The following is a 72,089-nucleotide window of genomic DNA, read 5'->3' on the forward strand; positions in this document are numbered from 1 at the left end:
AATTTTGGTGTATTGTGATGGACTTCATTTATATGCCTTTCTGTTAAGTGTTTGTAGATAATTTCTGTTGATCTTGTGGTTAAATAATGTTTTGTCGTTTTAACGTGTTGTAAAGTGTGTTAATAATTATATTAGTTATTGAAGTTATAATATACTTAGTAACGAGTTTCTGCTAATGCAGTAATTTTAAAGCTAAGGAAAGAAACTATAGAAATAGTATTATTATTGGTTGTTCCTTATAATTTATAAAATTCAATTCTTATTATTAATAGTTATTTTTTATACAAGACGATAAAATGGTATTTTATCGTCGACCGAAAAGATTAATTTACGAGCGATGAAATCGCGAGTGAATTAATTTCGGGAAACGATAATGCAGTTTTATCGTCGTGTATAAAACAATATTTTTTTCCATAGCGAGTTACGTTTTAAAAAAAATTTGACAAATAAATAAAGCTGTCTCTTTAGTTGTGAGCAGGGGCGGGAAAGAGAAATAGCAAAAGCGGTTCCACCGTTTCCATGAAAGTTTCAAATAAAATTGTTCCAGCCTCAGGCGCTAGGTGGTAGTGCAATTAATTTTAGGTTAAGAAGTTGCTCCTCGTTATTGCCAGATAGCGCTAAATCAGAATTTTTTTGTAGTTTCCATAGTTTCCAACGGCCATTTTGTCATACTATTGTCAAATTCTCAAAAAATATTATCATTGTCATAGCGCCAATCATACTATTATCAAATAATTATCAAAACGTTTTTCAAACTATAATTTGTTATATGTGTTTTAATTAGACAATTCCTTTTGTTTGCGGCCCTAAATATAATGTAAGTCTTTTATTTTTGCTATCATTTAAGTACCTATTTATATTTACTCCATTTACAAAACTTTAGGCGTATTACGTTGGTCTTGTTTTATTATAATAAACAATGTTTAAATATTTGACTTATAAATAAAAACTTTAAATAATAAATAATATCTCACATGTTTGGCTTTAATTTTATTTAATAATTGTATAAATTATACTGTTAAATCTTATTTTTTACACATCACAACGATACTTGTTATTAGTATTGTTGAATTTGTGTAAAAAATAAGATTTAATAATGAAATTTAATTATTTTAGTGTAAAATTCAATAAATACGCTCATTTAAAAAGCCCGCGCTTCGATCCATTTAAAACAAGCCCTACTCTATAGATGGCGCCACTTCTGTAGGACCATTTTTCATTATGGCAGAGTCTATTCTTTTTCAAGCTAGGTATATTTTTTGGTTGTGAGTTTTGAGTCAATATTTTTTACATTCGCATTCGAAATCGGCGACGCCATCTATGCAGGTGCCGTTGTTACGACATGGACTTGGCGTACAGTCATCAGTATCTGTAATAAATTAATTGTGTGCTATTACCTCAAAACGACATAAATCATTAAAACAAAAAGAAAATAATTGAACTTTAGTTACATTTGTCTTTAACCTGAATTTTATTTAGCTTATAAAAATATTTGGACTATACGCAATTCAAAAAAGTCATTGAATTGTCCTTATATTATATGTAAATTGACTTAAAATGAAAATTCTAGGTCCTCAGTATCAACACCATATTCTCTTTATTACAAAATTGTGAAATTGTATTTTTTCATAATCTTGTTGGATATGATTATCAAGTTTTAATTGAAATATAAATATTAAATAATTTTCAAGTTTGGTCCTATACACCACTTTTTTGAAATCATGTATAGTCTTTATTCTATTGCCTCCTGATTCGACATACTAAAAATCTATATCTGAATTTAATGGTACTACTTACTTATACTACATAAAGCACCCTCCCAACCTTCATTGCATATACACTGAAAAGCATTCACTTTATCCACGCATGTACCACCATTTTCACAAGGGTTTACTTTGCAATCGTTGATATCTATAAAAAAAATGTCTTTTAATAAATATAATTTTACTAATAAGTTATTTTACTAAAACTTTGAGGCACAAAATCTGTACATACTTTCATGACAGTATTTTCCAGTGTAGCCTGGCTGACATTGGCATTTGTATCCTATTCCTGGTTGGTTGATGCAGTGACCGTGTTCACCACATAGGCTTGGAGCTGAACTTCTGCTTCCACCGACAGATACCACTACACAACTATCTATTCCTGAAACAAAAACGTATATAATTATTTTTTTTAATTCTTTTTCGTGTCGATTCTGTCGAATTTTTCTTTCGTGTCGATTGCTGATTGAATTGGAGCCAGAAATGGCTCAAAACGAAATAAGTAAATTACCAACAGATATTCAGGCTGAGGCGACAAACGCCATATTCAAACTACTTCCATTTAAATCCCGAATAACTTATGAAAAGGAATACAAAAATTTTCAAAAATGGAAGCAATTAAAAAACGTGCGAGAAGAAATAAAGTTTTTAACCTATTTAACCTGTTAAAGTATCATTTAATCTACCCTTGCGGTTAAAGTACTATTTTATCTACTATTTTTGATAGATATAAGGCAATTTTAACAGTTGCTATGGAAAAAAAAATATAAAATAACTATATTTAATTATCAGGAAATGTAATTTGAGCATTGCGTTGTGGTGAAACTTACATAAAAATGAAATAGTATATTTTATCATTGCCTAAAAAGGGTCCCAGTTTTATTTTTAAATAAACAATACTAATCAACTTTCAGTTTATGAGATATTGAAGGGAAAAAATAAGATATAATAAATAAAATTAAATAGAATTCAAAATCTTACTATTCCTGTCTGTTCAGAGATATAAACTTGATTTATTTTGCCTAATATGAAATACTGCAAATTTACAGTTTGTTTAAAAATGTACAAATTCTGTGTCTTGGAAACGAATACATTTCAGTGTTTCTTCGATTTTTCATCGCAGAGTATAATCTGAAAACGGTGGAAAATTTAAATTCACAACACGAAAAGGCCTGTGAAAAGAGGACTGGAAAATTACGTTTTTGTACTTTTGAAGATGCGTCCATGCGATTGTAAACGGTCTATTAGGAAATGAAAGATGAAGGAATGGTATGAATGAATTTCTGCTTTCTTGTACATTAACATGAAAGGAAATACTTTAATGTTTGCAGTTTTCTCTGCTATATTTAAGAAATTATTAAATTATTTTGATACTTTTTGGATATAATATACCGTAACATTTTATACATTATATTTTTATCTAATTTTGTTACGCACTTATTATTAGTATTTTCCTCTATCTTAGAGTTTGAGAAAATTGATGTTTTAAACTTTAATTATTATTTAGAGTAGTACTTTTTTTGGCGTTTAATATACACTAGAAGTTAGAATTTCAAGTTTAGAATTTTACTATTGGCTATCGGAGGAGCTCTACAATCATGACTTGAGTACAAAAAAGAAACTTGCAGTGTACCGAGCAATTATAATCCCCACCATGTTATATGGGAGCGAAACCTGGGTGCCGTACCGCCGACACATGAACGCATTTAACAAGTCGCAACTAAACCTACTAACCTTAGACAACTCTTAAGAATCCGGTGGTTCCATCATGTCTCAAACGCATCGGTCCTTGAAAAAGTTAACTGCGAGAGTATTGAAGTCATGGTTACAAAATCCCGCTTAAGATGGCCTGGTCACGTATGCAGAATACAAGAAAACCGCATACCAAAATCTCTGCTTTACGGTGAGCCTGTAGACGGTAAGAGGAGGCCGGGTGGACAACTGAAAAGGTACAAGGACATTTTCCACGAAAACTTAAAGGGGATTAACATGCAGAATGAGTGGGAAGAAGCAGTTCACAATAGAACTCAATGGAGAAGAATTGTAAACCAAAAGTTAACAGCGACAACCAAAAAGTAAAGAGGCAACAAAGCAAGTCACAGAAAAGCTCATGAAAGAAAACGCCTTGCATGACCATCTTCTGATGCGTGTCGTATACTCGTTAGCGAGTAATGGCAGTATGTATGTATGTTTAGTATACAAAGTTAGCTAAAGAGGATAGTGTGTGTTTACTGTTATGTTTATAATATCTTTTGTAAATATACTTATTAAGTTTGTTGTATTAGTAATGATTAAAATAAAAATGGGTAGAATTTATTTTTAAAATAAATTCAATTTTTTCAAAATTAATTAAAAGCAAAATATGTTTTAGCTAAATATTATTTCGCTTATTTCAATAGAATTTTTAGTTGAAATAAAAATATACAGGATGTTTCAAAAAACATGTGCTATCTCTCGTGGGGAGATTCTTCAGTTCCAAAAAAAAAGATTTATTTTTCATATCACCATAGATCCGATTCCGCTTTATTTCGTAGCTACAGGGTGTCAAAATCTTAATAATCTTCTTCGATTTGTCATAATCTTCTTCCAAGTATCTACTTTTAGTGTTTGGAATGAAATTTTTAAGACATATTTAAAGCTAAAAATGTGTCGACATATTCATTAGGGACGTGCATATGAGTTATCACTGGAATATGTTTCTAAAAAAAGCATGTACGCCACTGACTTTTTTTTCTCTTGTTAGCGAAATAGTGTAAGCAGTTTAATGCCGATTAAAAGTTGTCTCTTGATATTTTGACGATTTCGGCCTCCTTGGTGAGATAAACACAATATTATTAGGTTGCCTTGATCGAAGTCTAATGCAACCGTTAAAAAAATGTAATATCATTAACTTGCGAAAGTTTTAAATAAGTACTCATTGATTCCTCGTCAAAAAATATGAAAAAAAGTTTATATAAACATGGGTATGGAAATGCATAGTTTTAGAGTTGTTAGAGTTACAAGATGGTAAAATTTTATAAAATTTGTTTTTTTGTAATTATTTTAAATTCCATAATTTTTTATTTGAAATTGCTGTATGTTGGACATGGGGGATTGGTTCATCAGGTTCGTGCATATGGGTGATAACCCATGTACGTCCCTGATGATTTTATGGACACTTTTGACTGCGCTCTAGTTGCAAATACGTTACAACACACATACCTGGGCATACGAGACTTTGGGCCTTAAACAAACAAAAATCATGTGCACTCCCCCGGAAAATCATAACAGCGTTATAAAAATCGGAGAAGAACTATTGGAATATGTATCGGAATTTAATTACCTCGGCAGTTTGATTTCGGAAAAGGCAAATATCGACTCTGAAATTCAGCACAGAATCAGCAGCGCCTCAAGAGCATTCTGGAAATTAAAAGACAGGGTTTTCTACAATCATGACTTGAGCACAAAAACGAAACTTGCAGTGTATCGAGCAGTAATAATCCCCACCATGTTATATGGAAGCGAACCCTGGGTGCCGTACCGCCGGCACACGAGTGCATTAAACAAGTTGCAACAGAGACACCTTAGAAAACTTTTAAGAATCAAATGGTACCACCATGTCTCAAACGTATCAGTCCTTAAAAAAGCAAGCTGCGAGAGCGCTGAAGTCATGATTACTAAATCTCGCTTAAGATGGGCTGGCCACGTATGCAGGATGCAAGAAAGCCGCCTACCGAAATCTCTTCTTTACGGTGAACTTGTAGAAGGTAAGAGGAAATAGGGTGGACAACTCAAAAGATACAAGGATGTTGTTCATGAAAACTTAAGGGGGATAAGTATATGCAGCATCAGTGGGAGGAAGCAGCGCACAATAGAACGCAATGGAGGAGAATTGTAAATTCAGTTAATAGCGACAACCAAAAAGTAAAGAGGCAACAAAGTAATGAGATTTTTAAATGTCCGGAGTGCGGAAGAGAGATAACATCACGTATCGGGCTTTCCAGTCACAGAAAAGCTCATGACAGGAAACGCCTTGCGTAACCATCTTTTGATGCTTGTCAAATACTCGTCAGCGAGTAATGGCAGTAGAAGTAGAAGTAGTAGTAGTATGGACACTTTTTTACCAATAAAATATGTAGCACTTATAGTAACTTTTACCCTCAAAATTTCATTCAAATGACTAAAAGTATTTGGAAGGAAATTATAACAAATCGAAAGATTATTAAGATTTTGACACCCTGTAGCTAGGAAACAGAGCGAAATCGGATCTATGTTGATATGAAAAATAAATCTTATTTTTATCTGAGGAATCTCCCCACGAGAGATGCCACATGTTTTTTGAAACACCCTGTATATTTTGTTATTAGGTATGTTAAATTGATGCCATATCATTTTTAATGAATGACAATAATAGTAAAGCATTCTTCCTTGTGACATTTTGTCGGTTACTGCGAATACATTTGAAAAAAGTTTTAATACTGAACTGTTATCGATACATTTTATTTTTAAATAGATTACACCACCCTCGCTTCTTTTCAATCGAAATCAATTAGAAGTGATAGTTTCTTTACAAAATACCTGTTTTAGTCTTTGGGTTTACAAAATAAATAAGCTAATTTTTGCTTATTAGACAAATTTTCATAATTTTGTTGTATATGATTTACAAAATTTAATCTTTTAGTTACTAAATGTTTTGCTTATTTTAAAATTATAGTTTTGTATTTTACGGTATCACAAAAATTTAAAAATAAATATAAACTAATAGATTAGAAAATATATTCTTTTAAAAAATCCTTTAAATAAACATATCATTTTTTTCATGTAATAATATTTTGGCTCATTATTTGGAATATGCTCCATAAGACGTAAAAATAAAATAAATATGTGCAAATCTTTTTATATATTATAATATATCTTAATCCCAGAAACAAGTCTATGATTTTTTTTCGAAAAAAAAAATTAGATAAAAAATATAATTTATTCTATCTTTCCCTTTTTTGTCAAAAGCATTGTGTACCAAAAAATAATATTAGAAAAAAATGAACAAAATATATAGAGAAAGACAAACAAAAGAAATATGTAAAGATAAAATTCAAGACAGTCACAAACATAAAATTGTAAAAAAAGTAAAAAGATATAAACATAGTACAAAAATTAAATAATATCTCACCAAAAATTATTAGTCCGGAGTCCGGAAGAGAGATAACATCACGTATCGGGCTTTCCAGTCACAGAAAAGCTCATGACAGGAAACGCCTTGCGTAACCATCTTTTGATGCTTGTCAAATACTCGTCAGCGAGTAATGGCAGTAGAAGTAGAAGTAGTAGTAGTATGGACACTTTTTTACCAATAAAATATGTAGCACTTATAGTAATTTTTACCCTCAAAATTTCATTCAAATGACTAAAAGTATTTGGAAGGAAATTATAACAAATCGAAAGATTATTAAGATTTTGACACCCTGTAGCTAGGAAACAGAGCGAAATCGGATCTATGTTGATATGAAAAATAAATCTTATTTTTATCTGAGGAATCTCCCACGAGAGATGCCACATGTTTTTTGAAACACCCTGTATATTTTGTTATTAGGTATGTTAAATTGATGCCATATCATTTTTAATGAATGACAATAATAGTAAAGCATTCTTCCTTGTGACATTTTGTCGGTTACTGCGAATACATTTGAAAAAAGTTTTAATACTGAACTGTTATCGATACATTTTATTTTTAAATAGATTACACCACCCTCGCTCCTTTTCAATCGAAATCAATTAGAAGTGATAGTTTCTTTACAAAATACCTGTTTTAGTCTTTGGGTTTACAAAATAAATAAGCTAATTTTTGCTTATTAGACAAATTTTCATAATTTTGTTGTATATGATTTACAAAATTTAATCTTTTAGTTACTAAATGTTTTGCTTATTTTAAAATTATAGTTTTGTATTTTACGGTATCACAAAAATTTAAAAAATAAATATAAACTAATAGATTAGAAAATATATTCTTTTAAAAATCCTTTAAATAAACATATCATTTTTTCATGTAATAATATTTTGGCTCATTATTTGGAATATGCTCCATAAGACGTAAAAATAAAATAAATATGTGCAAATCTTTTTATATATTATAATATATCTTAATCCCAGAAACAAGTCTATGATTTTTTTCGAAAAAAAATTAGATAAAAATATAATTTATTCTATCTTTCCCTTTTTGTCAAAAGCATTGTGTACCAAAAAATAATATTAGAAAAAAATGAACAAAATATATAGAGAAAGACAAACAAAAGAAATATGTAAAGATAAAATTCAAGACAGTCACAAACATAAAATTGTAAAAAAAGTAAAAAGATATAAACATAGTACAAAAATTAAATAATATCTCACCAAAAATTATTAGTCCGGAGTCCGGAAGAGAGATAACATCACGTATCGGGCTTTCCAGTCACAGAAAAGCTCATGACAGGAAACGCCTTGCGTAACCATCTTTTGATGCTTGTCAAATACTCGTCAGCGAGTAATGGCAGTAGAAGTAGAAGTAGTAGTAGTATGGACACTTTTTTACCAATAAAATATGTAGCACTTATAGTAATTTTTACCCTCAAAATTTCATTCAAATGACTAAAAGTATTTGGAAGGAAATTATAACAAATCGAAAGATTATTAAGATTTTGACACCCTGTAGCTAGGAAACAAAGCGGAATCGGATCTATGTTGATATGAAAAATAAATCTTATTTTTACCTGAGGAATCCCCCCTCGAGAGATGCCACATGTTTTTTGAAACACCCTGTATATTTTGTTATTAGGTATGTTAAATTGATGCCATATCATTTTTAATGAATGACAATAATAGTAAAGCATTCTTTCTTGTGACATTTTGTCGGTTACTGCGAATAAATTTGAAAAAAGTTTTAATACTGAACTGTTATCGATACATTTTATTTTTAAATAGATTACACCACCCTCGCTTCTTTTCAATCGAAATCAATTATTCCATATAATTAAATCGATTTATTTTTACAGTTACTCACCTTTTTCACCGATTCATCACTCCAATCGACAAACACTGTTTGTACAAATCGGATTCGATTTTTAAGCGCACAGTTCTCGATGTGACAACGCGCAAAAAGTAATTTTAAAGTTTTAATTTGGATCGGTATTTTGGCGGCAAATTGGGTTTTTAATTTGTTTGTTTATTGCGGCGGATCTGTTTGTTCTGTTCTTGTGCTGTTGGTAGGATACGAAGAGCTGTTTTATCTATGATTTTATTACAACGCAGTTGCTTCTGAATGATGTCGATCTTGATACTTGATTTCGGTATTATCAAGCTTTTAAAGACTGTTAAATTATGTGTTTTCTTTTTGGTATAAGGATTTTAACAAAGCTTTAATTTATTCTGAATTTTGAAATTTTAATTTGGAGATACTAGATATTGGGATTAAATAAATTATTTTTAAATGATGATGATGTATTAATTAAATACTTTTCTCTAGATGAACGAGGCGATAGTGCGTAGTAGTATGTGGACTAACTTATGACATATTTATTGGTCAACTATCGAATAAAAGTAGATTCAAAGATTTATTTACTAGTTTTGCTTTAGTAAAAAATTACATTTATACAAAGTATGACTGTAGATGGCCATATTTCTAGTGGATATCTCCAATGTAGGTCAATCAAAGTAATGCCATCAAGTCATATTCTCTGTTACTTTATGTGAGTGATTTTACTGGTCTAGAAAAGAGAATATGCGGGCTGTTGTTCAAAAATTGGCGCCGGGAGGCACGTATACCCGCCCATACTAAAATATGTTAATAAAAAGTTGGTAGGCAGTTCTTTTAGTTTTAAAGTAAAGGAATTTTTCCAATTTTGGTCCGCGGTTATTTCCCCTATCCGCCACCTGGGGTCGCGTCCGATGGGAGTTTGGAGTTCTCCATACGGATTTTCTCAAAAACGGACTACGGAAACACGGAATATCTCAAAAACTGCGACTTTGACTGATTTTGATGTTATTACAAATTTTGTTGCAAATATTAATCCTAATCTTAAATTGAAAACCGCGTTTCGCTAGCTACTGTAATTTTGGAGTTACGATTTTTTAAAATGTTTAACCCCCTTCCATACCCCCTTCCATACCCCCTTCCATACCCCCTTACCAACCCCCCACCCCCAACAAAAACTAATGGCCAGATTCTCGGGTGCCACAGTATTTTTGTGCCAAATTTGTTTAAAATCGGTTTAGCGGTTTTTGAGTTATCGTGTTAGAGACGGACAGACAGACAGACAGACACCATGAAAATATTTTGTATTTAAGTCACTTATGACCCAAATAACTCATTTTGAGTGCAATTAAAAAGACTTTTCTTTCGCCGATCTTAATAGCTTACCATACCTGTTGTATGGTCGGCTAAAAATGGCTCACCCCTAGAACTTTTTTATTTTTTCAGAGAAAAAACGAGATAGGATATCTTAGTATATGACATAAATCAGGATTGTTTAACGTATTCAATTATTAGTTTCGGTCAGTTCCTGTTTTATTTATATAGTACTATATATAATACAAAGTTTGTAACTTGGAATGAATATGAAAATAATTTAAAAATTAAACTTATAATTCTTAGAAGATATGGTAGAATCCCTCCATGCTTCTCCTAATTTTTATACAACGGTAGTAGACCGAGCTTGGCAAACAGTGCGTGATTTTATTAAATTTTTATTAATTTTCTCATAATTTTTTTAATTTTTATAAAAATTATGTATAATTTACGTGGAAAAACTTTGAAAAAAATAAAACTGATTAGGTATTATGGAAATTCTTGTACAACTAAGTAATGGGGGTATTTAATCTATCATATAACTATCAGGGGGGCCCCAGCCTTCGCGGGCCCCCTTTATAGTTCATTATTTATTCTTAACAATATTTGCTTTTGCATTGCATTGGTTTACCTTGCATTAGGGTAGTTCCCTGATTTCTATACAGGGTAAGTCTTAAATAAGTGCAAATATTTTCAGAGCTGGTAAATCTCGATAAAAAAACACATAATATTTTCTCTTTACCGTTTTTTCAAATAATTCCAAAACAACCGAGTTATTTCACTTTTAAAATTTCCTTTTTTTTGCTATAATTTTGAGAATCATTGGATTGCCTATGTTGCCATATTACAAACAAAGCATTTTTAAAAACTAAAAATTAAAAAAAATTCAAAATTTTTTTTTTAAAATTCCAAACTTTCAAAAAAGAAAAATTCGCGCAAAAAACTCATAATCGTGTTTCTTGGTTTGAAATATACTACCCCTAAAAATATTTACACTTATTTAAGACTTACCCTGTATATACTAGGAAAAAATTGACCAAAACGTAAGGCGAAAAAATACGCAAACAAATCCACACGGGTCCCTCCTTACATTGCCACCCGGGCCCCTTTGGCCTAGTGCGACCCTGGATCGATGTACTGTACTAAAAAAACATACCAATAAGAATCAGTGTGTTTGCTTTAGCGTGATCGTAACCGAAATTACGGAGATAGCAGCATTTCGGTGGCTATTTCAGATCACTGGGAGTTAGCAGATATTATTTAGTAAATATAACAATTTTTCTTTAATGGGAAAAATGTATTTGCTTTCCCTACTTATGGAGTATTTTTTTCTCTTTTTAATGGTATAAAAAAACTTATTAACGTAAAAAATGGAGTTAGCAGGTTATCACGTTTCACTGACGACTTGACGTAGGATCAAAAAATCAAAAATAAATGTGATGTATTATAAAGAATCTTATATGCCTTACTACTATTTCAGACAAGAACTGATCATGATTATAAAGGAAATTCCGCTTACCGATAAACCAAAACGGAGAATAACGGTCTCCTAACAACATTCCGATAAATCCGCTAAGAAAACCGAACGACAGACACCGAAGGAAGAAAACACCATAAATACAGCTCGTCTTCGTTTATCTCGCGAGGAAATTGCGCCGAAAGTTAGTCTCTCCTCTTAATTACCTCGCACTGTAACTTCGGCAATTTGTAACAATTAAAAACTTTGCGCAGACAAAGTTTACACATGTTAATCACGAGTCGCGTTGTGCCGCGCCATCTCTTAATTACGATTTAAACATCGTTTAAATCAAGATACTTCCAGGGTTTAAGTGACTGAATATTCCCGCGGGAGTAGCTCATTATAATCTGATAGAAACGCCAGTGATTATGAGGAAAATAACGCTAGTCGAGTGGTGTTTATTAGAAAACTTGCCTTTTCCTGAAAGGGAGGTTTAGTTCGTTAAAGTTCTTGGGGCCGGTTTAAGATAATCTTAGCCGAAATAAGTAATATTTACCTTTTTATATTTTGCTCTATTATTAATCATATGAGATGTACAGGGTGTCCCACTAAGAATAGCTCTCGGCTGTATCTCGGAAAGTATTAGCCGTAGGGGCTGCGGAAAAAAATATTTATAAAAAAAAGGGGCCATGGAAAATTGCTGGAAATTATTTTCAAGTTTGTAGAACGACCGCTAGGGGGCGCAACTGCAACAAAAAAAAAGGAAAATGGAGTTTTTACACAAATTTGCCTAGATAAGGTGTACTATAAGTAATAGCCTCATAATCTTCAGTAAATTTTGAATATTTTTTGTTAAAGCCATTTTCCCCTATCTACCAAAATAAAGTGGTGGGGAAGGTTAGATCTGTTTTTATTTAAATATTAATAACTCTGGACTGGATAATCGAAATCCAACAAGCTAGAGTTTGTTTAAAAGAGCGTTTCTTACTCTATATTGTACCATATAAACAATAATAATAAGGTTTTGAACGTAGACGCTAGGGGGCGTTGTCTTACAATTTAACAAATATTGCGCGTTTTTTCAAAAAAATTAGATGCAATAGTATATGTAATTTTAGCTGATAGTAAGGAGCAGCAAAAGCTTAAAAAGTCAGCGAAAACCGCATTTTCATATCTTCTTTCAAACCGAAGATATTAGCAAATTTATAATAAATACCAAAAAATAAGCCCTTAATTACCTTATTTTTACATCACGGTATCAGTAGCCCTCTTAATTATGCCCATTCTAACAAATAAGATAGAAACAGTTAGTTTATTTTAAAATCGACGAAATACCAGAATACCATAATACCAGCGGTATTAATATCTAATAATTAAGATATTAATAAAAGTGAACAAGAAACGATGATTCAGTGAAGTTATGGTAGGCTTTGGAAAAAAGTTGCTTTTGACGTAATAGTATAAACGTCAAATTATTATTAGATCAACATTTTGATAGTCTTATCAGCGTTTTTTATCTTGAGATTGCTTTTTCAAAATGCCAACAACTTCAACTATTTCAAATAATAAAGGCATTTTATTAATGCGTCATACGTATCTTTTTGAAACACTATCGTGTGTACAAGTGAGTTTAGGTTAATTTTTTGGATAGCTTTTAAGTTAGTCGTTTAGGTTATAGTTTTTTAGTTGCTTAGAAGTGATAGTTTCTTTACATAATCCTGTTTTAGTATTTGGGTTTACGAAATAAATAAGCTAATTTTTGCTGATTAGATAAATTTATCATAATTTTGTTGTATATGAGTTACAAAATTTAATCTTTTAGTTACTAAATGTTTTGCTTATTTTTAAATTATAGATTTGTATTTTACGGTATCACAAAAATTTAAAAATAAATATAAACTAATAGATTAGAAAAAATATTCTTTTAAAAAATCCTTTAAATAAACATATCATTTTTTTCATGTAATAATATTTTTGCTCATTATTTGGAATATGCTCCATAAGACGTAAAAATAAAATGAATATGTGCAAATCTTTTTATATATTATAATATATCTTAATCCCAGAAACAAGTCTATGATTTTTTTTCGAAAAAAAAAATTAGTTAAAAAATAAAAATTTTTCTATCTTTCCCTTTCTTGTCAAAAGCATTGTAGACCAAAAAATAATATTAGAAAAAAATGAACAAAATATATAGAGAAAGACAAACAAAAGAAATATGTAAAGATAAAATTCCAGACAGTAAGTAAAGTCAAGTAAATGACTAAAGTAAGAGAAGTAAGTAGATATGTAAAAAGATATGTTTACTTGATAATACTCTGTAATTATTGAAAAATTAACTAAAACATTAAAAGTACAATAAAGATATTAATACCCAAGATATAATTAGTAACGTCTCGAGGCATTTTGGCAAGTGAACGCGACCAAGCGCTAAATCAAAATTTCAATTAGCGACTAACGGCAGCGGGAAATAAACGGAACACCAAGAAGCGATAAACTTACAATATTAAATCCCGCGTCTCAATTATTTTACAAGATAATTAAAGCGCCCCCAACCATAACGTCACAACGTCGTAAAGTTCACTACTTGTAAGAAATTTAATAATTTGTTAATTGAAATACCTAGAGAAAGTAGTAATGGGTTTTTCCATAATCCTGTTTCACCCATCGGGCTTGAAAATAAATTTAATTTTTTTGTCGAATCAATAACAAAAAATTGTTTGTGCTCTATACCGGGTGCGTCTCAAAAGTGACTCACCCCCTATAACTTTTTTATTTTTTCAGATAAAAAAACGAGATTTGGTATGTTTATATGACGTAAATTGGGATTGCTTGACGTATTCAATTGTTTTTAGTCACTTCCTGTTTCACCGGAAATGATTACAACTTTTAATTTTTAAATAGCACCCTCGGTATTTTTTTACTTTATTTGATAGAAAATGACACTTTGAATAGAATGACATATCATATGTCAAGTTTTGACATTTTTCCCTTAAAAAAATCGTATTTTAAATTTCAATCTAGAGTGCCATGGTTGTGTTAAAAACACTAATTTTTATTCAAGGAGCCTCGGAAAAATAGATCTGATCGTCTAATGTTTTTCGTGTCTTGTCCTGCCCGGTTAAAAGATGCACAAATCGTATTTTTAATCATATCCCAATTTTTTCAAATGGAACGAGGGTGGCTCATTAGCATATTTGGGAAAAGCCTTATTTTACGAATAATTTGGTACCACACACTTGGTATTTCGAGTCAAATTATCGTTATGAACCGCATGTTGCAATTTCAAATAAACCATATGAGAAAATGTCAAAAATTGACATATGATATGCCATTCTATTCAGAGTGCCATTTTCTATCGAATAAATTAAAATAATACCGAGTTTATTAATATTTGTTAAAGCGTTATGTTTTCAACGATCCACGATTAGTAACGATGGTATAGATTAGATTATGTGAATCATATACACCGAAATTATGAAAAAGTTTTGAATAATGTTCTTTTGATATCTACCGGCTGCGTCTCAAAAGTGGCTCACCCCTATAACTTCTTTATTTCTTCAGATAAAAAAAAACGAGATTTGGTATGTTAGTATATGACATAAATTAGGATTGATTAACGAATTCAATTATTTTTAGCCACTTCCTGTTTCACCGGAAATCACTACAACTTTTGATTTTTAAATGGCACCCTCGGTATTTTTTACTTTATTCGATAGTAAATGACATTCTGAATAGAATGACATATTGTATGTCAACTTTTCGCATTCTCGCTTAATAAAAAATCGTATTTTAAAATTCAATCTAGAGTGCCATGCCTATGTTAAAAACACTAATTCTTAATCAAGGAGCCTTGAAAAAAATTTTTTTTTCATTTGATTGACTAATGTTTTTAGTGTCTTGTCCTGGCTAGTTAGAGAATGCCCAAATCGTATTTTTAATCATATCTCAATTTTTTCAAATGGAACGAGGGTGGCTCATTAGCATATTTGGAAAAAAATAAATGCGGCAACTTGACATTTTTTACAGCAGAGCTAACACGTGAATTCGCATCGCGAAATTCAAATTCCAGTTAGTCAGCACAGCGCCGGATATAACCATGGTTGGCAATAATGAATTTAAAAATCACGCCCTCTATTACGTAACTAAAAGTTTAATTGCTATGAAATATAGATGTGTTTTTTTTAAATCCACGAATTTATTTACTTAAGTCTATAAGATTTTAAAATAATTTAGATCATTTTAATATTAAAATGAATTAACAAAATCGACAGGTCAGCACCTCTCCCAGTACAAGTGTCCACGCTCCGACTCTGGATATACTGCGTATTTATGGCCTACCAAAAATATTTACGAAAAATCCTTTCTAAAAATACAAAATGTAAGCCCTTCTTACGACCGATTCCATTCCGGAACTATACCGCCTCTACCGCCAAATTGAAAAACTATCGCATCTCAAAGGGCATTTATTCCGGTCAATATGATGACCGTTCCCATAAAGCATTTTTGCGGGAGCGCCTTGTTATTTAGATAAACGTTCTGGCTGCTGAGGGTACTGGATCGCTGTCCTTTGGTCAGCCACAGGAAATACGAGATTTGTATCGATAGTCGCGCGACGACCATTCAAGGCGCTCCCGCTTATTTATATCCAGCGGGAATAAGTGTAAGCGTTCTCTTTTATCTGACACAAAAGGAAATTCGCTGCGGAGGGTTGCCGATTGGAATTGGAGAAATAGGAGGAGGGGTTACGTGTAACAAATAGAAAAAGGTTTTGTGCTTTTTTGTGTCATCACAAAAAAAAAACGTGACATAGGGTATATGAAATACAAGAGACTCTCGAACTTATGTCAGATTAAACTACTAGTAGCTTATTTTTTTTATTATGCCAAGAAATACACAAGCCAATTTCATGTGGTATTATTATTGAAAAATAAAACACTAATTCACCACAGTACACCGAAACATTTACTTTTGCACTGGACGCGCGTTTTGCTAACTATGTTAGCATCATCAGTTGATGACTAAAACTGACAGTTTTGAATCCCAAAAATTGACAGTGGCGAATTAGTGTTTTATTTTGCTGTTTAACACCAAAAGTTCCAACTTTCAATAGTAAGTATGTTAGTATTATTAATAATTATAAGTATGTTAGTTGTAGTATTATTATTTCCAAATACAATATTGTGAAGGTTTAATAAAATCTTTGTATTTACTATTGAATGTTGTAACCAATATGTCTTTTAATTTATTGTCTCTATTTTTCTATGATAACCAGTAGAACTATTTTAAGTAAAATCTCTAAAATATAGAAAAGTTCAAAACATTCAATTGTGCGAATTTCTGCTTAAAGTTCATCAGATCGTATCATTTGGCGACCGGTTTCGGAAACTCTATCTCCATACTTTTGTTGGATAATATACCGGGTTGTCCAGAAAAAAAGTAGAAAGGTTCACATTTTCATACATTTATGTTCTAAAATGCTTTGTTTCGGAGATAAAGGATGTAGAAGTTTCATTTTTATTTCGGTTTTTTCCAAATAATTTTTGAACTATAGTCGATATTTGGATGAAAATTGGTGTTTGGGTGTTTTTTGACATGAACAGTTAGGGATTTCAATATTAGCATGACATACTTATAGGTGGCGCCACCTACATCTTTTTTTAACTGTTTTGAGGAGTAATACGTTTTCGTCCGTACCTGTATAAATATACTGAGCGAAAAAATATACATTTTTGTCATTTTCTACCGTCTCTTGGAGAAAATCGCTACGAGCAAACTTTGAAATAGCTCCTACAATGAAATAGTCAAAACATGTCAGTATTGAAAAAAAAAACATTTTGACTATATACACCGGGTGCGTTTCAAAAGTGGCTTACCCCTATAACTTTTTTATTTTGCTTTTGATTTTTAAATGGCACACTCAGTATATTTTTACTTTATTTGATAGAAAATGACACTGAATAGAAAAACATATCAAATGTCAACTTTTGTCATTTTTGCTGAAAAAATCGTTTATAAATTTCAATCTAGGGTGCAAGGGCTGTGTTAAAAACACTAATTTTTACACAAGCAGCATTGGAAAATAGATTTGATCGTCTAATGTTTTTCGTGTCTTGTCCTGGTCGGTAAAAAGATGCCCAAATAGTATTTTTAATCATATCTCAATTTCTTCAAATGGAACAAGGGTGGCTCATCAGAAAATTTGAAAAAAAAACATTTTTTTACGAATAATTTGTTATCACAAACTTGGTATTTCGAGTAAAATTCTCGTTATGAACCATTACATGTTACAATTTCAAATAAATCATATTTGAAATTGTCAAAAGTTGACATAATATGATATGTCATTCTACTCAGAGTATCATTTTCTATCAAATAAATTGTGGAGGGTGTCATTTAAAAATCAAAAGTTGTAGTCATTTTTTTTTTCAATGGGGTTCTTTGTGGACCACCTGGGCTTCCGATCATTTTATGTTGTGGTGTTTGGACCACACATGATCTCCATTGTTCGACTTCATTGTTTCGTCTCTTTGCGTATATGTTTTTTCCGTTCGCCAAGGAACCTGTTAGATTGTTAGGACACTTCTCAGAGTAATCCCAGACTTAAACACAGTTTTAATTTTATACTCCTTACTTGTTCGCCTGATCTTCTCCGATGTTCCTTCCTAAGGCTGCCGCACCAATGAGTCAGATTTGCAATTGATTATAATATTAACTAAACGTTCTCCAACCCAGTGTGAGTACATATCAATGTAAAACCTCTGATGAGGGGTAGGGAACTCGAAAATCTTTTTGAAATTTCAAAAAATTTTGAAATAAACATCTTAAAGGATTGTGAGTACCCCTCGTCAGAGGTTTTACATTGAATATAATATTGTTTAGTGATTTTGCAGAGTAACCCAATTCAACGTTCTTAAGTATATCTACAAAATGTTTAGAGTTCTTAATACATGAATATATTTTTCCTACCAATGGTTGGACAATTTTAATCTGACTTTCATTGTCTTATTTTACTTACATATTGTGTTTAATTTGTTTAATATCCTTCTAATATGCATTGATAAATATTAAATGTATATATATAGCTTCTCGAATAATACCATAAGATAAAAAAAAAACGGCGTTAAAGATGGCTGGGAAATGACAATCGATGATAATTTTGGCGAGGTCAAGCCTTAGACGTCATTTACTTACCCAGTACCCTTTTTCATTTTTTAATGTCTTTTTTAATGTTTGTCCTTACTGCTAGTTGGTCTTAAGAAGATTGTAATTTATTTTAATATTGAGTAAAAATGATTTTTAAATGATAAGTAGTTTAAAGTTCGAGAAAAAATATATTTTTAGAAATAGATTTGTGTGTCTGGAAACGGGGGGGGACTATTCTTTTTTAATCTTTCTATAACTAATATTAATTTTTGTCAAATTTTATATCAATTTTTAGTAAATAACGTATAGAGATTGACCTCGTCAAAATTAACATCGATTTTCATTCCCCAGCCGTCTTTGACGCCGTTTTTTTTTTCGATCATACGGTATTTCAATACAAAAAAGTATCGTAAAAGTTTACAAAAACTATTTCAAATTGCGATAAATCATTCAAGCTGTCCACACTGAATGTACAAATATACACATTGTTGTCCCAATAACGGTATGTTTTTCTTATTTGTACGAATAAAAAAGATTCGCTTTGTCCTATGGTATCAAGAGACGTGATGGTAAAAGTAACAAGAAATGAAAATATTGACAGCTGTGTTGGCGGTGGTTTTATTGGAGACAATGCTGATATTATTGGAATATTAGGGGACCGGATAAAAAATAGCAAATATCATTTCTTATTTAAATGTTGTATAAATATCCTTATTTGTTAAGATTTGTTATGATATTGAATGCAACTGAAATACCAACTTTTAATATTTTTTGTGTAAGAAGAATTAAAAAAAAAGTTTTATAGTTTCTAGTAATAAAAAATGTGAATTTATTCAATCAAAATATTTTATTTGCACAATGGATAGTTCTAGATACTTTGAAAAAGCTTTATTATACTAAATATAATAAAACTTTACATTCCTTATTGCTTTTCATATTTATAATTACACTGGTTTGCAAGATGTCTATAATCTGATGTTTCTCTTATTCAATATCTTGAATATGTAATCATATTTCTCCGTCAAAAATATTTTAGGACATTTATACCGATTAATAAATGTCAATTAAAAAATAATATTAGTAGATTCATAAACTCAGGTTTTATGGCAATCAATTAGATCGAAATATAATAATTATGCTTACTATTTTTTAGTTTATCTTAATTTTTCTGGTTTCTTTAAGTTTACAGTATCTAGAATTAGAACAGTATTACACAGTTGCTATATAAAGGGTGAGTCTGCAGGAGAAATGTTGAACCAGTACAAACAACTATTAAACAACTAACTTCTCGACTTACAAAGTCAGGGAAAGTATTGACAAGATAACGAAGACTGGAAATGATATAAACCGAAAATCTTATATTATAATTAAAGTAGTATAAAGTATAGAATATGTCAGGAAATTAAAAATAGAACACGTCATATGTGTACCTGCGCAGCTGATAACTGAATCAGAATTGTTCAGCAAAACTATGCTGAACTTATCAGAATTTCATGACATGCATCAGACTGCAAACTATGCTGACTTATCGGACCACAACGACCTAAATCAAAATATATGAATGAAACTAAAATAAATTCGGACGTACATTGTCTTTATTTTGATTGACACAACGTTTCGACCAGAAGGATCACTGACCGTTATCAAGTGTAAAACATAGTTTAAGAATTATTTCCTGCAATTCAGTAGAATTGGTGTTTCATTATAGTTCATTACCTTGCTAGACAGGAAGCCGTTTAATAATCCTAAGTATTTTAGTAAGACTGTCACCTATTCAAAATGTTATGAAAAATTAAGAATATTTTGTATTTTAAACAAAAACAGATATGTAGTTATATTCATTTAGAGAAGTGAAAGAGACGGGTTTTAATCAGTAAAAATTATTGAATAACGGGACTATCAGGATCATATTTTTTTGTTTTGTTTTGTTTTCCGTGTAGGTACTTGTTACTATACCACTTAGCTTGCTTAATGACCAAACCAAAAAAACTAGGGAGACTGTATTTTCTTATTTTAAATAATATAAGAAATAAAATGATTTAGATTTGCGACATAAATTCTGGCAACACTGCATGTTTGCATCTCTCATCTCTCCTGTTGAGATAGAGAGGAAACATCTCCCCGAAATCGACATGTGTAAAAATAATCCCATTTCGGTTTTTGAAGGGAACCACTGAATAGATATAAAAGACAGTATTCATAGCGGAATTTGCGTCGCAATGAATCGAATACTTCAGTGAAAAAATAAAAGGGGGAAAAGTTATGTTTCGTGTATGAGAAAACGCCAATATTAGCAAATGGTATTTGGGAACAGATACGTTCTCCATTCAATAGATTGACAGTTTATATTTTTAAAGGAATTAATTGCATGCAATTTGTCGTATGATACATAAAATATGTATATTGATAAAGCGGAAATCAATTCAATAAATAGGATTTTATAGTCATTTAAAAAGTAATTTTCATAAATTAGTCAAGCTAATCCAAAATTTAAAATTACACAAATCAAGCACAACTTGCTAACACATGCACAAAAATATCATCGGCAGATTATTATACTTAAATCTTTACTTGAATAAACTCAAACGTCAAGATACGTCGTCGGAAATATACCAATGACAGTTTCACAAAACACTAGACCAGTACAACGAAAAAATTGCCATTTATACTGATGGCTCCAAAACAAAAACTGATGCTGGATGTGCAATTATTATTAATAGGTCAGCTTTCCAATGGACTTTTGGGACATGAAACATCAGCTTCCTTTAAAGAACATTTTGCTATCTGGAAAACCTTATCCTATGTTATCGATCTTTTGAGGGGGATCCCCTGTAATTACATTAATAACAAGTTGTACATGGCTAATGATCCTGGTGATCGATGCCTAGGAAAAAAAAATAATCGGCAAAATGATCAATTCCATTTTAATTTACTTAAATTAAAAATCAGTTGCTTATTATAATAATTGATGTACCTATTTAAATTATTTAAAAAAGTATTTTGATGTTTTAGGAGTTTAAAAAACAGCTCAAATATTATTAAATATATAACAGAAAGTAGTCTCGACTGACTAGTGAGAAAGAAAATCTAGGAACTAGTGGGGTTGCAGTCGGAAGGATTTGACAAAGAATTAATACACTTTGCTAATTGTCAAGCTTTCGGAATTTATTCATTCCTTCCTCAGGACACTAAAATGGAAATACATGTTAGACAATTATTGCTCTAAAAGTTAAGAAGAAAAAACTTAACTTAACGTGGTACAGAAAAGACCTTCGTAAAAAACTACATTAAAAAACTTGGCTTGTGTTGAAAACTCCACCGTGAAGCATCGCTGACCAGCCAACCACAAAAAAGGAGAGGGCTGTTATGGGGCGGTTAAGCCGCCTGATATTTATTTAAAACATTGGAATAATTAAGAGATGTTCGATTAAAAGATTCAATTGCGTCTCAATCTAAGGCGTGAAAGCGCAAAGCAACAGACAGGCGACAACTGTGACATCCATCTTTCATCAGTCAATTGTCGAAAGTCTTATATATAAAATTAATCTATGGATGTCGAACAGGGCTGCCGCATGTCAATTATTATATTCCTGTAATAATTGTGTGAGTGGTAATGTAGAAAAGTGGAGTGATCAAGGCACGCACACTTATAAAAAACATTTAAGAAATACCCTTACTCGTGCAACGAGAAAAAATAGGTGGTCGTATACATTTACATATACAGTCTAATAGATGTCACTAAATGTCTGCAACCAGAAAAACATTGAGCACAATTTAAAAATACACTATGCAATTATATAAACATTAAGATGTACTAAAATTTAAATAAGAGAAAGAGGTACATTGCAATTGGTTAAAAAAGGGGGTTACATGTAAAAAAGTTAATGACAACAACAAATCTGTCCAAAATGATTACAGTGAAGCAAAAGTTCGAAAAGTCGATTTATAAAAATCTCAAAAATCTTTTACGTAAAAATTAGTAAAATTTATAAATTAAATGGGGTATAAAAACTTACAATATCACTCCGTAGAGGGGAGAACAAACAACACTAATAATTGAGACTCAATTGAAAAACCAAAGTAAAAACAATATGCGGCTTGGATAATCCAAGAAAAGGCAATGCACCAAACTAGCAGTGCAATCCACGCAAATTATTTATTATTAAATTGAAACATTTTATCAAAGGTAAAACCACTACCTTCTGTACCACGTTAAGTAAGTTTTTTCTTGTTAACGTTTAGAGCAATAATTGTCTAACATGTATTTCCATTTTAGTGTCCTGAGGAAGGAATGAATAAATTCCGAAAGCTTGACAATTAACAAAGTGTATTAATTCTTTGTCAAACCCTTCCGACTGTAACCCCACTATTTCCTAGATATTCTTAATAAATATAGGTATGTTTTTATTTTATTTCCAAATACCTCATTATTATTAAAATAATGTCTAGAGAAGCTCAACAAATTAAGCAAAGAAAATAAAGTCTTCCTACTGTGGGTCCCTGCTCGCCAAGGGATAGAAGGTAATCAAAAAGCAAATGATCTAGCTAGAAAAGCAGCGAACACTCCACTCACTGGACCAGAACCGTTCTGTTTTACAAGCGGGAACCAACTGAAAGCGGAACTGAAGAACGTGGAATACTCCATCCGTAACTTCGAATGAACCAACGGTCTCCAACGGTATAAAACACTCGAACTAACGGCTGAGAAAAAAAAATCCTTGATTAAAGTAAAAATAATCTGTGGATTGCAACGGGGTTTCTAACAGTCTGTTAGACACTGTATCCTCAATGAACACCTCAGTAGGCTGAAGTTGAGAAACAACGGCGAATGCAGATTCTGTGGCGAAAGTGGGGAAACACCAGAACACCTTACAACACTGAGTGCGCCGAGACGACGACCGTTCGTGCTTAAAAACTTTGGTAACTTTGGTACGGCTGATGTCGAGGATGGAGAGCTGGCCTCTGTAGAGACGTCTCAGATACTGGCTTTTGTTAAAGCCCTGACACTGTATGATGAGTTATAACTCGTTATAGCTTAAGAAAGGGGAACACAATAGATCTGTCAGGTTGTGGTTTATAACTCTCCTAAACGTTCTACATTCTATCTCATTATTAACAAATGAAGTGGAAACAAACTTAAAGCAAGAATTTGGAAGACTCCATGCGTAACCTGGAATGGGAATTCTTCAACAGTCCAAGACGCTCGAAGAAACTTCTGAGGATTTATGACTGATAAAAATCGAAAATTTTCCTTGATTTAAGTAAGAACAATCTTCTCACGGGGATTTTTAATAGAGCATGAACACCTCAGTAGATTGAAGTTAAGAAACAACGTCGAATGCAGATTCTGTGAGGAAAGTGGGTAAACACCAGAACACCGCATGACTCAGTGCGCCGAGACGACAACCATTCGTGCCATAAACTGTTGTGCGAATGATATCAGAGGTGGAGAAAAAATGGTGGTGTGATGGATGTAAAACAGTCACATATATTAGTTTTTCTCAAAGCTCTCAGAGTGTATGATGAATTGTAACGCAAGAAAGGGAAACACAATAGATCTATAAGGTCGCGGTGGTTGACTTTTCCCTTTCATACAATCTACAGTAAATAAAACCGCTCGCATGGAATTTTAATTAAACTCCTGACAGACGTTGGTAGACGAATCAAAAGCAAGTCGAAATAAGAAAAAAAAAAATAAAATAAAATGACAGATACATTAAAAAGGCGAAGTGGCAGCGAACCAGCCATTAGGAAATTATCGCTAGACGTCAATTTGGGGAAGAAAAGCCGAAATCGCCCCGTCATTGTGCCCGACTTTATCGGCGACACAAAAGCGAAAAGGGTTGAGAGAGCGAGGACCGGAGATCGGTAAAAAAGAGGCGACAAAAGAGTTACTGCTGCCGCTACTACTGTTATTGCCGTCTCGGAGTGGCCGGCTATTCAGGACGACTGCGAAATCTGGCCGACGACGTCGTTCGATATCCATAGAATTCGTACAATCGCTTTTATTATTTTCGAATTTGGACGGTTTCAAAGATAATGGCGAACATTTGTGACAGTATCGAGAAATTATCTCAAAAAATACTATGTATTTTTATCTTAACAGCAAATATTTTAATGTTTAAAATAACTTTACAAAAAAATACAATATTTAATATATTTTTATTGTTATACAATATGCTTCCAACCCAGCAAACTATGACAAGAAGTCAAATATCTGAGTATGACTCTGGACAGAACACTTATATGGAATAGGCAAATTAAGAACATTACCAGCAAACAATTAATTACCAGCCACAAAGGCTTTCATGATATGAAGAAGATTAGCGGGAAATAAATTGGGCTGCGCCTCTGATATTTTGAGCTGAATGTATACCATGATAGTAAGACCCATGATTGCCAATGGAGCAGTTGCTTGGTTCACTTGTCAGCTCGAACACCAGGTTTGGAGCATCCTCAAAAAGGAAATACCACACCTCCAACTCCTAGTGGATGACATACCCAACAACAAGCTCAATTTACAACATTGAGAAATATCCCAATGTAGTAATGAGCAATAAAAAGAATTGGAAGAGAGAAACATCTGCTTAGCACTTAAAAGACCATACCATAACTTAATACTGTGCTTCTAAAACTTGGTATACTGGTGGTTCCAAAAACAATCCAGGAACAGGGATCGGAGTGTTAAGGTCGAGAACAAAATACTCCGAACCAATGGGCACCTACCCTACAGGAAGAAATCTACGCTATCAAAGGAAGCGTATATACATAGATAGGAACTATTGGAAGTATACAGAAATAGCTATCTTATTTGATTGTCAATTAGTGTTAAAAGCGATCAACAGTATCAATCAATTCAAAGTTGGTCAAAGAATGCCTAGAGAAGCTGAACAAATTAGGTAAAGAAAACAGTCCTCCTAATCTGGGTGCCAGCTCTCCAAGGGATAGAAGGTAATGAGAAAGCAAATGATCTAGCTAGAAAAGGAGCGAACACTGCACTAACTGGACCAGAACCGGTCTGCTTTTCATGTAAAAACCAACTAAAAGCAGAACTGAAGAACTTGGAAGACTCCATCCGTTACGTGGGAATGGGAATCCTGCAACCGATCTAAGACACTCGAAAAAGTTCCTCAGGACTTACGACCCAGAAAAATCAAGGATTTTTCTTGATTTAAGTAAGAACAATCCTTGGATTATCACGGGGAGTTTAACAGGACACAGTTTCCTCAGTGGAACACCTGATTAGATTAAAGCTAAGAAAAACCGGCGAATGCAGATTCTGTGGGGAGATTGGGGAAACACCAGAACATATGATCGCTGATTGCGCCAAGACGACAACTGCCCGTGCCATAAACTTTGGTACGACTGATATCGGAGATGGGGAACTAACCTCTGTATAACCGTCTTAAGGCGCACTCTCACGACACTTGGCAAGTACGCCAATATTTGCGTAGTTGGCAATTATCCCCACCAGTCCCCACTTTGTAAACAAGTGTGGCGCTCACACGACGTGTCCATTTCAACAAGTACGCCAGCACAAACATTGTTTAAATCCTTGGCAAGTAAACAGTGTAGTCGCATCGATGGATACCGGTCGTCCCGAAGTTGTCGTTGCTGGTGATTCTTTTTTCTTTTTAAGTTCTTTTACTGTACACTGCAAACGATTTCTATGTTCTTTATGTTTGGCCATCCATATGAAGGGCTCATTTTCGTATAAATCCATAAATTCCAAAGCAACATCATTTGAAGACTACAGAGGAAAATCCAGTTTTATCCATTTTAATTGGAGCCGAGAAAAATGCAATTTAGTGTTTTTAAAGAAATATGCTATTTTCGGTTGAATGATTAGAAAAAATATATATTACTACCATTTCTGAATTATTCATATTGTGAGTTATCGTTATATTCTGGAATACCGAAATAAAAATTGCAAAATGCAAAACAAAACAGGGGAAAACCAGGGATGTCCAATTAAAAGTTGTATAAAACCTAAATCTAAACTAGTATTTTTTTGTTGTAGGATGTAAATTAATATTTAAGTAGGTTTTTATTACAATACATAAATTTATAACATATAATACGAATTGCAAAATGCATGCTGGTCGCTCATGCGTAAGTACATCTCTGGTTTTTGCCATTTACGCGTGGACTACTCTGGTTTTTCCTTTGTACGGCAAAATAACCAAGCTGTAATATCTCTGGGACTAAGCGTATTATTGCTTTCTTTTTTCTCGAATGACGTTAACATTTGTCTATAAAGTTGTATCGCTATCTTTATTTCGATGAAAATGTGACATATCTGGTTTTGCCCGTGTAGTCTTCATTTGTCCACTCCATTTATTGCTGTGAGAACCATTTAGGTATGTCGCCAATATTGAAGTTATTAATGTAAATTTGATATTATATAATATACTATTGTTTTGACGTTTTAAATTATCCGCAATTAATTCGAAAAACACTACGATTCGGAAATAAACTGGAAATACTCTATAACAGCACAATTATTTGCGCAGTCGTTTTTTTGCGCTTCGTCAAGTATAGACAAGGTTGGCCAAGTACACTTGGCAAATGTACGAATAATTATTGTTATCCCTTTAGCTTACTTCGGGTTTTTTTATTACCGATTCTGAACCGTCCTAGAACTGTGTGTGACTCATGCGCAGATGGGCAGATGGACATATAAAGAAATTATTAAATTTGTTCATGCGCTGCCTAGTTCTAGGACGGTTCAGAATCGGTAATAATAAGAACCCGAACAAAGCTTTTGACTCGAGCAATATTTACGGACAGAAAGTGGGGACGCGACGAGTGACCAAGGAAACCGTTCTCACGACATGGCGAGTATATTTCAATAACAAATGTTTGTCAAGTACACGACTCGTGAGAATGCGCCTTTAGATATTGGCTTATGTCAAAGCCATGTAAGACGAGTTATAATTCAAGAAAGGGGGACACAGTAGATCTATAAAGTCGCGGTTATTAACATCCCCCACTCCCATGCATCTACGATCTACAATGTCCCAGGATCATCTTTACAAGAGGAAATTCTTTTTTAATATTACCATTTAAAGAAAAATTCTTTATAAAAAAATCTTGTTTGGTTAATTTCGTTTATAATAATAATAATGCTCCCGTATATGGCGTTTAACGCCTTGGGAGTAGCAAGGTACATCTTGCCATACTAGAGCCGTTCGATATACAAGGAAGGTAATGTGGCTAGTACTACGCTTCAACCGCCTAATATTACATCAGGATTGTGAATCCCAAGTACTCATTAAGGGCTGAGTCGACCTAGGCACCCAAACTATGTTTATTTTAATAAAAATAGTCGGCTGATGCAATGTCGGGTGTGGGATTCGAACCCATTACCTTGAGATTCGTATTTGAGAGCCTGTACCTCTACGCCACCGCGGGCACCTTAATAATTTAATTTCGTTTATATAATAATAATAGCTCCCGTATATAGCGTTTAACGCCTTGGGAGTAGCAAGGTACAGCTTGCCATACTAGAGCCGTTCGGTATACAAGGAAGGTAATGTGGCTAGCACTACGCTTCAACCGCCTATTATTACCTCAGGATTGTGAATCCCAAGTACTCATTTAAGGCTGAGTCGGCCTAGGTACCCAAACTATTTTTATTTTAATAAAAATAGTCGGCTGATGAAATGCCGGGTGTGGGAATCGAACCCACTACCTTACCTCTACGCCACCGGGCACCTTAATAATTTAATTTCGTTTATACTTTTCCAAATTTCCATTCCGTTTTAGAAAAAATTAAAAAATTAGATTATCGATTAATAGATTACATCCAAAAAAATGTTGATCAATGCAATGTGTGAAAATTCTGTAAAATGTAAATTATTAAAATTAAAATTTTTAAAGTATTTTAAATATCTTTTTGTTCTTTACCGAAATCAATTCCACAAATTATGGTAATACTATTCTAGTGCATGGAACAAAGCCCAATCCTATATCTCAAATAATATTAGTAATGTGCATTGTAGTTAGTTGAATGAGCATCTGTAGCCGTTCACTGGGAAAATTACGTCCTAATAGCGAACTAACAATATCCAATTCCAATCAGTGACGGAGAGTGTTGTCCGTGATTATAAGGGCCGTATTTGATAGTGTTGGCTAGAATGAGTGGTTTTTAATTACTTCGTAATAAGATAATAGGGCGTATCCAATTTTCAGACTAATTTTTGGGTTGATGTAAAATGTTTTGCGATAATATTTTACCTCAAAATCTGCATATATTAACTGAAATAACGAGAATTAGAACTAGTAATCTATCTGTAACGAGAACAGTACGTTATAGCTGGATTTAAATATTTTAAATAGATTTGTTTAGACGAAAAAAAAATGATTTGTTTAGAAACAAAAAAGTATGTGTGAATGAATAACTGTTCATTATACAAAGAAATTATTTTATTCGGTTTTTTTGGTTTTGGAAGTGACGACTCTAAGAATCCGAATTATCTGAGTTACATTTACGGGTTGGAACCTTTGGTGTTACACAGCAAAATAAAACACTAAATCACCACAATACACCAAAACATTTTTTCGCAGATGATCAAGACTGATCATCTGCTAATGATGCTAACATTGTTAGCGAAACGCGCATCCAGTGTAAAAGTAAAAGTGTTTCGGTGTATTGTGGTGATTTAGTGTTTTATTTTGATCTGAGTTACCAATGGTAAACGGTGAGAAATTAGTTAGATATTTCGGATTTGTCTAGTCTAGTATCGAAGTTTCGAAACTCAAGAACAAAAGATTGGAAAAGCTCATGAAGAAGTAATGGGTTTCATCAGTAACAATTACTTGGTGATATCTCGATTTCTCGGTGGTACATTTTCAGGCAGCATATAGAAAATGTGTGGTGTAATAAGTACTTGCAAAGATGTAACATCCTCAAAGAATCCTTTATAACCTATAGATAGTCAAAGATAAGGAGATCTCGATTAAATTTGCAATCAAGGGTAAACTCGACAGTTTGTTGGGCCACTACTAGCAGTATCCAAATGCAACCACAAGGATATTATTTGTAGATATAATCCTTGGATACGAGGGTTTTCTTTTGCATATAAAAACATAGAAGGCGCCTGTCAGCATATATCAAAAGTCACAATTAACTTGTCAATTGTCATCTTTATTTAACTTAATGTCAAAGTTTTAGACCCCTTCATTGAAAACCTAAACTGAATTTTTTAATTTGAAGAGTCACTCGAAAAATGGAATTAAGCCGAGCATTTTCGCGCACTAATTTTTGACAATTTTCTAAGTCAGTTGTCTCAACAAGAATACCTTACCAACTTGGTTTCTGTTTTCGGCAATGAAGCACCACATTAGTCGATAATTTTTCATCGGTATGGAGAATATAAACGTGGACGGATTGGTTTGAACAGGTGCGCCAACGGCAGTCACTCAGGAAAACGCCGATGCTGTTCCAAGATGTCGCATCTGTTGATGGAAGAACAGAAAGCAATTAGAATGAATTGGTGTTAAGAGTCTCTACACCGGTTTAACGCAGGAAACTCAAAAAATATATGAGAAGCAGACTTACTAAATGTATTTTGTCCATTTTTAAAGATTTAATCCAGTTTTTTGCTTAAGTAATAATATGTACCAATAACTAACACCATGTGCTTTTGGGTGTATCCTGCCTAAGTGGCTCTTTAACCCTAGTTTTAATTTAGGGTTGAAGCCGCATCAGCATCAATGACTATTTAGCAGCGTATTTCGTATGTTAGTTAGTTTTTAGTTCTTCTTTATGACCTTTAAATCTTGGGAAAATATCCAGTTTCGAGTATTTTAGAGTCTTCCTTATAGACAGAATTCGAGTATTTTAGAGTCTTCCTACATGAAGAATGTTATTGAGATGATGAAGTTTAAATCTTCTTTTATAGTTACCATGAACAAGAGCACAACTTGAGCTATTATCTGTGAATAAAAAATCTGTATAGATTATTTCGTTTTTAGAATATTCCGAGGTCAGCCTGTTCAACTCACGTATGATAAAGTCCTGAGCAACCTGATGACAAAAAGATCATTGTTTTGCAAATAGACGGAGAAGAAGAAATCCATGGGGTTTAACCGTAGGACCTGAGTCACATTGTCACCAACTTTTCTAATTATGCTGACTGCTAGCTTTGACGATATGCGTCTTCTGGAGAAGGATGTTAGATTATAGAGGATAGAGGATGTTAAGTGACTATAGTTAAAATATATACTTTTTCAGATTTAATCTGTACACAAAGCTATCCCTCTCACCGAAAACAAACAAAAACTCGACGATCTATCACAACATTATTATTCACAAACATTCGGCTATCAAATTAGATGCGCCTATTGACACGCTACACCCCTACTGCGTGCGCCCTTCTTCGTTTTCTTTTTCCATTGACTACTGCCACCCCTTCGCGGTAATCGCCGTCCTTTTTATCGTCCCTCGCGCCCTTATCGCGTAGGGCTGCATATTGTCGCCCCACCCCAATAATCAATCGTTTATACAAATGCATATAAGTAGAGGAGAAGCCCCTCTTTAATGTATTCATTTCGTGCGCTCGGTCGACCACTTGACAGAATTGATTTTCGCGTATGGGCACTTTCAATTAGTGCGCCAATAAGATGGAAAATCGGGGCTTCTTTTTGGAAGAATGATTAATATGGGTGCTTTTTGTAGAGTTTAAATTTACTATTACACCTTTTGTAACGTATAATATTAATAGTCTCACTATACATATGGTGAATTTTTTCTTTGTGAACTGATTTTGATTTTTTTTTATGAAATGTTACTTTTTTGGTGTATTTTTTTAATTGATATAATTTTGGATTTTGCTGTAATGGATTTTTCTATATTTAGGTATAATTATAAAATTAATCTGTAATATATTACCTACCTAAATAGTACAAGAATATAATATTTGGGACAACATATACATAGTTCGGGAACTCTACTACCAGAAATCAGCAGAAAAATTAATTTAGCATGGAGTATTTATGGAAAAAACTCAATCATATTCAAATCTAAAATGCCACTCTATCTAAAGAAGAAAACATTCGACAATATGTACTACCAGTCATGACCTATGTATGCAAAACTTGGACACTTAAAACGGACATCATAAGGGAACTGCAGATCGCACAACGCTCAATGGAACGAAATATGCTGAGAATAACCAAGAGAGACCGTAAAAGAATAGATTGGACACGACAAAGGACCCAGGTAATACATGTCATCCGCAGAGTCAAATGGTAATCAATGAGCAGAACATCTGACAAGAACTGACGGACAACAGATGGACCACAAAAATTACAGCATGGTACTCACGAGGAATTAAGAGACCTAAAAGAAGACCGAACCTGAGATGGGACACACTAACATGGTTCTGAAACTCTAACCTAAACAAAAAATAGAATGTTGAGGAGTTGAATGTTTAGGAGGGGGATTAATAACTGCTATCTTACAGATCTATTGTGACCCCCTTTCATGAGTTATAACGAGTTATCTCATCATACAGTCTGGAAGCTTTGGCAAAAGCCACTATCTGAGACGGTTTTACAGATCCATCTGTCCATTTTTGATGTCAGTCACACCAAGCTACGTGGTACGAATGGTTGTCTTCTCGGAGCGCTCAGTGATGAGGTGTTCTGGTGTTTCCCCATTTTCCCAATAGCATCTACATTTTCCGTTGTTTCTTAACTCCAATCTACTGAGTTGTCTACCTACTGTTTACCTACTACCAATCTACTGTTTCCCTATTTTCCCCATAGAAGTAAGTTATGTCAGTAAAACTTATGTTTTACCTCTAATTATATACTCTTTTTCTTAATTTGAACCTTCAAGATCTGTGTCCTCTTTATGTCCATCATTCCATTGCTTCTTCGTCTTCAATTTCCAAGTTCTTCCTTCTAAATTTGCCTAATATATTTCGCGAGAGAAATGCTTTTTTATATACATTTTATAAATCAGTAATTATTCTAAAATAATTCTAAATTTTTCGATTCCCTTTTGCATATACGATGATTGGAAATTTGTTGAAAAATTGCCAATAAATTGATATTTTTTGAAAATAACTGTTTATTTCTGAAAATTGGCTCACATATGTAAAATAATGTTGCGAATACCTTTTATCTTTAACCTAACCCTTATTATTGCTAAATATTTTTTCCTGTCATTTTTTTTTCGGTACTCTGAATTGACGAATATATTCTACATAATAGTTTTTGGATAACACTTGCATAATAGTTTTTTTATTACTTTATGTTGCGAACATTTTTCCATCCAGTATAACATCCTTTTTTTAATGAACTTATAATGAATTATTCCACTAGAAAAACAATTTTGTTTATCTCTAGTGTTAATTATTTAGTGAAGTATATAATTCTAAAAATATATCCCTTTCTGTATTTATCATTTTATTACAATTTTATTATTCTACTTTTTTCTTTCCGCTGTACAACTCTCCCTAATTGAATTTTAATGAAAAATCTGAAAACAATTATGAAAAACAACTATCTCGACTTTATTAAAAATGAACCGATTCAGCGAATAACTTACAGGGTGATGCAAACCTGGCGCATCGGAATATGATAATGCAATATTGGCCAATGGGATCCACAAGAGACGACTAATTTTTGTGGTATATAGTCACCAGAGTACTCCATGTTGTGATGTTGGACCCCACACTACAATACCTGACTTCATTCTTTTACCTCTTTGTGAATGTTTTTTTGTGCTCGCTAAGTCGTATATTTGAAGTTTAGTCTCCTCAATATGCAACTCACCGCATTCACAAGGTATTTGGTAGATGCACCTTCTCTTGTTTCCATGTTTCCGGCCTTGTTGTTGTTAGGACACTTCTTAGAGTCGTTCCAGATTTGAAGACGGTTTTAATACTTTTGGCTATTCAAGAGAGAGACAGAGAGAGCATTTTCCTCATGCCAGTGCACCAATGAGTCAATTTCACAATTCAAAATAATTTTGTATAGGAACTTCTCAGAGTAACCATTTGGAAGCAAATCTGTTTTAATCTTATTTAATTCAGCATTAAGTGATGTAGGTCGAAATAAATGGAAATCCGAAATTTTTACAGTTTCATTTCTGAATCATTGCTTCCACATTCCAGTCCACATTCAAAGAAATCATCAAACTGTTTTTTCGGCACCCATTCTTTGCCATAATCGAAAAGGACATATTTTTTCTAAACAAACTTTATATAAAACGTTGTCTTCACATCTGTGTTTGGACAGTGGAGCTTATAATCTACGTGATTTTATTGAGTGAATATATTGATTGCGAATATGGCAAATGCTATGGTTGCGAAGAAACTTGTTTTGATGACGTCAGATTTGCCAACATTTTGAACATGATAGTTGATAATTGATAGAAAGGGAAAATATTTTTAAAAAATTCTTTAAACATATCTTTTTACCAATTATGAGAAAAAATTATTGGGTTGTGGAAAAACAATTTACGTGATATTCGCAATTTTTGAAATATTTTAAACGTGATTATATTAAAATATACTTGGTATGGTTCGGTAAACATTTTACTAATTTTAGAGGAGAGCACTGGACGGCTGGCGGTTATCAGGTTCTTTCCATGTATTCTAGATTTTTACTAGGCATATATCATAGGATTTAACATCTTATTGCCCTGCAAAGTTTATACATTTTGTAGGGACCAGTTAGACCTACTATAATATTGTAAAATCCTAAAATTAACCTTCATATTGTATATCTGCTATATATGACCTTTCATATTGTATATCTATATCCTAACTAGCTTTTTTAAATCTCCTCAACCAGTCTCTCTATCATTTATCAGGCGTTCGAAGTTGGGTTCACCCTGTACAAATTCATGAAGCTTTCGAAAGTATAGCCCTATCGCGCACTTAATTTTTTTCTAATTTTTCCTGGAGTGCCTCCTCGCTACGGGGGCTCGGTCGAGAGCACTCCAATCGTTGCACAAGCAGAAAACAGAAACAAAAGTGCCGTTACGGTCTGTTTGAAATTAAAAATTGTGTAATGAATCGATAATCTCTTTCTTTTTGTTTACTTTTCACTATAGGAAGTGTTGCAGTCAGTTGCTTTATGACATGTTATATGTCAACTATCGACATTTTCGCTTATGGTTTATTTGAAATTGTAACAGGGTTCATACCGACAATTTGATTCCAAATATTAAGTGTGTTGTACCAAATTAAAAATTTATTAAATTCTTATTAAATTAAAAAAATGCTTTTTCTAAATATGCTAATGAACCAACCTTGTTATATTTGAAAAAAATGAGATATGATTAAAAATACGATTTGGGCATCATTTTAATCGGCCAGGACAAGACACTAAAAAGATTAGACGATCAAATCTATTTTTCCAAGGCTCCTTGATTAAACATTCGCACTTTTAACATAGCCATGGCATTCTACATTAAAATTTAAAATACGATTTTTTATTAAGCGAGAATGCCAAAAGTTGACATATGATATGTCATTCTATTCAGAGTGTCATTTTCTATCGAATAAAGTAAAAATATACCAAGGGTGCCATTTAAAAATCAAAATTTTGGTTTGGTTAGTTAGTCATTTCCGGTGAAATAGACGGTCCATATAGTAGTCATTTCCGGTGAAACAGGAAGTGACCAAAAACAATTGAACACGTCAATCAATCCTAATTTATGTCATTTAGTAACATACCAATTCTCGTTTTTTAGTCTGAAAATATAAATAAAAGTTATAGGGGTGAGCGACTTTCGAGACGCACCCTATATGGAATGGTTTGAGACCCATTTGTTTCCATTATTATCTGAGTTATAAAAAACGAGGAATATTTTAACAAAATTTGTATGCTTTTCTTTAAAGAGTTTGATTATTAATAATTAATTAATAGTAAGAAAAACTCAGCCTTTGCCGATGATTTAGTTATCTTAGCAAGAGATCGGAAAGAGCTGATATCGGTGACCAAAAGACTAGAAAATCAAGTACAAAAAGTAGGCTTAGTGTTTAATGAGAAGAGAACGAAATTTATGGAGTGGTCAGATAAGGATTTTGAGAAGGAAAGATGTCTACAATTGAATTCTGAGAGAGGTAGGTAAACGATGCAAGTTTGAGGAAGTAGATACATTCACATATCTAGGAGCCGTATTTCTAAGGAATGCAAATGTAACTCAAGAAATTATGGCAAGAATAATGACAGGGAATAGGTGTGTTAGCGCGTTACATACAATTATAAGAGCAAAAACATTTCTAGAAGTTTAAAAATCAGAATATACCAAACAATGACAAGACCAATAGTGATGTATGCATGTGAAACGTGGACGTTCAATGCAACGAAAAGTTCGAGGGTAGAGATTTGGGAAAGAAAAATACTGAGAAAGATTTTTGGAGGAAAGAAGATAGACAACATATGGACCAGAAGAACAAATGAAGAATTAAAGCAACTATATCGGGCACCGAGTGTAACGGGAGTAGCAAGAGCACAAAGACTGAGATGGCTAGGACATTGAAAGAATGGCTGAAGCAAGAATTCCTAGTATGATAATGAAACGTGAAATAGGTGGGAAGAGAAGGAGGGGTAGACCGGGAATCAGTCGGAAAAAGGATGTAGAAGAGGACTTGAGAAGGATAAGAGTGGATGGGTGGAGAATAAACGCGAAAGACAGAAACTATTATATATATAATATAAGAAAAACACTATATATTTTATTAAAAAGAACGTGTTTATTTTTACAGTTAACAATTTTACATTTATCTACAGGGGAACAGTCAGTACACTTACATTTCTAAAACGAAATTTAAAAAAAATATTGATTGCACTATAAACTAGTAACATTACAGTTTTAACAGTTGATTATTTAATATAAATAAAAAGTAACTGTTAATGATTAGATACATATATTAACAATATTTACAACATTTTTGATGCGACTTAATGCACACATTTCATTTTTATAAAAATTAGTTGGTAGGTACATACACCAATTCGATGATTTATTTATATTTAATATTTGTCTAAAAAATCATATAGTTTTTTGCGAGCATACCTCTAGATTTAAGTTATTATTTGAAGAACATTTCTTAAAATTGTTTATTGTTTAGAAATATAATTATTATTATTGCTGGTGCACTGATAGGTAATATTTTTTTGGTTTGGTATAAGTTGTTAAATATATCAATTATTTTTTAATAATAGAGCCTGTATAATAATAATTCATTCCAGATTCGAGAATATTTACTTTTCTGTAATATACAAAGAATATGAACGCCGCTCATTGAATTTATACCGTGCTGGCAACTGTTACTCTTGGGTCGGTATTTACATGTGTGGAAGTAAATCGCATAGGGATCTTACTAAGTCGGAGTGAGAGAAATGCGACGGAGTGCTGTTGCGGCGTTGCCGGTACGCCTTTCCCTATCAAGTAAAGTAAAATCACGATCGCAAACCGCTTATTTTTAAAAGACTTTTTTTTCGAAAAGATAACTAGATAAAATTATTAGCAATGTTTCTGAGCATCTAATATTGAATTGTAAGGATGGTTGTAATTTTTTTTATAACGAGAAAACGTCAGTAATCGCAATAATTTAAAAACTCAACTTTTTAACACATAACACGCCATAACTCAAGAAATATTTTAGATATTGAAACTTTTTTTATTTTGAAGATAGGATCTTTTACAATATGTTTACATAAGAAAAAATCGATAAGGTTGTTTTTTTCCATTCAAAAATTGTAAACAACCCATCTATTTACTTTTAGAGCATAGCAATTTTCCACAGTCGTGTAATTGTTTTATTGATAAAGATTTTCACTTACTGTCTAAGAAGAAAATACAGCAGAAATATTAAGAAAGTTTTTGAAAAAAACTACAATTAATTATTTCTAATAGATTTCGAGATATCGATTTTTGAATTCAGAGTTCTAATAGCCCGACCACTGTCGAAAACCAACTTAATTCTACTTATTTTTACCAAACATGCGAGTGTTTCTAGCTTGCACTTAAAAATTTTCAAGCTATAGGGAAAACTACAACGACTCGTTAATAAATAAACAAATAAAGTATCACGAGACGTAATTAAATCGTGAAGCTGAACGCATGATATACACCTTTCCCTAGAACTTTAAGTATTGACAGAGACAGCAGACAGAGGTACTAAAATTGGGTCGACCGGTAAACTGCGACGAATCTGCTTATCCCCTTCGACGTCTCTTAGCAATGTGCACAGTTTCTCGATTCATTACATACGTTTGGCAAAGTGTTTATTGTTCTCTCTTTGTTCAGTACATTATAAACGCATTGTCCTCTTCTTACATACGGAAATCTCGACCCAAGACTAACCTTTGCCAGCCCTTAGTATAAAGTTACAGCTTAATGCTAAACACTTCGGTTATTTTGATTAAATGTTATAAACATGTTCAATTATCAATCTTGTTATATTTATTAAACACATAATACTGATCGAACAAGAAACGGGGTCAAAGACGTCTTGGGAATGACTATGAATCGATGATAATTTTGGCCAGGTCAAGCCCTAGACATAATTTATTTGGACCTTTATTTCTTAATGCCAGTTAGCTTTAAGAAGGTTGTAATTCATTTTTTTCTACATATATTATCGACTCAAAACTATTTTTGAGAGAGAGAGAGAGAGAGAGAGAGAGAGAGAGAGAGAGAGAGAGAGAGAGAGAGCTAAAACATTAAACAACACATTACTAAATAAAAAATAACATATTTAAATTTTAATAATTGCGAACTTCTAAAGAAAAATAAGTAAGAAAAATAAGAAATAATATCATACTAACTTGGAAGAGTTTGATATGGGTAGTTACAGAAAATATAAAAAAACTCTCGCAGTTCCAAAAGTACCAGGAATTAATTTCGAATCTCGGTTCTTTGATAGCTCAAAAAAACCGGAAAACTCCAGTACATTTGAGCGACGAATGCAGTATTACATGATACTTAATATGTTATTTAAATACTTAGGGAAAATATTATTAGATAATGTCACACTAATGTCAAAGCATTTTTGAATTTGAGTTTTGCTATGATAGCGAGCACTTGTTGCCATAGTGATAAGTTTTCCCATGCGTTTTATTTACCGTGTGTAATAAGCTACCTATTTACTGTACGGGTAGATGGTGTTTAGATGGTGGTTCTAGGTAAACACCTTTAACGTTAACAAAAAATATAAAACATGTTTACTTTCTCCTTAGGCTCAGTTTATTAAAATTAAGTACATTTTGAGTAATGTATTTTGTATATAGTAATGTATTTTGTAATTGTATGTATACCTACAATATTTTCTTGATTTAAAATATTTAAACTGTAAGATTTTTTTATAATTTTATTCGAAGCCTATACAGGGTGATCCGAACTGTATTCCGGAAACTTCGGTAGCATATTCTGCAGATAAAAATAGGTAAAAAAGTTCGTATAAATGTATGTCCTAAAATGCTTAGTTTTTGTGAAACAGGGTGTAGGAGTTTCATTTTTATTGCGATTTTTTCCAAATAATTTCAAAGTAACGTCAATATTTGGATGAAAATTGGTATCTGGGAGTTTTTTGTCATGAGAAATTTGATTTTGAAGTCAATATGACTCCTATTTCTAGGGAGCGCCACCTACATGTTTTTTAACTGGTTTGAAGAGTAATATCTTTTCGTCCGTACCTGTATAAAACTACTGAGGAAAAAAATACATTTACGACGTTTTTTTACGTAGATAAGGTCGTTTGGTAAAAATCGCTACGAGTAATGGTTCTCGAGATATTTGGAATCGAAATTATCAATACCTGTCATTATTGACATAAATTAAACATGTTGACTAAATAGCTTTTAGACTGAAATCATAAATTTGAAATGTTTTTGTGTCAAAAGTTCAACAGAAACTGTTTTATCATCATTTTTTTGAAGAAATTGTATTGACTATTTCGATTCTAAATATCTTGAGAACGGTTGCTCGTAACGATTTTTGACAAGAGATATTTTTACGTAAAAAATCACGGAGATGTATATTTTTTCACTCAGTAGTTTTATACAGGTACGGACAAAAAGTTATCATTCTTCAAAACATGTAGGTGGCGCCCCCCACAAATAGGAGTGATATTGACATCAAAATCAAATTTCTTATGTCAAAAGACTCCCAGACACCAATTTTCATCATAATATTGACGTTACTTCAGAACTTATTTGGAAAAAGTCGAAATATAAATGAAACTTCTACACCCTGTATCTCCGAAACTAAGCATTTTAGGACATACATTTATACGAACTTTTTTTACTTATTTTTATCTGCATAATATGCTGCCGAAGTTTCCGGAATACAGTTCGGACCACTCTGTATATCTACATATTTTCTTGATTTACAATGTTTAAACTGTAAGATTTTTTTATAATTTTATCCGAAGCCTATATAATATACAAAAATAAAAAAAAAGGAATAAACTTCGTGTTTTATTCAGAATCACAAATTTAAAACAACAAAACAACAATAATCACAGTACATTTTTCACATAACCGTCGCATTTTCATCCAATCTAAACCACTTATTTTCCACATGGACTAGTGCTTTCTCTACCAGATTCCGTCCCATCCCTGTACCCCATTAGGCCCACCGACGTGCTAGCAGCTATAGCGCTAGAACTACTTGCCAGATTAGCGATGTCGCTAAACCAACTGCCCAGGTGGTTCAGCCTTTCCGGCTGAACCGGAAGCGGTTTTCAAATAACGTGGGCTGGCATGGGTTCAGATCGAAATTCGTCATTTTTCATAATGACGCACACTGGCCTCTTGATCGATTCTGGACTGGGCGATCTCCTGGAAAAGGTGGGAGGACACATATTGCACGGATTGCTACTATTAACGTTTTGACTGGAAATGTTATTTATCGGCCAGTTGAAATTCGGCGGATACAGGGGATTGTTGCTATACAATAAAGCTAGTTCTGCTGCAAACTTGGACTCTTCTGGATGCCGAAACGGATGATAGAGATAAGGTAGTGGAGGGAACAATGATCTGGATAATTTTAGATGGTCTGGATCGGGATTAAGTAACGAAGAAAGACCGGAGGATGTTGAGATCGGTGGCATCAATGATCTTTGAAGACTTGCATTGTCCATGGAAGGAGATATGAGCGGTGACATGGCGAATCCAAATTTAGGTTCTTTCTTAATGAGGGGTTTGGGCTTGCGTCGTGGTCGGTATTTGTAGTCGGGATGTTCTTTCATGTGAAGTGCTCTGCAAGAAAAAAATGGAATGTCAGTTTGCACAAATATAATTTATTTTAAAATAAATATTATACAGGGTGAGTTTCGTACGATGTTCTCTATGGGTATCTCGGAAACTACTGGAGATAGAGAGTCGGTTAAATGGGGAAAGAATTGCAGTTTTGTGGGGTCATAAATATGCGCTTTTCAGATTTTTGAAAAAGTTCATGGCTTACTAGATATTTCGAAAAAAACAAATTTCGGCTATTTTAAAAATTGTCCCTAATTCCATTATAAGCCATTTTAGACAAAAAGTTTTCAGATAAAAGTTGTAGATAATCACGTCCTTAATGAGACTGTGCCCTCCATATTTTTCTAAAGCCTGTCATTTTTGACATATGACACAAACATATGTTTTTTTAAATGGAAACCATAGTTGGCCATGACTTCGTAAAAAGCGCCATTTTTTAAGCTTTTCAGCGATATAAGCTATAATATGTTTTCCTCGAAAAATTACTTTTATATATTACGAGTTATAGCCAATTCTTATCCTTTTTGAAACAATTTCACTTAGTTAGCCATCCAAACTTTGTAAATTAAAATAAATAAAAATTGTAAATATGCATTTTTCAAATGAAGGAAAGCGTGTAGGATTATTGGTTCAACTTTTCTTGACCATACATTTTCGAGGATACGTTGACCGGTGAATGTTACGTGTTTTTAGAGAACGGTTTTCAAGACATGACAAATTAAATTTAGATACTCGCGCATCAATCGAGTGGTTTCAACATGACTTTCACTACGACACACCAAATTTACTTATAGCCAATTCTTATCTTTCTTGACTAATTTCACTTAGATTGCATGGTATTCTTATTCAGTTATGATTTATAACTTATAAAAAGTCAGTATAAATTACTAAACGGTTCTTTACATTACACAAATTAAAACTTAAAAAAATAATATCACTACATACACTTTAAGTTATTTTAGAAAATGTTCAAGAAATCCGCCATTGTTTTGAGTTGCATCTTTTTAAAACTGAATTACTACCTATTCTCACAGAAGGACCGGTCGACTTAATTAAACTTTTCTCGTACCGCCACTTCGAGTGCCTCTCTTAATTCATAAGCTATTTTGTAAACCTTATTGTTAACTATACCGCATAAAAAATTCTAAAATGGATAGGTCAGGTGATCGAGGAGGCCCATGCAATTAGTCCACCGCTTCCTATCCCTGCGTTTGTATAATTATTATGATATAAATAATTTTAACATTTCTTTCATTATGGGGGGTGGGGGGGGTGCTGTGTCATAATGAAAGTCATGTTGGAACCACTCTATTGATGTGCGAGATCACCACGCTTTTCTTCATTTGAAAAATACATATTTACAATTTTTGTTTATTTTAATTTACAAAATTTGAACGTGACGGCTTCACATTTCTGAGAGCAACGGCGATTGAATATGTTTCCATGGCTAACTAAGTGAAATTGTTTAAAAATGATAAGAATCGGCTATAACTCAGTAATTTTTCGAAGAAACATAAGCAAATGGCAGCTGATTTATAGTTTGAGCGTTATCCAGAGCGCGAGCAAACAAACCCAGCCATTTTTATAAGGTTAGAAGATAGTTTAATCAATTTTGGATCTTTTCAAAATCCGCGTCCGAAAAATTATCAGAAAGAAGATGAACAAAATCAATATATTAATGTCCTCGGAGCCGTAACACTAGATCCAACAACATCAAGTAGAGCTATTGAATATATATATATAATATATATAATGTTATTTAGACTCAAAAATAAAGAATAACCTTAAAATAATGTAAAAAATATAGAGAATGTTTTCTTTTTATCTCATACATGCTCTTATAAGAGAACGTTTCCGCACAATGATCCAGAACGTTTATGAATATTTGCGAATGTTTTTCGTCACAAATGGAAATATTTTCTCTATTACATCACTAGTCATATTAAAAAGTTCATCTTTAATAACACCGTTCGAAGACAATTTAAATCCGATTGTATGGGAGAGGGAAACTTAATCACTGCGACTTTATAGATCTACTGTGTCCCCATTTTTTTAGTTATACCAAAATTATATCCAAATTACAAGAAATGTTGAGCACATATACTTGGGCATACGAAGCTTTGGACCTTAACCTTAACATCGACAAAATTAAAATCATGTGCACTCCCCCGGACGATCACAACGATGCTATAAAAATCGTAGAAGAATTATTAGAATAATGATATGTAGCGGAATTCAATTACCTCGGCAGTTTGATTTCGGAAAAGACCAATTTCGATTCTGAAATTCAGCACAGGATTAGCAGCGCCTCAAGAGCATTCCGGAAATTAAAAGACAGGGTTTTCTACAATCATGACTTAAGCACCAAAAAGGAACTTGCAGTGTACCGAGCAATAATAATCCCCACCATGTTATATGGAAGCGAAACCTGGGTGCCGTACTGCCGACACATGAACGGCATTAAACAAGTTGCAACAGGGATATCTTAGACAAATCTTAAGAATCAAATAGTTCCATCATGTCTCAAACGTATCGGACCATGGAAAAGCTAACTGCGAGAGTATTGAAGTTATGGTTACAAAGTCCCGCTTAAGATAGGCTGGTCACGTATGCAGAATGCAAGAAAACAGCACCAAACCAAAATCTCTACTTTACGGTGAGCTTGTAGACTGTAAGAGGAGACCGGGTGGACAACTGAAAAGGTACAAAGATATTTTCCACGAAAACTTAAAGGGGATTAACATGCGGAATGAGTGGAAAGAACCGACAGAACGGAACGCAATGGAGAAGAATTATAAACTCAGTTAACAGCGACAACCAAAAAGTAAAGGCAAGAAAGATTGTTGAATGTCCGGAGTGCGGTAGACAGATAACATCACGTATCGGGCTTTTCAGTTACAGAAAAGCTCATGAAAGAAAACGCCTTGCGTGACTATTTTCTGGTGCGTGTCAAATACTCCTCAGCAAGTAATGGCAGTATGTATGTATATGTATGAGTTATAATCAGAGACGGCTTTACAGAGGCTAGTTTCTCCATGTCCGATATCAGTTGTACCAAAGTTTACGACACGAATGTTTGTCGTCTCGGCGCACTCAGTGATGAGGTGTTCTAGTGTTTCCCCATTTTCCCCACAGAATCTCCATTCGCCATTGTCTCTTAGCTCCAATTGTTCATTGAGGAGACGGTATTTAACAGGACACCGTGAAAATCCGATTGTCCTTACTTAAATCAAGGAGAATCTTTAATTTTTCTCGGTGGTAAGTCCAATAATCGATTTTTTTCCTTTAAACAATACATTTCTGTACGATTCCGAATTTATTCGAAACATATTTTTTCTATTCTATTTTCCCCATATTTGTTTCTATCGTTCTCCTTCTCTCCAGCACAATGCCCGTTTCAACCGATTTCCGATCGACTGGAGAAACGAAGCTACTACCAACACACTTGAATAATCGCGCGATCGGGATGGCGGCGCCTATTAGAACAAAAGGTAGCGGCGCGTGAACGCGTCATTGTCGCCGAAAGGATTTGAGACTCCGGCCCCATCTAGCGGCCTCAATGGAGGCACAGGAGGTGCTCAGTGTGCTCCCACAATGGAGGCATTATCTTTTGTCGCCAGCTGAATGTGTCACAATACCTCGGATGGGGTATTATTATTGTGCTTTGTCGCGTCGAAGCTGCACGCGAATAACTTCTTAGTTTGCCGTGCGATCGACCGCGAACAGCCGAGAAATTCGATCGTTTTTATATAAGTTATCTTGGGTAAAACAACTAAAATATAATATAGCAACATATTTGTTATTTATATCTTATTACATTTTTCTTATTTTTTTACAAGTACAAATAGGAACAAACATAGGAGTATTTGTGCATAAAACTAAATATTCCCCAGCATCCTTCAGGCAGAAATCTACGCCATGGAAATATGCGTATAACTTATCTTACATAGGAACTAACTGAAACAAGAAATACCTTATCCGAGAGTCAAGAGCCATCAACTCAGTGACCATCAATTCGAAGTTAGTGAAAGAATGCGTAGAGAAGCTGAACAAATTAGGCAAAGAAAATAAAGTCCTCCTATTCTGGGTGCCAGTCCATCAAGGGATAGAAGGTAACGAAAAAGCATACGATCTAGCTAGAAAAGATACCGAAAAAACTACTAGTTGGACCAGCACCGTTTTGCTTGGAAACGAGCATAAGACAGTCCTTAAAAACCTGGAAGAGTACATTCGTAACCTGGAATGGAAATCCTCCAATGGTCCAAGACACTCGAAGAAATTTCTCAGGATTTACGACCGAGAAAAATCAAAAGTTTTCTTTGATTTAAGTAAGAACATTTTTCGGTTTGCTATGGGGTTTTTAACAGGATACTGGCTTTTGTCAAAGCTCTGAGACTGTATGATGAGTTATAACTCAAGAAAGAGGGTTACAATAGATCTCTACAATGGCGGTTATTTGCTTTCATCCGTCCATGCAATCTCCAATCTACTAGTTAGTATAAATACCGTTTTTATGACGCATGTGTTAGCTAAAGATGTTTCATATTTTCCTAAATTTTTACATGTATTCATGTGTTCAATGAATACAATGAACACTGTTCATTGTATTCAGTACTTAGTTCATTTTAGTTGCATTTGAAAAATAGAACTTTGCTGTTTTCACAAACTTGACGTAGTTTTTCTGAAATCAAAGATGCAGCAATAAAGTAAAAAAAATAACCGATGAGAGTTTGTTACAATAGTGTCGTCGTGTACCATTCGAACAGTACCTATAGAGGAGTTAAATAATTTTACTTACTTGGGTAGGATAATCCAACCAACGGAGGCACGGAACAAGATATTTTTAACAGAAGAAATAGGGCCAGAATAACAATTGGAATGCTAAACAATATTTGGAGAACTAGACTATTTCCAACTTACCAAACTTAAAATTTTCAATTCAAATGTCAAGCCTTACTGTATGGTGCCGACCTGGAAAGTTACACCGCCATTAACTAACAAATTTCAAGTACTTATAAACCTGTGTATAATGAAATCAAACTAAAAAAATAATTTGAATTGGTCACACTTTAAAGCGTAGCGGCAACAACATCGCTAATCGCAGAGCTATTGAATGATATTCACAAGGACAAAAGAAGAACTGATCCCCTCAAACACACATGGTAAAGAACCATTATAAAGGAATCGAAACTAAATTGTCATGGCTCTATTAGTTTCTAAGTTACAGGGTAATATTGCAAATTTTACAGTTTCAGAAACATATTGTAACCCCGTTACCCGACAACTTATCAAAAAGTAGTAGCAGTGGTTTACTTAGTTTTTTTCTATCTTTCTATTATTGATATATCAGACGAGGTTTAGTTTTCTTTAATCGAGACATCCTGTATAAAACCGGAGGGATTTCCGGATTTAGACCGTAACTTATTGAGTTGGCAATTCGGCGTTTTGTCTACTTTTACATTTATTAGGACTCTTCAGGTGAGGGAAAGTGGAAGATCATAATAAGTTAAAAAAATATACAGGGGCGCAGCTGAACTTTAGACGAAGCTATTTAGAGGAGAGCAACGTTAACCCAGTATATAAAAGATCTGAATTAGAATATAGAATTACGAGTTGATGGGAATAATATATTTTTTTATTGAATATTCGATAATAGCAATGAACTAATTGAAAAGGAAGCATGCTGTGAGATGCTGTACAACGATAAACTGCGAGATTGAATTTACTTTAAGTAATCAAATTATTTAATACACTATTTTTAGAAATGTAACAAGTAATATATTAATGTTTACAATTAACAATTAAAGGAACATATAAAACAATGTATCAGAGCACTTTTAATACTCGTATGATTATATCATGCAATAATTCCGCAATGAATCATTAGTATTATTTACAATTTTAATCTCTGAGTACACAGCAGTAATACTACAGGATTGCATTCCTCCCATGAATTATATTCAGTACTTAAATTCACTAGTATATGTTTAATCTGTAGATTTATTGTAACAAAGAATGCTTTCTTGTATCTTAAATTTCGGGTATTAATTTTTAGCGTAATTTATTTTAGATAAATAAAATTCCTTTCAATTATGACTGACTATGGAATGTAGAAATCATGAGAACCAGACGATATGACGATAACTAAGCATGTGTAGAGTAATACACTAGATATGAGAACAAATTACATACCTTTAGTGTATTATGTGTATAATATTTTCCAGGTGATGATTCCAGAAATAGTCGAATGGATTAATATACCACTCAGTATTTAGTTCCAGAATCACATCTGATGGACTGAAGACTGTAAAGCTTCTCATAGACCAGCCTACAATTATCTATACAAGTACTGGAATGATAAAATTAATACTTGCCAGATAAGCATAGGAATCAGAAAACCATTATCCTTTGTATATTTCTGATTGTAACATTTATAAAAACTGATGCTTCGTTTTTCCGCTAGAGGCCATCAAACTTTAAAAAAATTAACACATTGTTTGAAATATTTTAAGAACCGTTTTTCCGCTTTGAATCAGATTGTGGGTGTCTATGTTTTACTAAGTGCTTTAACATTTGACTTTTACAAAAATCAAGTAAAATTACAGGAAGAGTGAAAACCCCTACCTATACATAAATTTTACTATAAATATTTTCCAACTCAACCGACGACCGATTTTCTTCTTGTAACAAACAGATTTCCCAATGGGTGGGAACTAAAGAAAATGGTCAACGAAGACTGGCTTACGGTGTTTTTAAAACGAAATAATAAACTGTCAATACATACCCCAGAGTCAACTAGTCTTGCTCGCGCAATGAATTTTAACTGGGAAAATGTAAGGACATTTTTCGAAAGTTTAGCAGTGGATATGCATCGGTTTACTCCAAGCAATATCTGCATTGTGGATGAAACTGGCTGCAATACTGTGCAAAAACCTAGTAAAGAAATTTCAAAAAAAGATGCAGCTAAAAAGATAGTTGTAAAAAAAAGAGAACGAAAAGGACTGGATTGCCAGAAAAACTGAAGGCCAAAAGAAAGAAGGCTGCAAAGAAAGAAGACTTGGATATATTTTCTAGTAATAACAATAAGTAAGAAATGTTTTGCTTGGTTTGCTTTGGTAGCTATAAACAAAATAATGAAGATTGGTTTCAGTGTAGGACATGCAAGCTATGGGCGCACAGCTCTTGTGCTAAAAACGACTTTTTGTTTATTTGTCACTATTGCCTTTCGGACTAAGTGCTAAGGAAGTGTAGTTTTTAGTGTTTTGTAATTCAAATACGTATAAATAAATATTTTTTTTAACTCTGTACATTTATTTATACAATAAATGTGTCGAAAAATTCCTATGACATATTAGAATTAATCACAGAAAATTAAAGAAAAACTGTGTAAAAAAATGAAGGAACTCGTAAACACCTAACACATTTCCCAAAATTTTCCCGAATATAAATCACAAGTATTGTTTACAGCCCTAATCCCGTTCCGCACACACGTAAAGTATTCGAGCGCCCCTCCCAGCCCCATTCTCCGCAACGACTTTATTAATATGCCCCGGACTAATCCGGCATAATGGAGGCGGGCAGGCAGGCGGCGAACGCCGTTCCCGGGCGCGAGCTGTTATCTTTTGTACAACAGACGACCTGCTTTGTAGTAATTCATTTTAAATCTCTGTTTATTGAGATGGGCTCGGGGGAGAGGCGGAACGGCGAGCGTCGCGGCGCCCGCCTGGATCTGCACCGCCATCAATTACGGCGGCACAAAAGCGCCAAGACGGCGTCTTTGTGGCCGAGTCTAGATTTCGCCACAATGCCGACACTTTTTTAACTTGTCAGGGGTTTTGTTTGCTAAAAATTGTAAAGAATCCGGTATTTTATTTCTTCTTTAGATGGTGTAATTTTGAATGCTGTAATCAAATCACTGATTTGGAACTGAAAGCTAAATAAATTCTAATATGTAGTTTCCTATACAGATTTTGTTTATTCATTTTTCACCATATACAGGGTGTCCCAATATTCCGTGGACATAGAACTACTACGTAGTTTTGCAATCCAAATAAGTTTATAGGACACAATTTATCTTTATACAAAAGTGCTTCGTTTGTCCGCTAGAGGGCATCAAACTTTAAAAAAATAAACACATTTTTTGAATTATCTTAAGAACCGTTATTCCGATTTGAAAGAGATTTTGGCTCCCTTAGTTTGTTAAAGCACTTAGCAAAACATCTAAGTGCTTTAACATTTGACTTTCACAAAAATCAAGAAAAAGTACGGGAAGGGTGAAAACTATCCCCTAGATACTTAAAATATTTTTCAACTCAACCGACGACCGATTTTCGTAAAATGGTCTCTCTAGTATTTACTACATTTTTTGCCTGTTGTAAAAAAAACGTCACATCATATAGTTTTTGAGAAAACATTTTTGGAGAATTTATTTTTCCAAAGCAGACCTACAAAATATACACGGATACACGGAGTTCCAATATTTCGTGGTCATAGAACAACTATGTATTCTTCTTTTAAATATTTTTTTCCTCAAAAAGTATGAACGGTGGAGTTTTTTTACAAGAGACAAAAAATGTAGTAAATACTAGAGAGACCATTTTATGAAAAGAAAATCGATTGTCGGTTGAGTTGGAAAATATTCATAAAAAAATTTATGTAGGGGTGGAGGTAGTTTTCACCCTTTCCGTACTTTTTCTATGATTCTAGCATCATTTAGTTACTCTATCTTGATTAAATTAATTTATTCCATACTTGTCCTCCCTATACAGGGTGGCGCACCTCATTCGCCTCGGTTGATTATACGAGAACTTAAAGATGTGGAAACAAAATATTCTATGCGTATATGGGGGGACGCAATATGCATAATTTAAAATTATTTTGAAATGTACAGGGCGTGTTAGAACTAAGATCCATACCAAAGTTATATTTTTTCTTATGGAACATACACTCGGTATTTTATTTCATTTTTGGATTCATGGACATTTTTTTTTAAGGCATTTATTATATAAGGGAGAGGCATTTATATAATAAAAAGTCTGTCAACACCCTGTACTTTACTTTTCAGAGTTAATTCTTGTGCTGACTTTGAAGCCAGAGAAATAAAATTTACTAAAAAAATGTATTGCTTCTTTAATTGTATCCAGGGGTATCAAAATTTGCTGGTCTATTTTAAATACAGGGTGAGTCTTAAATAACTGCAAATATTTTTAGAGCTGGCAGATCTCGATAAAAGAAACATATTTTCTCTTTACCATTTTTCAGATAAGTCCAAAATAACCGGGTTATTTAAGTTTGAAAATGAAAAAAAAAAATGTTTTTTTTTTTAAAAAATTTTAAGAGCCACCGGATTTTTTCTGTTTTTGCATACCTTTTACTGCCGTAACCATAGAGTAAAGCCGTAACTATGGTAATATCAGAGATTAAGAAGTAAAAAAATCTGCGGTGAGCAGGCAGTTCTAAAAAGTTTTCGAAAAATATACAGGGAAATTTAAAAGAAAATGCACTACTTCAACATCTTTTTTTTTGCGAAAAAACCTCATAGACGTATCTGTTCCTGGGGTCGAAATATACCACCCCTGAAAATATTTGCCCTTATTTAAGACTTACCCTGTATATATTTTACATAAAAACTTTGTTCTTTCAACTGCAACACTCATCATATACCTGTCTGGCTCAGATTTTGAATAAAAAGCGATTTTTCAATAAAATTGTAATCAAGATGGCTGTGTCGCCATGGCAATTTGCTAGTGACAAAGTAGCTATTTTCAGAATCAAAATTAGTTTAAAGTATTTAAACATATTAAACCCTTATAATAAATGCCTTATTTTATGTTCAAAAATTCAAAAATGAAATAAAATACCGGGTGTTACATAAGAAAAAATATAACTTTAGTATGGATCTTAATTCTGACAGACCCTGTATATTTGAAAATAATTTTAAATTATGCACATTGTCTCTCTACATATTCCCATAAAAATTTGTTTCTACATCTTTCCGTTTTCGTATAATCAACCAAGGCGAATGAGGTGCGCCACCCTGTATAAATGAGATTGTATGCTTTCCGAATATTTTCATCCTTTATGAGACGATATTTATTTAAAGTAGTTTAAAAGCCCCCTTTCCAAGCTTATTTTTAGGTAAATACCAGTCCAAATACGGCTCTCTTCATTTCTTTATCTGCGACAACACGGTTCATTGTGTCGCGCCTTACACGAAATAATGCTCGTGTTGTAGCAACGATAATTCGGTATTTGTTTGTTTGCCCTACGAAACCTGGGCAAATACCGATTTAAAAACATTTTTTATCTCGTCGTCGAACCAACTGATAAGGCGTTTCCTTGTTTGCCAACCAACAATATAGAAATAAATGGTCGTGTACGATGGTGATGGGAGAGGTGCTCTTTCTCTGCTCTCGAGTGAGATTCTTGCTGCGAGTTGAGATCAGACGAACACCTTTTGTTGACCGGAGATAATGCGCCTTTTATATCGATATAATGTGGTGAGGCTTAAGGTTATCGATATGCAAATACCAGGACATTCAGACAATGAGGGGAAAGAATAAATAATAGTAGTAGATACAAGGCTGTTTGAAATTTAAAGAATATACCTACTGACAGTAAGGAGTCTAAATAATTCGTGATATCTCTAGTTGAACTTGCATGACACGGTTTTAGAAAACTGCAATATCTAAGGGCCATTTCGCACCAACACAGTCCAGTCTAGTCCAGTCAAATCACTAAAGTCCACTGCTAACACGCCAAATGCGTCCGACGTTTATTGATAACATTTTTATAACGTGTTTTTAGCAAAAATAAGCAGTTTAACAACAGAACGCTTTGAAAATGAATGAGATTCTTAGAGTAATAATTTTACGTCAATTAGAAAAAAGAAGAAGGCGAAGGAGAAATTTATTTTGGATACATCCCATTCATAATAGAAGACTTGTTTTCGGATGTTTTAGTCACTTATTTCTCGATTTATTAGATGATGCCAAGAAACTTTACAATTTTTTTCGAATGGGACCAGATTTTCGATGACACTAGCAATATATTCTGGGTTTCTATGTGTTTCTATGTTGTTTCTATGGGCACCCCCATTTTTTATTGCATATCTCTATGAAATTCTATGAATTTTGATGTCAAACACCCTATACCTGACATTAATCGTTTTTGAGAAAAAAATGTTTAAAATTTTTGGAGGAAAAAAAATCACTATCAAAAAAAATTTATAGCCTAAACATCAAATTTAGTGATTACTACAGCCACTGTGACATAAAGAGAAAACATGTGGCTATCTACCGGGTGAGTCTCAAAAGTGGCTCAGCTCTATAACTTTTTATTTTTTCAGTTAAAAAACGAGATTTAGTATGTTTTAGTATATGACAAAAATGAGGATTGATTGACGTATTCAATTTTCGGTCACTTCCTGTTTTACCGGAAATGATTACAACTTTTTATTTTTAAATGGTACCCTCGGTATTCTTTTTTTTTGCTTTATTCGATAGAAAATAATGCTCTGAAGAGAATGACATATCATGGTTTATTTGAAATTATAACTTGCGGTTCATAACGAAAATTTGACTCGAAATACCAAGTGTGTGGTATCAAATTACTCGTAAAAAACGCTTTTTCCAAATATTCTAATGAGCCACCCTCGTTCTATTTGAAAAAATTGAGATATGATTAACAATACGATTTGGGCATCTTTTAACCGACCGGCCAGGACAAGACACTAAAAACATTAGACGATCAAATATATTTTTCCAAGGCTCCTTGATTAAGGATTAGTGTTTTTAACAAAGCTATGGCACACTAGATTGAAATTTAAAATACGATTTTTTATTAAGCGAGAATGTCAAAAATTGACATATGATATGTCATTCTATTCAGAATGCCATATTCTATCGAATAAAGTAAAAAGATACCGGTGACCATCGCTTCCGGTGAAACGGAAGAAATATTTTTCTCAAATATGCTAAGGAACCACCCTTGTTCCATTTGAAAACATTGAGATATGATTAAAAATACGATTTAGGCATCTTTTAGACGATTAAATCTAATTTTCCAAGGCTCCTTGATTAAAAAATAGTATGTTTATCACAGCCGTAGCACTCTAGATTGAAATATATAATACGATTTGTTTACAAGCGAAAATGTCAAAAGTTGACATATGATATGTCATTCTATTTAGAGTGTCTTTTATATCGAAGAAAGTAAATATATACTGACCATTTAAAAATCAAAAGTTGTAGTCATTTCCAGTGAAACAAGAAGTGATCAAAATTTATTAAAAACGCCAATCGATCCTAATTTATGTCACATACTAACATGAATCCATAACTTTCCGGACAAAAAAACCAAAATGCATTACATGATGTTTGGCCTGACATTTCTCAAGAAATAAGCATTGTCTTGCCCATAGTAGAATTAAAGAAAAAACTGGGGGGAGTCTATTATGTCTTATTTCCCTGCTTTTATTAAAAGATAGTATCCACCATGTCCTATTACCAGGGGCGGATACAAGAATTTATTTTAGGGGGGGCCCAAAAAAAAAGTAACGTAGAATATGCTTTTTAGGGCGCCGTTTTTAAACCAAAAGGCTAATATTTAAGCAAATTTAAAGATTTTAGGGGGGGCCCGGAGCGCAACTTAAAACTATTATACTAGCGGCAATCCCAGCACTTAATATATTATCCATATCTGCTAAAACCAAGAGTATACGTACGACACTGAGTTAATTTCACAAATTAACGCGCCAGGTTTGTGTTCGACGTTGGAGTTGGAACCAACGTTGGAAGCATCGTATAATGGCCCCTCTACACGTTGGCCAATGCATGTGCCAATACGCTGGCCAGCGCGTTGGACCAACGTGTAGAGGGGACTATTGGTCTGTTGGCTGCACTGGCCGAGTTGGCCCAAGCATTGGCGACCAATCCGTTAGCCGTGGTTTTTTCAAGATACTTTAAAAATGATCCCTCTACACGTTGGCCAATGTGTTGGCCAGTGCGTTGACCAATACGCTGGCCAATGCGTTGGGCCAACGTGTAGAGGGTACCTTTGGTCGTGTTGGCGGCACTGGTCGAATTGGCCCAATCATTGGCGACCGATCCATCTGTTGTCGGTTTTTTCAAGACACATCAAAGGGAGTTGGTATTGATCGGTGATATTTTTCTGTGTGTATACGGGGTTTCTCAATATTTCCAGGATATAGAACTACTACTTATTTTTTTGGAGTCAAGATAAGTTCATTGGACACAATTTACCTCTATACAAAAGTGTTTTGTTTGCCCGTTAGAGGGCACCAAGGAGATCATTTTAAGAACCGATATTCCGATTTGAACTAGATTTGGTGTTTCTATGTTTTGCTAAGTGTTTTAACAAGGTGAAAGGTAAGAACTACCCTCACTCCTACTTAAATAATTTTAATAAAAATATTTTACAATTCTACCGACGACTTTTTTTCCGTAAAATGGACCTCATAGTATTTACTAAATTTTTTGACTCTTGTAAAAAACGCTACATCGCCTAGATTTTGAGAAAAAAAAATTGGAGAATTTTTGAAGTGAAACTTCTTTACGCGCAATGGGAGTAAAAACTGAAGGCCGGAACACGGCCGAGACGGGACGCGAGACGAGACGTGGGAGCAAAAGTGGCAACGTTGACTTTTTGATCTTGGAACATCGTAACTCGGACCATATGTGAGCTAGGGGGCCAACACTCAGAATGTAGATGGGGCTCGAAGACAAGACTTTTCGTGGTATTTTGACGATCAATTAAAAATTTACGCCTAATAATCAGCAAAACACAGAAACACCAACTGACTGTGAGACATTTAATTTTAAAATCCAAAAATTTAAATCAATCAAATTCGAATTAAAATTGAAAAAAATAATCACGAAAAAAAAAGATGAAAAGCAAATTAATCAAAACTTAAAAAAAGTACAACTGGTGGGAATTGAACTTGCGACCAATGGATCCAGATCGCGTCAACCGATTCACTGACCCAACGATATCATCCTAGTAAATCTTTTGATTTCGGTATTAAACTGCATGATTTTTTTTATAACTCGGTAATGTACACACATGGTACACACTAAGGTAGTGCCTATAAGCGCTGACTAAATAAATTGTTGCAGTCGCTAACGTCCGGATATCTATTTTTTATCTTGGCGTCGAGATAAACTAAACGTCGTGTTGACAGATTTCCATTTCCTTGGCCAATACGTGTGCCAACGTATTGGCCAACGCACTGGCCAACACATTGGCCAACGTCTAGAGGGACCATTTGAGACATATTTGCCAATTGTAATATTGTCGAAAACTGTGTCAAATGTTGGTTCCAACGTATCGTGTAGGACCGTCTTTAAAAAAGATAAAGGCAATAAAAGTCCAAAATCTTGTTAGTTTCAATACTGAACTTTTGTCTACCAAATCCAAATAGACTTAATTTTTAAATAATATTAAATATATTCTGAAAGCATTAAAACATTTCCCTAAAATATTTAAAAATAATTTTATTGTAAATGCTTTTATTGTAGTTGCTTTTACAACTTTTTAATATATAAATTACAGTAAGTGTGCAAATAATTAAATCTATTTGGATAAAACCTTCTGTGATAAAAGGACGTGAGAAAATCGAATAAATCTATTAAGGGTTCTGTTTGTAAACTACGGAAACCCTAAAGACGCTAACGATAAGAGGGATGCTCTTTCTCTGCATTCAAGTGTACTTCTGGCGTGAATTTCAGGCTTTTCAGATTTTAAAGGTACACCTTTTGTTGACCAGAGATAATGGAGCCTTTTATGCCGATAAAATGTGGTAATTCTCGCGGTTATCGGTGAGTAAATAGAGCCTCGTTTTGTGGCGAGAACAAATACGTAAGTATGTGTATTTAGAACCATGTGTACCAAGACAGAATTGTTTTATATGAAACCTAAAATCGACTTCATTATATCATTGAAGGAATTTGTTTCTGGATGTTTTTCTTTAAGTTAATTTTTTAGACAGCACTTAATACGATTTTACCAATCAATTAAAACTTTATATACTGGGTGGTCCGAACTGTATTCCGGAAATTTCGGCAGCAATTTGATATCACACACTTGGTATTTCGAATCAAATTTTGGTTACGAACCGCAAGTTATAATTTCAAATAAACCATATGCGATAATGTCAAAAGTTGACATATATGATATGTCATTCTATTCAAAATACCATTTTCTATCGAATAAAGTAAAAACATACCGAGGGTGCTATTTAAAAATCAAACGTTGTAGTCCTTTCCGTTGAAACAGGAAGTGACCAAAAACAATTGAATACGTCAATCAATCCTAATTTATGTCATATACTAACATATCAAATCTCGTTTTTTTATCTGAAAAAATAAAAAAGTTATAGGGGGTGAGCCACTTTTGAGACGCACCCGGTATTTATGATGTTGTTGGTATTTATTCACAGTTAGAGCTATATGTGATTTATTTTATCTAAATCTATGCCACACTTTAAAACAGCAATTGTAAAAAACATCTAAATATTCTATAAATATTTGTTTTTTTTGTTGGGAAGCTATAAATATTTTATATTTTATTGTTTGCATATACCATATATATTTTGTACTATTTATTCCAAAACTACTTCTTAAGAAAATAATGTTTCACTCATTTGTATATCAAATAAAATGAATCTAGATGCTTCTATAATCCTACCAAGCGAGTCAAGTAATAGGAACGCTTATCTAAGTGTGACAATAAATTTAATGATCTATGAGTATTTAAACAATTTATTTTTGACTGCTATTATTTGATGATTAACGCAATTTTCAGTTGAATTAACTTTATAAATCATTGACACAAAAATAGCACATCTTAAACAATTATTTCTAAAATTAAATGTGGTTGAAACTTTACCACAGCTTACTTTACTTTGCTAATATAATATATAGGGTGATTCCCGGCGATGCGATGGCACGTTAGACGTTTATGGAGAACCGGTGATTTGCAGTTTTGAAAATTTAGATTTTTATATAAAACATACATGCTACATCTTTCTAAAATAATTTTCAGAATTACAGTGTTGCCGCATCATTTGAAAAGTGGTAGCATCTTTCTTTTTTTAAATGGAACATTTTAGAAACTATTTTAATATCTCATAATTTTTCTATTATATTAACCTATCTATACCTATTTCTAATAGTTTCTGAGATAAAAAATAAAACATGTATAAAATTGATAAACACATGATTTGGAATAAGCACTGGTAAAAGGTAAAATCATGAACTGAACATTTTTAAAGTTGAAATTTGGATTATAAATTAACGAAAGTCGGTATACTCGATCTGTCTAAACCAGTTGATTGGCTATTACACAGGGGCAGCTAAAAATTACTTGAAAATGTAAATAAATTATTCGAAAATTGTAATAATATACGGGGTGTTCCATTTAAAGTAACAATGATGCTACCAATTCTAGTATACTGTAGTGCTGAAAATAATTTAGACAGATGGAGCAGTTGCCGTTATACAAAAATACAAATTTTTAAAAAAATCAAATCACTGCTTCTCCATAAACGTCTAACGTTCCATGGCCATGAATCACCCTGTATAAAATAGTACTTTCTTGTATAAAATTACCAACACTCATGCGAATACAAAATATTTTAGAGACATATTACATTTCTATCAAATAATTAATCAAATTTTAAAAAATGCCTACTGCATAAAAATGGCTAACATACATGGTGACCCAGTGTTCCAAAAAGTTCCAAATAATATTAAGTTTTCTATTGGATATATTCACATTCACTCAAAACTTATAAATTTGTGGGGATGAGTAACCCATATTCTAAAAATACTTTCATTGATATACAGGGTGATTCAAATATATTTTTATACTAATGTTAGAGTTTTCAATAGAATTCTTTCTGTATATTTTTACCCTTCCCCTATATCGAGTGTTTCTTGAAATATGTCTATTTTTGGTTTACATTTTTTGCACTTTTACTTCTTAACTCTTTCAAAGTTAAATGCCGCTGATTATTGATATTTTTTAGCCAAAAATAATTCTTCACAGTTTCTAACTAATTAATTTTAAACATTCGACCAATGTGTACTACCAACTACCAGTCATGGAGTCTACCCACCTATGCATGCGAAACCTGGATACAAAATAGACATCATAAGGAAACTGCAGGCCGCACAACGCTCAATGGAACGAAATATGCTGGGAATAACCAAGAGAGACCATAAAAGAATAGAGTGATTACGACAAAAGACCTAATAGATGTCATACACAGAGTCAAATTCCGCAAATGTTAATGGGCAAGACACCTGGCAAGAAGAACGGACAATAGATGGACCATAAAATTTACAGCATGGTACTCACACAGAATTAAGAGACCTAGAAGAAGACCGAACCTGAGATGGGACCATGATATTAGAAAATTATAAGGGATAACTTTGGCCCGCATAGCCAAAAATAGACAACAACAAGGGCGGTTTTAGAAAAACATTTTAGGGGGGTAATTTTTTTTAAATTAAAAACACTCAAGCTTCATTCAGAACTTCGCAATTAGTGGAATAAATTAGAATACTCAATTAACGCAGAAGTTTGTTCCCTTAATTTTAATGTAAGCATTCAGAACGTCAAAATTAGTGGTAGACATTTTCATTTACTAGAAAAAGTTATCAAACTTTTAACTTTTCCACTAATTATACTTCAAAATTTGCGACAAATGTCATTTTGGCCTTTGATTACCTTCCGTCAAGAGAAATTGTGGTTAGAAATCAAAAGTTGATTGTTTCATAAGCTAAATAGGCTTTCTCTATGGATACAACTGACTAACGCAAGCTGTTGCTAGGATATTCTATTAATTTTAATTGAATTTTTTAAACGTTGTGAATGATCGTAAACTAAAAAGTATACAGTGTAATTGAAATCACTAATTGCCAGGTTCTGAATGAAGCTTAATATAGAAATAATAATATCAATAATAAATGTTTTTTTTTCTTACATTTGCTGTTCTTAAACCTGCTGGCCTTAAATCTGAGACTGAGGGATTCTTACTGACATGTCATGTTGATCTAATAAATACTTTTGTGTGCCGCAGTTAGTTTACTGATGTGAAATACTGGTGATAGAAAAGAATAAGCAGGCTATACTCTGAATTACAATTGAGATTGTCGGCGTTTTAGGAGGGATGAGAGCTCTTAACCGAACTTCGGAAAATTCTATGATGGCAAGGTTCATCCGGGCAACATACGATTCGAGCTTAAAAGATGACGTTTACCGATTTGAAATTTTAAATATTATTTATTAGTTCTAACAAATCGCCCTTGTTCTAACAGAAATATGATATATAAATAATATATTGCTAAAGGGGATTTTTCATTTGATGTTTAAGTTAATGTAAAATTTACTAAATTATTTTTTTGAAGTTTGATCAGTCTAGGTGGGGCTTTTTTGAAGTTTGATCGGTCTAGGTTTCTAAATACCCCCATTACCTCTCCCTTAAAACCGCGCTTGGACAACAATTGGCCCAACTACAAAGATAGTATGTGAGGGAGGCTACACCATAATTGGAAATGATTGAAAACTGAAAATGATGATGATGATGAAGATTTTAAAATACTTTAAATTGCCTTGGTATACCTACATATTATACAATATGTTCCGGGATTGTCTTTAAAAGAGGCGAAACTTTTTTTATTATTGACACTTTGAGAAAAATGCATTCTTCATAACATTTTTTGCTTCTTCTATAATGGCTAATACCGTTTATACTTTTCCAAATTTCTATATTGTTTCATAGAAAATTAAAGAAACATGAGAATATTTTTTTTTCTTCGATGTCCTAATATTTTAAACGCGTTTCTATGGCAATATAATTTCCTTTTTGTTCTTTGATTCTGCAAAAATTCACTAAGACAAATTTCTTTTCCTCTAGGTATATTATAATTGATTTTGTAAAATTAAAATAGCAGTACCCCCAGGCAGTACATTATTAATTATTATTGTATTATTGCCAAACCTGTGTTGAAAATATGTTTTAATTTGATGGTTTTGGATATAATTTTGTTTTAATACTAGTTTCTTTTTATACTAAAAAAAGTTTATAGTATTAAAATGCCTACTATAAATACACTTCTTCTCAGAGTTACTTTTTTCATTACTCGTTAAAATTTGTACGTACAGTTAATATTTTAAACAATTATCTGACAATAATACAACTGAAATGGAGTACCATACACCTATAAAAAATTATCTCGTTTACTTTTAATCTACAGTCATTTTGTTGAATATGCAAATCTGTTTCGAAGTAAAGAGACACTTTAAAAACCACCAAGAAATAGTTTCCAAGTGGACTGTGATATAGAAACAGTTATTATTTCCTGTAATTTAACCGCATGCATAATATTTGGTGAAACTAGAATCATTGTTCTCTATATAAAAACTCACCTTAATCGTTTAGCCTCATCGATGAACGGCCTCTTTTCACTCTCGCTCAACAGTTTCCATTCGGCACCCAAACGTTTCGAAATCTCCGAATTGTGCATCTTCGGATTTTCCTGTGCCATCTTCCTCCTCTGACCTCTGGACCACACCATAAACGCGTTCATCGGCCTCTTGATATGCTCCTGATTGCCGGCAAGCACCGCGGTTGGCTTTGGTGACGACATCACTCAGTTTTATTATCACTACAAAGTTTTTAGAGGCATATATATTCACACGAACCACGTCGGGGAGTTCAGAAGGTTATATATATTTTTTTATATGTCTTTATGAACTCCGATATATGCACCACTGTCGGCTGTATATAGTTGGACTGATAGCGTCTTGTAAATTGGCTTGATGCGACGATAGCGAGATAAAGTGGTGTTTTTGCGTGTTGTGGGCTGTCGGTTAACTTTGGTGCGATTGATACGGCCCAACTGGTTTCACGCGTTGCACCCTGAAGGGCCACGCGCCTCGGGGGGCGGGGCATCGGCTTGCGCGGGAATTATCGCTGCCGCCCGATTTATTGGGGTCGAGAAGTGGCGGTTTTATGTTGTCTCCCGACGTGAATATGTGTTTGTACGGCTCGGCTCGCCTTTGTAGGTGTCGCGGGAGGCTTAAGCCGAGGTGGGAGCGGAGATGGGGGTTGATAACGGGAAGAAGACGTAGAAGTGTTTGGATGGAGAAAAATGCGGTTTAAATTTGGGGGGAAATAAATTAGGTATCTTTCAGTAAATGTATCTACAGGGTTGTATATGTAAAGTGGTTTTAACTATGATATCTCTTTAGTATGGGTTAAGTGTAAGATTAATAACTTTCAGCTAAACTTCGCCCTTTGGTTATTGTTTGTATTCTACTATAAGTAAATGGGGTTAAATAAAGACATTTGTTATTATTATTATTATATCTTACCCGGTGGCGTAGAGGTACAGGCTCTCGTCTATAGTCTGTCCAACGAGAAGATCCTTGACAGTGATAGATGTGTCTGTCATTTTAATTTCAAAGTAGTTTGTTTTATTTTACAAAGAAATAAGTTGGTACAAGTGGAACGCATAGCAGGAAATTATTATATTTAAAATATGACTGACAAGTGATTACTTCAAAATATAGTGAAAAAAACTGTATAAAACTGAAAAAATGTAATCGAGTTACTTAATATAATAAAAAACGGTATGTCTTAATACAAAACAGACACCACATACCAAAAAAATATAAAAAAAACTATTTCTTATTCGCATTTATGATTATATTTATCAATATAACTTATGTACAAATACAAATTTGTAATATTCCGCAGGAATAAATAAAACAACATTAATAAAACAAACTATTTTATTATTAATAACACTTACCAAATTTTATAGGTACCTTTAAAGGTTGATTAATTAACTTTACGACGAGATGGTATACGAACTTTAATGATGGTAACTTTATTGGTGTATAAGACATTTTGCCTGGGCAGCGAGTATTAACCATAAACTGTGCTCTGAGTCTACAGTTAATTTTCACTCGATTTTTCCTCCACTTGACTTCAAAAAACACAAAACACACGGAATAACACGATTCAAAATGCATCATCTTCCAAAACGCAGGGTATTTGACAAAACTGACAAAAGTTGACACAAAATTATAACCTCTAATTTGGCAAGACTTTGATAAGCGTCAAAAATCTAAAGGCGAGTTCATACGCATCGGCGTCCGTTTGTCGTTCGTCGTTCAGTCAAGCCAATACAATTGAAATACGATCTGTCATTTTTGAAATAAACCAATAAAACTGGTTAAAAACAACAAGAGACGACGTATGACGGATTTATATTTAAACCCATCCATAGTTAACTTAAAAATTATTAGAAACTTTTTTTAGTAAAATAAATAGATTGGTATGGGACGTCATCTGCTTTTCTTCTGTCGAAATCATACCTGAGAAAAACAAAACAGAGTATACCAATGTCAAGGTAGGGGGTTCGAATCCTACACCCGGCATTTCATCAGCCGATTATTTTTATTAAAATAAAAATAGTTTGGGTACCTAGGTCGACTCAGCCTTAAATGAGTACTTGGGATTTACAATCCTGAGGTAATAATAGGCGGTTGAAGCGTAGTGCTAGCCACATTACCTTCTTTCTATACCTACTCCCAAGGCGTCAAACGCTATATACGGGAGCTATTATATTTATTGTAAGTATCTGATATTTATATATTTATACTCACTGTTATCCAGGAATAACAGCTGAAATATTTAAGTATGCTGGTAGGAGAATTTAGAAAATCCTAGCAAATATATACACTCGCTGTCTAAGGAGAAAAAGTATACCGCAAGACTGCAATAGCGCCAACATAATTCCAACTCATAAAAAAGGCAGCAAAGAAGACCTCAGAAACTATAGAACAATAAGCTTACTACCAGTAACATACAAGATATTTACGAAAATAATAAACAACAGAATACAAAACACGCTAGATGCTGCACAACCACGAGAACAAGCAGGCTTTAGAGCGGCTTCAGCACAATTGATCACATACATACACTAAGAGAAACCATCAGCTGAACAAAAGAATACGAACTGCCACTAACCATAGCCTTTGTAGACTTTGAGAAGGTTTTCGACTCGATAGGTTTATGCCTGATATAGAAACTTTCGTCAACAAAGAAACCAAAGCAAGAGTAATGATATATAAAACAGCCCAAGAGTTTCCAAATGGTAAAGAAGTACGACAGGGAAATGCGATATCCCCAGAAATGTTTAAAGCAACATTAGAAGAACTCATCGTCAACTCGTCAACTGAACTGGACCAATAAAGGATTAAAATCAAACCATTTAAGATTCGCTGATGACATAGTCAAAATTCCCAATAGTCCTGCAGAACTACAAGCACAAATTAATGAACCAAATTCAGCCAGTAATAAAGTGGGTTTCAAAATAAATTTAGCAAAAACTAAAGTAATGTACAACGAACTAGTAGAAAGAAAAGACATTATAATAAATAACACAACACTGGAAATAGTAGAAAAGAATATACAGGGTGTTTCAAAACAAATGCGAAAAACTTCAGGGGGTGATTCCTTGTTCAAAATAAAGGGTAGTTTGCTTCATAAACGTTGGGTCAAAAGTCAACCATTAGGGAGATATTGCGGTACAAAGATGGCGGAAAAATAATGTTTTTATTTTTTATTTTCAAAACGAAAAGAGATAGACTAATAAAATTTTATGGAAGCACTACTGTTATGAAAACACACTTTCTGGTAATTTTTTCACTTTTTTAAAATGAGTGGAAGGGGTTGAAATAAACTACCCCTATCATTCTTGTTAACGAAATTTAAAGAAAAATCTTATCAAACACATGCAACAAAATTAATTTGGATGGTTTAGTTTGTTTAGAAACTTTTTTATCTCTTGTATTTTTTTGATAAAACTCACCGATTTGAAATTAAAAAATAAAATGTAAAGCATTATGTCAGGACAAAAAACATTTTCTGATAAAGAATCTAGTGGGCTGCTGTAAATTTTTAGGAAAAAATCTAGTCGGCCGCTGTTACTTTTTAAGATGTTCCTAATATTATTTTATTTGACATTACTCTACTGCAATACGTTATTATCTAGATGATTATTATTATCGTTATTATCACTAGATTCTTAATCTAAAAATGTTTTTTGGTTTGGACATGTAATGCTTTACATTTTATTTTTTAATTTCCAAACGGTGAGTTTTATCAAAAAAACACAAGAGGTAAAAAAGTTTCTAAACAAACTAAACTATCCAAATTAAAGCATTTGCATGTGTTTGATAAGATTTTTCTTTAAATTTCGTTAACAAGAATGATAGGGGTAGTTTATTTCAACCCCTTCCACTCATTTTAAAAAAGTAAAAAAAATACCTGAAAGTGTGTTTTCATAACAGTAATGCTTCCATAAAATTTCATTAGTCTATCTTTTTTCGTTTTCAAGATAAAAAATAAAAACATTATTTTTCCGCCATCTTTGTACTGCGATATCTCCCTAATGGTTGACTTTTGACACAACGTTTATAAAGCAAACTACCCTTTATTTTGAACAAGGATTTACCCCCTAAAGTTTTTCGCATTTGTTTTGAAACACCCTATATTTGGGACAACTAATACTATGGGTATTTCTACTACCAGAAATCAACAGAAGAATTAAGTTGGCATGGAGTATTTATGGAAGAAACTCAATCGTGTTCAAATATAGAATGCCACTTTATCTAAAGAAGAAAACATTCGACCATTGTGTAGTACCAGTCAACCTGGACACTTAAAATGGACATCATAAGGAAACTGCAGATCGCACAACGCTCAATAGGACGAAATATGTTGAGAATAACCAAGGGAGACCGCAAAAGAATAGAGTGGATACGACAAAAGAGCCAGGTAATAGAATACAAAGTCAAATCCCTCAAATGGCAATGGGCAGGACCCCTTGTAAGAAGAACGGACAACAGATGGACCACAAAAATTACAGCATGGTACCCACGAGGAATTAAGAGATGTAGAGGAAGACCGAACTTCAGGTTCGGTCTTTCTCTACAGGATGGAATCATGATATTAGAAAATTCGCAAGGATGGGCGGGCCAACAATAGACAACAATGGGCCCAAATACAAAAAGAGTATGTGAGGGAGGCTACAGCATAATTGGAAATGGTTGAATAAACTGAAAATGATGATGATGATAACTCACTGTTATAATTAATTTGATATTATTTAATATTGAATATGCATATCACACATCACACAAGGCATGTTTGGTTATACAGGGTGGGTCTGAAACAAATGCAAATATTTGTAGGGTATTATATTTAGACTCCAGAAACACGTTATGAGTTTTTAAAATGAAAATTTTAAAAATTTGAATTTTTTGAAAGAAAATTTGAAATTTTTTTAAATTTTTAGTTAAACAACATAATATCTTCATAATATGGCAACATAGATAGGTTAAATTTACAAGAAAGAAAACCCAGAAAAGATCCAGGGTTTCTGAAAATTTAAGCCAAAAATATATATTTTTTTTTAAATTATCAAAGTAAAATATCTCGGTTATTTTGGACTTAAAACGGAAAGAGAAAATAGGTATGTTTCTTTTATCGAGATCTACCAGCCCTAAAATATTGGCATTTATTTAAGACTCACCCCATATAATTTTCTTATACATCTATTATAGGTACCTAGTATATAGTTCGCAAGCGCTAGTGATGAGCAAATGCAAGACCAAGACCCCTTAGTCTTGGTCTTGCAGGATCCATTCCTGGTCTTGATCTTGATGCAAAACTTTTGCAAGTCTTGCACTTTTTAATAGATTTTTTACGATAAGGGAAATTAAAACAACTTTCGTTGCACCTCATCAAATCATCTTATGGAGTTTGCTGGTGGTCGTATTATGATGTGCAACGAAAGTTATTTTAGTTTCCCTAGATACCATTTCCTACATAGAAAATGAATAAATACTTCGTTTTCAACTAACTTAAAGCAAATGAAACTTTAAAGAAAGAAAACGATTTAAAAATATTTGGCATACTGAAAAGTTTTATTTTTTTATATTATAAGTACGAGTGCTAAACTAGTAAATTTTGTGATATTTTTACGGCTACCAGAAATCACATATTCGGCGATAGTTTCGGAGAAATTTTTTTAATATTATTTATTTAATAGATAATAGGAGGGAGGGGTAAATAAAAAAATCTTATTTTTTAACCACTATTTGTGACAAATATTAGTGAAAAAAAGTCATACAATGATCGGTCTTGGTGTTAAGGTGTAAGCAATAATAAAGTAATATCTATGCTATTTTGATTTTTTTTTTGAAACAATATTATTGAAAGAATGTTTTTTTAAACTACCTACTTATGTGTAGAACCTGTGTACATAGATACTTTTCTTAGTGTTTTGTTAATTGTACAGAAATTCGGTCAATAGGAACGCTTCACTTTTAAGTGCAAACATATCTCTCCAGAAAAAAGAAAACAATATTTAAAATACCTAAACATACTAAAACAGACACTGTGTAAGATCTATTGACTGTTTAGCCCTCAACACTTTGACAGTCTGTTATCAGTCAAAGTCAATTTTTAAATCAATAATAACTACCTACTTCATGAAGCAAGAACATAAGTGTTTATACATATATAAAATGTTCTGTGATTTAGAAGGATGTATATTATGTGTCGATATCTATATTTTAAATACTTAAAGAAACAAGAGCCAATACTGTTTCTATAAATAATAAAAAAAACTATTAATTAATAATAGTGTTGACACCAAAGCGTCAAACAAATGGTTAAGTAATGGAGATCTGTACGCTGAGACAGAAGGCTACTTGTTCGCTATTCAAGACAAAGTTCTTCCTACACGAAGCTACCAAAAATACATCCTTAAATTTCCTGGAGTTGAAGATAGATGCAGAAAATGTGGCAATGAGAAACTATTGAGCACATGATATCAAATATTAGCACCTGTAGAATATACAGAAAGACACAACAATATAGCGAAAATAGTACCTACATAAAAACCTAAGTATTTAAGGTTTACTAACTGAAACGCTTCCCTATTTTAAATACTTACCTGGTCCAGTGCTAGAGTCGGAAAATCATAAATTGCTGTGGGACAGAAGTGTTATAAGGGACAAAACAATACCACACAATAGGCCGGATATAATACTTACCTTCAAAAAAGAACAAATTACTTACCTTATTGATATCAGCGTACCAGGTAGCCAAAAACCTTTCATCATCACACAGTACAAAAATTCAAAAATATGTTGATCTCTTCTTCTTTGAAATTAAGCGGATCTGGAAACAAAAACATGTATACACCGTCCCAGTTGATTTAATCACTATACACCGTCTTGTATACACACCCATATTACTATAAACCGTCCCAAAACTGCTTCAATCACTAAAGGAATTAAAACTTCAGCACAATCTCTATATTGAGTTACAAAAAGCAAGCATACTATCTTCATGCCACTTAGTAAGAAAGTTCTTCCAATAGGAAGATAACTTGTCTTAGATCGTATCTCCTTAAAACCGATTTAATCGTGCTAAACAATAAAAAAAATCTTAAATAATAAGTAACAGAATACAAAACACGCCAGACGCTGCGCAACTCGAAAACAAGCAGGCTTTAGCAGCGCCTCCAGCATGATTGATCACATACATATACTAAGAGAAACTGTCAGCCCAACAAAAGAATACGAACTTTCACTAGCCATAGCCTTTATAGACTTTGAGAAGTCTTTCCTCTCGATATATTCTAAGGCAATAATAGAAGCCCTAGCGAAACATAGTGTTGACTGGCCTAAAATAGAAACTCTCGCATATATACCAAGAAGCCCAAGCAAGAGTACTTATGGAAGAAACTCAATCATACTCAAATCCAGAATGCTACTTTATTTAAAGAAGAAAACATTCGACCAATATGTACTAATAATATTGAAGATATTTAATGAGAATGCTTGAATAACTTATTCCATAATTAATTATTTAAAACAAAACGGCTAACCAACTCTTATGAATATAATATTAAAACTAAGAATATTGAATAAAATATAAGAAGTATCGTTCATACACACAGATTTTTTTAATAATTAGTAATATTCATGTTCTTATTATTTTCATTATTAACCTCAATTATTATAACTAATTATTGATCTAATTTAGTGAGTATTAAGATCTGTAAAATATCAAATGAAAGAGAATTTATAGATCAGTAGTCTCGAGAGTCTCGGGGTTTAGGGGATGCATAGCCCTTGACACGTGTTAGATTACAAAATAAGATATATTTTTTATATATACAATAGACTTATCTAGAAAGACCCATAGCAAAATAGGGAGGGTTGGACCTACCCCCCTTTTAGTTACGTTAATAACTACAGTGGCGTTAGGGGTTTCAATTTAAATATGTAATAGAGTTATTTGAATTACTTAAGCTAATAATGTCTGTTTTAATTTCGTAGCAATAAAAATAAAAAAAAGGTATATAGGTACCTATAGGTACAACAATTTATAAGTATGTAATTGTGGAATACTCGAAAAATAATTGGAGATGTCTATGAAAATATATTTTTGTCAGTTTACACGTATGAGTAAGTGGAATACTTACTCATTACACAAGAATAAATAGGAATACACAACCACAGATTTTTTCTTTGACCATCGACCATTTTTAAGTTGTGCTCATCGATAATTAAACTTCATTTAAACATAGAACTAGAGTACTATCAAAATCTGAATGTCCTTTCCGTGGAGTTTGTCTTAATTTCGAATTAATTTTATGGGGTGGGATTAGTAGGGGCAAAGATAATTCTACTACCTGAACTGTGTGTATAATATTCTTTGGTAAGGGGTACCTATTCGCAAGACACGTCTACATCAGGTCTCGTCTTTTATTCTCGTCAGCACCCACATGAGTTTTTGCAATGTATTATAAAACTTCACTCACAAGTTAAAATTAAGTGCTTGTTGTTGCACTCTTGTTTCAAAGGAAAGTTCCACTCAGTGGATGACATACCAAGAACGAACAACTTTGAGAAACACCTCTCTGTAGTATTGAGCTACAACATAAATTACAAGCGAGAAGAAAGTTTACTCAGCAGCTAAAAACCACACCATAATTTGGTATACTGATGCTTCCAAAACCAAAGCATGAACAGGGATAATCTAGAGCACATTGGTATTTGGGCCGAAAACTATATCTCCTAACCAATGGGCACCTATCCCAGCATCTTTCAGGCAGACATCTACGCTATTGAAAGATGCGTACAATTTATCTAAATATGGGAACCATTTAAAACAAGAAATAGCAATCTTATCCGATATTCAATAAGCCTTAAGAGCGATCAACTCAGTAACTATCAATTCGAAGTTGATCAAAGAATACCTACCTAGAGAAGCTGAACAAATGAGGCAAGGAAAATAAAGTCCTCATACTCTATGTTCCAGCCTACCAAGGGCTAGAAGGTAATGAAAAAGCAAATAATCTAGCTAGAAAAGGAGTGAACACTCCACTAATTGGACCAGAACCGTTCTGCTTCCCGCAATTGGAAAACAAATTAAGGCAAAACTCATGAACCTAGAATTCCATCCGTAACTTGGAATGGGAATCCTCCAACGATCTAAGACACCCACATCAATTTCTTAGGACTAACGACCGGGAAGAATCAAATATTTTCTTTGATTTAAGTAAGAACAATCTTTGGACTGTCACGAAGTTTTAACAGGACACTGATAGTCTCCTTAATGAACACCACAGTAGATTTAAGGTAAGAAACAACGGCGAACGCAGATTCTGTGTGGAAATGGCGAAACATCCGAACACCCCGTTATTGACTACACATACACATTATCATAAACTTTGGTACAATTGGTATCGGAGATGGAGAACTAAGTTCTAGAAAACCGTTTCAGATACTGGCTTTTGTCAAAGCCCTGTAGATGACGAGTTATGACTCTAAAAAGGGGGATATAATATCTATAAGGTCGCGGTGATTAATTACCCCCCTCCCATGGGTATGCATACAATTTACAATCTATGGCACATTAGTGTTCATATGAAGATCTATACTGATATTTATGTCCGGTATCTTTGAAACCAAAGGTAGTTTCGTTAAACAAATATAATTATTTGTACGTTTTTACTTAGGCAATATTCCTAGATTAATACAATAAGTGAGGAGCGGACTTTCTAGATGTATTTTGTCTATTTTCCACTGACGTAGATAAAATGTATTTTTAGGGATGACGTGGTCGTATTGAAATGCGGCACGTGTTCTAACAATTGGACTGAAATTTAACAGAAACGAAGGAGCACAATCTGACTAGCGTGCGGCCATCTTGACTGACTGACTGAGACCGACTTCAGTGGCTTCGTTGACGGATGACAGCGCGGACTGTCACTCGGTTCTTCTTTTCTCTGTGGACTTGGTCTTCATGACCGGCAAGAGGAAACTCCTCGAGGCTGGAGTAGCTGTTTGCGCCGTCGAACCTCCGGGCCTGATACCGTTGGAGGCGACAATGGCGTAGGCGCCACATATTTAACAAGTCGTTTCTGGCATCATATTGTAACTCTATGTATGTAGTTTGCAATGCCACCTTTGGTCGAAAATCTTAAAAAATGGACAAAATGCATTTAGTAAGTCTGCTCCTCAAATATTCTGGATCAGTTCTGATGTTGTTTTGTTTTGCTCTTGGCATTAAATATAATCGTATAAAATATACCGGAAAGATCAAAATCCTTCTATGGTTCACGACGATACTCTATTTCTCATCAGATGCGGAATTAGAGACGCGGGGTGACCGCAAAATCGCCCCAGGCTCTAGAGGGTTAGAGCACCTGTTGCATCGGCGCGGTGCCGCGTTTCGTTTGCCTCCCCCGCCTTTCCCCTCATCGATTGTTTAAACTCCGCCTCGGCGGCCCCATTGGCCCGCATATCTCCTAATCACATCGGGATATCTTAAGGCGCTCGCCGAAGCTCGGTCCTTCGAGTCGGGCATACAGGGCGATGCCCTTCAACAATCGTATTTGGGTATTAGATTTTCTCATAAACCACTTTCAAAATCTTACTGGTTGGGGTCCACCGAACCTACTACTACTACATTTCTACTATATTCCCAAAACTTGTCAAAAATATAGCTGGACCACTTTGCGAATCACTAGAGGAAGTGAAGGTATTTTGGAATAGTAGGTTCAAAAAATGCAAAATATTTAAATGTTGGTTATTTTGAATAAAATAATTGGCGTGCCTTAGATCTACATATGTTGCTGCCACACAATTGATTTTTTCATTATAAAAAAGTGCAAAAAATCTCTGTCAACGAAACATGCAGGTAATTTGGGATACCATCAAAATAGCAGCAGATATAGATGTTGTTTATGTAAGGTAAATTAAACATTGTTAAAAAAGTGTCCAAATATTTATTAAAAGAGAAAATTAGGTAGAATATTTACAGTAGTCGCACACATATACATACGTTCTGGCGTCCGACACAGAGTGCACTCATGATTCGCATGTGAGGCACTGATCCCACTTGTACCTTTCCTTCGCTGAAAAAAAGCATTAATAGCTTAATGTAAAACCTCTGACGAGGGGTAGGGGACTAAAAAACTCACAATCTTTTAGGATGTTTATTTCAAAATTTAATTTGATTTAAAATTGGGGCGACATGTTTCGGGATTCATTTAATTCCCATCCTTAGGACCAGTAAAAAAAATTACACCAGGAAGCCATACCACTCGGAAAAAATAAAATAATTGGATTGTTAAAATTCATTAAACAATTGTACTCATTGTAATTTCAAACCAATCCAATTTCTCAAAAGAAAAACCTTACGTTGTTGTTCTAATCAATAAAGGCTTATATAACATAATTCTTAAACTAGTCTTATATTATTTTATTTAATATTTTTCATTTTTCGACAAGGATCAACGTCTGTGGTGCTGTGATAATCCAGACTTAGACGTTGATCCTTGTCGAAAATTCCTATTAAAATAGAGGGCAATACCGTAGAACAGGTGTTCAAGTTCAAATATTTGGGGTCCTGGATAGTTAACACCTTGAACAACGACGTCAAAATAAAAACTAGAATAGAACAAGCGAGAAATGCATTCTTAAAAATGAAGAACGTTTTGCAGAACCCCAGATTGGACCTTGAGTTGAGAACTAGACTCGTCAGGTGTTATGTTTGGTCAATCCTATT

General features: G+C 33.3%; 2 protein-coding genes across 2 annotated transcripts; both read right to left on the bottom strand.

The window, feature by feature from the left end:
* Positions 1 to 1,277: 1,277 nt before the first annotated feature.
* On the bottom strand, positions 1,278 to 25,058 carry LOC115883317 (protein jagged-1b-like). Its single transcript, XM_030901662.1, has 4 exons — positions 24,956 to 25,058; positions 1,996 to 2,145; positions 1,798 to 1,911; positions 1,278 to 1,369 (listed from the first exon to the last, which is right to left on the bottom strand). The coding sequence occupies exons 1-4, from the start codon at positions 25,056 to 25,058 to the stop codon at positions 1,278 to 1,280; spliced, it is 459 nt and encodes a 152-aa protein (XP_030757522.1).
* A 15,043-nt stretch (positions 25,059 to 40,101) lies between these two features.
* Positions 40,102 to 60,898, bottom strand: LOC115883303 (transcription factor Sox-14-like). Its single transcript, XM_030901648.1, has 2 exons — positions 60,350 to 60,898; positions 40,102 to 40,897 (listed from the first exon to the last, which is right to left on the bottom strand). Exons 1-2 carry the CDS (start codon positions 60,568 to 60,570, stop codon positions 40,381 to 40,383), a joined length of 738 nt encoding a protein of 245 aa, XP_030757508.1. The 5' UTR covers positions 60,571 to 60,898; the 3' UTR covers positions 40,102 to 40,380.
* Between the last annotated feature and the right edge of the window lie 11,191 nt (positions 60,899 to 72,089).

The sequence above is a fragment of the Sitophilus oryzae genome, unplaced genomic scaffold, assembly GCF_002938485.1.
Source record: "Sitophilus oryzae breed Bouriz unplaced genomic scaffold, Soryzae_2.0 scaffold_1869_pilon_pilon, whole genome shotgun sequence".
NCBI classification, from domain to species: Eukaryota; Metazoa; Arthropoda; class Insecta; order Coleoptera; family Curculionidae; genus Sitophilus; species Sitophilus oryzae.

Bases quoted from the DNA above. Each gene is read 5' to 3' on its own strand.
- LOC115883317 (XM_030901662.1), bottom strand. From the start codon at position 25,058: ATGGGTCTTACTATCATGGTATACATTCAGCTCAAAATATCAGAGGCG. The intron at 2,146-24,955 runs GTAATTAATTGT...TTTTTGTTTCAG, and splicing joins CATGAAAGCCTTTGTGGCTG to GAATAGATAGTTGTGTAGTG. The intron at 1,370-1,797 runs GTAAGTAGTACC...AATTTATTACAG, and splicing joins GGGTGCTTTATGTAGTATAA to ATACTGATGACTGTACGCCA.
- LOC115883303 (XM_030901648.1), bottom strand. From the start codon at position 60,570: ATGTCGTCACCAAAGCCAACCGCGGTGCTTGCCGGCAATCAGGAGCAT. The intron at 40,898-60,349 runs GTGAGTTTTTAT...TTTTTCTTGCAG, and splicing joins GATGAGGCTAAACGATTAAG to AGCACTTCACATGAAAGAAC.